This window comes from Heteronotia binoei, chromosome 17 (assembly GCF_032191835.1).
Source record: "Heteronotia binoei isolate CCM8104 ecotype False Entrance Well chromosome 17, APGP_CSIRO_Hbin_v1, whole genome shotgun sequence".
Lineage (NCBI taxonomy): Eukaryota > Metazoa > Chordata > Lepidosauria > Squamata > Gekkonidae > Heteronotia > Heteronotia binoei.
This window is the reverse complement of record NC_083239.1, coordinates 22166904-22225725: the sequence shown is the minus strand read 5'-3', so window position 1 is coordinate 22225725 and position 58822 is coordinate 22166904. Positions and strand designations below refer to the sequence as shown.

Below are 58822 nucleotides of genomic sequence, written 5' to 3'. Positions count from 1 at the left end.
TAATAATAATAATAATAATAATAACAACAACAACTTTTTATTTGTATCCCGCCCTCCCCGCACAAGCAGGCTCAGGGCGGCTCACAACATGTAAGTGCAATACAATATAATAAAATCATATAAAACAATAAAATTATCTTAAATCAGTGTACAGTTACATTTAAAATTAACATTAAGGTGCTAAATAGATCTTAAATTCAGTAGAAGAGAAGAAACATACACAGCGACGTTATCTTAGCTCAGCATGGGCGAAGGCTATTCTGAAGAAGTATGTCTTACAGGCCCTGCGAAATTGATTTACACATCGCAGGGCCCGTACCTCCTCCGGGAGTTGGTTCGAGTAGTGGGGCCGCAACGGAGAAGGCCCGATCCCGGGTGGTCTTTAATCTGGCCTCCCTTGGCCCAGGTATATTCAGCTGGTGCTTACCAGCTGACCTCAGTGCTCTCTGGGGCTCATATGGGGAGAGACGGTCCCTCAGATAGACAGGCCCTCGGCCATATAGGGCTTTAAAGGTCATGACCAGCACCTTGTAACGAACTCGGTAGACCACTGGCAGCCAGTGCAGTTCGCGCAACCCTGGCTGTATGTGCTCCCATCTTGAAAGCCCCAATAGCAGCCTAGCCGCCGCGTTCTGCACCAGCTGCAACCGCCGAGTTCGGCACAAGGGCAGCCCCATGTAGAGGGTGTTGCAGTAATCTAGTCTGGAGGTGACTGTAGCATGAATCACCATTGCCAGGTCCTGGTGCTCCAGGAAGGGGGCCAACTGCTTTGCCCGCCGAAGATGAAAAAACGCGGACTTGGCAGTGGCCGCTATCTGTGCCTCCATAGATAATGAAGGCTCCAGAAGGACCCCCAAGCTCCTGACCCTGTGGGCCACTTTCAGTGGCACACCGTCAAGAGCTGGCAAGGGAATTTCCCTTCCCGGGGCACCGCGACCCAAGCAAAGGACCTCCGTCTTCGCCGGATTCAGCTTCAGCCCACTCAGCCTGAGCCAGCCAGCCACGGCTTGCAATGCAAGGTTCAGGTTTTCTGGGACGCAGTCAGGTCGGCCATCCATTAGTAGATAGAGCTGGGTGTCATCTGCATATTGATGGCACCCAAGCCCAAACCTCCGGGCAATCTGGGCAAGGGGGCGCATATAGATGTTAAACAACATCGGAGAGAGGACTGCCCCTTGTGGCACTCCACACACTAGTGGGTGCCTCCGGGACAGCTCTCCCCCAATGGCCACCCTTTGTCCCCGACCATCAAGGAAGGAGGAGAGCCACTGTAAGGCCGACCCCCTAATCCCTGCGTCGGCAAGCCGGCGGGTCAGTAACCGATGGTCGACCGTGTTGAACGCAGCCGACAGGTCTAACAACATCAGCACCGCCACGCCGCCTCGGTCCAGATGCCGCTGGAGGTCATCCACCAAAGCGACCAGCACTGTCTCCGTCCCATGGCCTGGACGAAAGCCGGACTGGCAGGGGTCTAAGGCGGAAGTGTCATCCAAAAAACTCTGTAACTGTAGCGCCACTGCCCTCTCAATAACTTTACCTAAAAATGGTAAGTTCGAGACCGGTCGGTAATTCGCCAATTCGGCCGGGTCTGCTGTACTTTTTTTGAAGAGGGGGCGGACCATAGCCTCTTTCAATGCTGTTGGAAATTGCCCTTCCAGGAGGGATCTATTTATGATATCCCATACATACCCCCCCTTGAAACTGTGGGTGGGCAATGTCGTTTATATGCACATCTGGGCACATCCAGATCTGAGTGTGCATCATCTGTCACCACTAGTCACTGTTACACACTAATATAGATTTATTTTACTTCTTTTACTCCTTGTATATCTTGCCTTTCTCCCTAATGGTAACCCAAAGCGGCATTACATTATTCTCTTCTCCATATTATCCTCAGAACAACATTGTGAGGCAAGTACCTGTGGGACCGCCTCTCCCCATATGAGCCCCGAAGGATGTTGCAACTGACCAACCAACACCTTTTAGTCATCCCTGGCCCTAAGGACATCCAACTTGCCTTGACTAGGGCAACCTGGTGGAATCAGCTCCCGGTGGAGGTGCTGGCCCTGCCAGATTTGTTACCCTTCCGCAGGGCCTGCAAGATGGAGCTGTTCCACCAGGCATTTAGTTGAGGCAGGCGGGCGTCCTCTACTCTGCTACCTATACCATCGGCTGCCCCCCCACAGTGATCTATCACAGTGATCTATCATCTGAATCTTCATATTCGGGCCACTGAAAGATTACACCTAAAGTTGCACTATGTGCCGCCCGCCCCTGCTATTTAATGTTGTTGTAATGCTATTGTTTTAAACTGTATTTATTAGTTTATTGATCTTATTGTATGCGATTGGTTTTTTATCTGAATGTGATCTGCCCTGAGCCCATCTGAGAAAGGGCGGAATACAAGTGAACTAAATAAATAAGTTAAGATGAGAATTTGTGACCAGCCCAACATCATCCAGTTAGCTTCTATGACAGAATGGGGGATCAATAAATTCTTCGTCTTCATTTCTATCCCACTCCATTTCCCACAAGTAGAACTCAGAGTGGTGTACGACATCAGAACGTAAAATAAAATATTCATCAGAACATAAAATAAAATACATAAAAAAGAACATAATAAAATACAGTACAATTGAACTCCAGCACTGTTTAATGTGATCTTCCTTCCTTCCTTCCTTCCTTCCTTCCTTCCTTCCTTCCTTCCTTCCTTCCTTCCTTCCTTCCTTCCTTCCTTCCTTCCTTCCTTCCCATCCCTGCTCTCATGAGATAGGAATCTGATTTATGCCTTTAATCATTCCAGTAAGTATTAGGACATTAGACTATTGCAGCAAAATTAAGCAGAAGTGTCACAGTAGTGGAAAAAAACATCAAGTAGCAACCTAGAGTTTTCAAGGCAAGAGACAAACTGAGGCAGCTCGCCATTGCCTGCTACTGTGTAGCTACCCTGGACTTCCTTGGTGGTTTCCCATCCAAGTACTAGCCAAGGCCAACCCTGCTTAGCTTCTGAGATCCAAGAAGACTGGCCTCACTTGAACCATCCAGGTCAGGGCTCAGTAATAATAGTACTTTAAAACCTGACAAAATTCTTTCCAGCATGCATGTTAAGTAAGAGCTAACTTCACTAGATGCACCAAGTGTCCATCCAAAGCAGCTAAATTTATAATCCAAGTTCCATACAGAAAAGGATGAGGGAAGAGAAAAGTTGTAAAGAGAGGCCAGTATTGATGCTTGCTCCAGCGGGTGATATATGCAGAGGTGCCTGCTTCTACATGCAGATCTCAGGACTGTGATGCTGGTGTAGGAAAAAGTCATCTCGAAGAGATTTATCTAAACAAGGAGAGGTGGGTAGGTCAGATTTAAAGGGAAAATGCTTTTACAAACAGCCCTTCAAGGTTTCTATCCTCCTCCAGTGAGAAGTTTACTTCTTCAGGAATGCTGCTGGCTAAACTTTTTGGCAGCCAATCTGAAAAAGTCTGGAATTTGACTTAGAGCAGGAACATCTTTAGTATTACTATTGTTTTTCCAAATGTCTGTTCCCTTAACAGGCTTACGACGCAATCCTAAACCCCTTCTCAAAAGGTCATAGGACTAATTTCCTATGCTGGCAGGAAGGTCTGCTGGTGTATCTGGAGATCCAGTGATACATACAATTGGATGGCACTGGCAGGAGTATGCAGATTGTGCCAGATCTTCAGAGCACACTTGTCTGGTGTTGTTAGTGCAGAACATCAGTCATAATTGCCCTCTTTGCAGACAGCCATCCAAAAGAGGTAGAAGCCAAGAAGGGCCCTGTCCTCACTATGGTGCCGACCGATAGCGGCAGTGAATAGTGCCGTGCTGTGGTGCTGTGAAGTTGCCACCAATGTTCCCTCTAAACTGCAGAGTATTGTGAGCAAAAATTCTCCTTTGTGAGCTACTGGCAGTAAAGTTGGGAGCTACTGCATAAATTAGTGTGCTCTGGGAGTCATCCTTCCTGAACTAAGACAGTGTGTGAGCTGGAGGGTAAAAATCTGTGAGCTAGCTCATGCTAACTTAACTTAGAGGGAACACTGCCACCTCTCTTGATCGGGCTTTGCTCCTGTACCATGGCAAGCCACTAACAGATGTTTGTTTGACTAGTACATTTGCCCCTCTCTTGAGCGGGATGGCTCAACCTGTTTGATTGATTTGATTTATTGTATTTCTACCCCCATCCTTCCCTCATGTGGGCTCAGGGTGGTTACAACATATAAAAACACATTTAAGAATAAACAGTAAAATCAATTCTACACACTAAAACCACAAACCCTTAAAACAAGATGACATTCTGAAACAATAATTTATAAAGTCTTGGCATAGCATAGCAATAGAAAGGAGAAGCCAGGCCTATTTCCAGTTGGTTTCCAGGCCTATTTCAGTTCATTGCTGTTAGATGGATCAGGGCAGGCATGTCCAGTGGCACAGCAGTGTAGGAGACTACAGCAGGATGGACCAAATAATTTTTGATGGGCACCTGGAACTTCACAGTTTGCCAGTGCAGCTTGCAAAGACATAGGAGCCTTGCTGGGAACTGGCAGCCCCATTCACCTGATTTGCTTGCAGTATTCCTGAGGAAGTTCGGTGAATGTGTGGGTGCTCTACAGCTGTGTGTCTGTTGGATGAGGCTTGAATTCTACTCACTGCTCATTCCTAACCACAACTGAAGGGGTGTCCAAGGTGTGCACAGGAGTGCTCTTGCAAAGGGAAGGAGATATCTTGAAGTTTCACCTTCATCCAGATCACTGCTGGCCTCTGATAAGCCCTGCTGCTTGTGCGGAGGAGCGGGCATAGCCAGAGCAAGAAGGTTGCCTGACTATCTGGGAGTGGGTGATGGGAATGAGCCTATGGTGCAGGAAGAGGAAAGCTTACCAAAATGATGGACATTTAAGGCAGCTGGGGACCTTGAATGTACAATATTGTTGCTTCCCCCCCGTCCTGCTCTACAAAAGGCTTCTTTAGCCCAGGCTAACCCTTTCTCATAGGCCCTGGTTAGGACTTGGATGAAAGACTACCAAGTAAATCCAGAGTCACTACCTAGAAGTGGGAAATGGTGAACCACCTCTGCTTGTCTCTTGCTGTCAAAACCCTGCAGGGTCACCATGGAGTTGGCTACAGCTTGACAGCCCTCTCCATCACCATGTGCTAAGTGTGGTTAGAGAACTCCTCCAGAGGGTGTGAGTCTCAATCTGACCTTTGCTGCCTGTTTTGCTCATGCTGCTCAAAAAGGTCAGCTTTGCTTTCCATGATAGGGAACTGATGCTGTGGATCCCATTTGCTACAGAAATGCTTTTCTCCAGTAAGCAACTGAGGGCAAAGGCTCAACTGCATTTTGGGAAGGTGCAGCAGTGTGTTCCAATGTTGTTGTCCCATCTAGCGTCTGCCTCCCCATTGCCAGGTAGAAGCCCCAAATCTTTTTGCAGGAGCGCATCTCGGGCACATTCTCATGGCTTCCTCAGCAGGCTGTGCATCAGAAGCATGTGAGAGCTGTGGTTGCAGGGGATGCATTTCCTTCCTTGTTTGTGCATGCGTGCCAAAAGGGAACTTCACAGGTGGGGACTTGAGCCTACCTCTTCAGAGCTCCTTTGGGGCTGTGTGCTCTGAGGCCAGACAGGAGAGGGTGCTATGTTCCTTCCTCTGGTCTGGAATGTTTTATGGGTGGATGGCGGGGGGGGGGGGGGGAACCGGGCCAAGGAGGCAGGTATGGATACACCAGCATGTGTTAGAGAGCGGTCTTTGTCTGCCAGGAAAGGCATGCTGCTCCTTGCTGGGTGGATATTGGCAGGAGTACTGTGGGCTCCAGCACTATCACTATCCTCTCTGCAGCTCATAGTGTGGTGTTTCTGCTTCCACACTACAAAGGGATATGGATGAGAAATGCCGTAAGAGTCAAACAGCTAGTTTGTCATCACTTGACTTTGCATATCAACCCTCGACTTCCTTGGGGCTTGCCCATCCAAGTACTAACCAGGGCCAACTCTGCTTAACTTCTGAGATCTGATAAGGTTGGGCTAGCTTACTAGATGATGGCAGTTCCACTCACATGGGCACAGATCTTAACCCCTGGGTCTGACCAATTGCTGTACCTAGAGACTTGGCCAATATAGGTATGATGGTGCAGCAACTTCCTCCTCATTAAGCCAGGTCCCAGTGCCAAATTACCTAGGATTCATTCCTGGATTAGAAGGTTTTTGGGTTACTGATGTATGCACCAGAACAACCTTACAACCCAAAGGTAGAGCACAGAGTTCCCTTGCATGTGCAGTGCTATTCAATCACCAGATGATGGCGGTGTTCAACAGCAAGTTAGGATCAACTACTGACAAACTTTCCACGGACATTGTGGGGAACAGACAAGAAACAACACTAAGTAAAACTCGTTATTATGATCCACCAATGTTTGATTTAATTTTGACACTGGCTGAGGCAGGGCACTCTCCTTTGGGGCTTTGCTGTAACAGAGCAACTTGTTTCAGCTGGGCTAAGTGGCATGGGTAGTGTTTTTCCTTTACCTGCAATACATTTAATAGATCCCAAGGTTCTTAAGGTGGTGTGCAAGATTTCCCATTCTCTTAGGCTGCCGTAACCCCGACTTCAGCTGTTTCATTCCTGAGATGGTCAGGTGTGTGTGTTCTTGCCAACTAAACTGTCCCTTGAGCAAAATATGTCAAGTTGCACAAAAGTTTTAAATACTATTTACTATAATGATGCTTTATAACCCTCATGCAGCCTTTCTTTGCTGGGAAGTGAGTTGTATTTTATTTGCTTCTTTTATACACTGCCCAATAGGAACCCTCCTCCATCCTATCCTCACAACGACCCTCTGAGGTAGGTTAGGCTGAGAGTCTAGGACTCTGCCCAAGGTCACCCAGCAAGCTTCCACAATGAGTGGGAATTCGAATGTCAATCTCCCTGCTTTTGGTCTGACTATCTAACCACTACAGGGGGTAGTTCCAAAGGCTAGGGTGACATATTCAACATGCTTCACATTCTTGATCTGTATGCAGTAGGGCTCAGAGCAGTGTAAATCAGACAGAAGCCTGCCTAAAGGGTCTTAATCTAATGGAAGAGGTAGATGAAGCCAGGCGGGGCAGGGCCATGTCATATGGATATGTCCCTTACATCTCAGCCCTCTCACTCCACCACAAACACTAACTTGTGTTGCATTCCAGAGGGCACAACTGTGTAACTTTACACAAAAATCTCAGGTCGTTCTGCCCACTGATTCCAAAGCTCACACACTCGCATCTATGAAATTTATTTCACCCAAAGCTCCCTGCTAGCTTGGATGCTTTATTCTCTGCACCAGAAAAGCGAACTGACTGGATGAAGCAAAGGCTTAATTTGAACAAAGAGGAGACAGAGCTAATGAATTAAACCTGAATCCCGGCACCAACACTTTTCGGAAAGCGCCGTTTGTCCAATTCCTGGCTAACCTTTGCAAACAGGTGCCCGCGCCCGTTCGGGGCAATGCCCCGGTGGGTGGAGCTAAGAGGGCCCGCCCACTTTGCAAATCTCACACCCCTCATTGGTTCAGTTTCTGGTAGGGGTGGGGCAAGAGACTCCAGACGCGGTATAAGGCAAGGCTCAAACAATGCGCTCTCCGATCCCGGCGGGGTCGCTTTGCAAAAGGGAAGAGCAACGCTCGGGAGCAAAAGAAGGCACCGGACTAAGGGGGAGGTGGGGGAGCCTCTGCAATCCGGGTCGAGGGTTTGCCGCCACCACGGGTAGCGCCTCCATTTGCCCGAGACGCCGCTGGAGCGCGCTTCCCGCTTGGTCCTTGCACGTGGGAGGGGAGGCGAGCGGCCGGCTATGGAGCTGGACCCCCTTCAGCAGCCCTACTTCTTCGAGGCCGACCCGCAGGCCGAGGACTTCCACCCCTCCAGCGCGCCCAGCGAGGACATTTGGAAGAAGTTCGAGCTGGTGCCCGCGCCGCCTTTGCTGGGCGCCGGCCCGGCCCGCGATGAGGCGGACTACCTGCTGGAGCCCGGCGGGCTGTTGGGCAACCTGAGCGCCTTCGTCCTGCGCGACTGCATGTGGAGCGGCTTCTCGGCCCGGGAGCGCCTGGGCAAGGCGCTGACGGAGAAGTGGGCCGGGCCGGCCGCCGCCAAGCCCTCCTTCGGCTCGGATTTGGGGCTGGGAGGCGAGTGCGTGGACCCCGCCGCCGTCTTCCCCTGCCCCTTCGCCGACGGCAAAGTGCCGGCCTCCTCGGGCTCGGAGAGTCCCAGCGATTCGGGTAAGGCGGAGCCCGGGCAGGGGCGTGGGCTGCCTGGCGGCGTGCCCGGGTCGCGCAGCCTTGCGAAAGTGGGGCGCCGCCGAGACGTGTGCTCGCAAGTCGGTCAAGGCGGGGAAGGCCCCGAGCGATGGAGGCGAGGACTGCCACGGGTTTCTCCTCTTCCCCCACCCCCTGCGCCCGGAGACCTCTGCAAGGCCCCGCTTTGCACGCACGCACGCCCCAGCCCGCCCTCCCGGCTAGCCCGCCACTTTCCTCGCTTGCACAACTTTTTCGATCCCAGCCCTCGCGCTTCATCCTTGCAGTGCAGCAAGCCGCGGCCCTCCCAGTTGCCAAACCCTTGCCCTCCTCCTCCCCCCGCCTGTGGGAAACGAAGTGGCGCGCTTCTTCGCGCTCTTGCGAGGGATTCGAAAGGAGCACTTCCTTCTCCAGTGAAGGAACCAGGCAGGCTTTTGTTTCACAATAACAGGAAGCTGCAAATCCTAGCCTTCTGTGTCTGGAGATGGAAAAGCCCTGCTTTATAAAGCCTTGCAGAGTTTTCGTTCTCTTGGAGCCGGGGGGGGGGGAGCAGTGCCCTTTGGGCCTCTTAATATAGAACTTCTTTGGTGTTTAAATTGGGATGGGTTCCTGCTGTCCTAAAGTCTCAGCTTATCTCCTCAGACTCAAGGTATTGCCCTTTGTGTACATAAATAGGACTTTAGAAGGAGGTGATATTGGATTTATATCCCGCCCTCCACTCTGAATCTCAGAGCGGCTCACAATCTCCTTTACCCTCCTCCCCCACAACAGACACCCTGTGAGGTGGGTGGGGCTGAGAGGGCTCTCACTGCAGCTGCCCTTTGAAAGACAATCTCTGCCAGAGCTATGGCTGACCCAAGGCCATTCCAGCAGGTGCAAGTGGAGGAGTGAGGAGTCAAACCCGGTTCTCCCAGATAAGAGTCCGTACACTTAACCATTACACCAAACTGGCTCTCCTAAAAGTGATTTCCAAGAGGTTGCCAACTCTGGTTTGGAAATTCCTGGATATTTGAGGTTGGAGTTTGGAGAAGCTCAGAAAGGATGTGATGCCATAGAGTTCATCATCCAAAGCTGCCATTTTTTGCCCATGAGGCTATTGTCCGGAGTTCAGCTGTTGTTCCAAGAGAACTCCAGGCCCCACCTGGAGAATGGCAACCATAGATATGTAGAGCTGCCATTCAGTAGAACCAGCAATAAATGGCTAGTAAGACTTCACTACCCTCAACGTAGTGCTCCATGATCTCAGAAATGGTTGAAATCCCAGGTACCTGGTTGTCGGGGCTCCTAGGAATCTGCTGTGTTTACATTCCTAGTTGGGGGGGAGGAATAATCAGGAGCTTCATAAATAAAAATATTATAAATGTTGGAGAATTAAATCATGTTGTTGTAAAGACCTGAGAGCATACCTGGGAGGAGCAATGTTGCCCCTTCTATTAAGACTAATGTGTGAGAACGGGGAGGATTGGACAGGAGACTTCCAGGCTGACTGCTCAGTCTTTTGCGTGCCAAGATAAACCTGCAAAGTGGTTCCCAAGAGGTGATGAGCCTGTGAATATGTCTGAAGATATATTAAGCTAGCCTCTTAGCGGTGGGGGGAGAATGAGCCAATTGGTGTCTGAGCCCATTTGCCACAAGTGTCTAAGGACATGAGATGTAGAAAGGATACCGGCCAGCTGTCGGCTTCCTGCAAGTCCCCAAGGAAGGGGATTCCCCTCTGCCTTCTCCAAGGCAGCTTGATCCATCATTTGGAGTCTAAATTTCCTCTCCTGTAAGCTGCTGTTATCTCCACAGCTTCTAAACAATGGGGAAAGTGCACAAACCAGTATCCACTATGCAAATTTTGATGAGCACAGATGACCGTCCTGCCTTGTTTGTGAGCTTTGGTAGAAAATGTTTGACTAATACATGGAGTTTGAACTAAATCATCTGCAGAGCAAGGTGGTGGTGGAAAGTGCCATCAATCACAACTGACTTATGGTGTGCCCCTGTGGGCTCTTCAAGGCAAGAAACTTTCTGAGGTGGTTTGCTACCTTGGTATTCCTTTGAGATCTCCCATCCAGGTACTAGCCAGGACTGAGATCTGATGAGATTGGGCTAGCAAAGTCAGGGCACGGTGTGAGGACTGGGTTTTTGTTTTGTTTTTTTTGGGGGGGGGGCGTTAAATCAAGTATGGCAAGGTAAACTGAATTGGTTAGTGTTGTAGAACAATGTTTGTGTGCAGTGGCACTTTTAAGACCAACAAAGTTTAATTCTAGGTATAAGCTTTCATGTGATGTACACTTGTGAGATGCACAAATTCTATGGAGCATTGTCAGGGAGCTAAGAGGAAAAGTTTATGGCTTGAAAGTTGATGCAGCCTCAAAATGGGCAACCTGGCTGGGCTGAGTCACTGGGTGAGCAGAGCCTGTGTGTGACTCACTCCAAGATTGCTTCTCAGCTCCAACCCTGTTCAAATTGGGTATAAGGTTTAATTATATTAAGCGATAGGCAGATCTTAGAGAGGCTTAATTTCAATTAGCAAAGGGGAGGTGGGGACTGTTATTGATTCACTCTAATCATGCCTCTCTCTGTTGACCTGGACATTGCACCCCCCCCCTCAGTTTCTTCCTCAGATGCTGTTTTCAGCCAACTCCATGGGCTTCCTGAAACAAAAAGCAACAGATGCAGACAATAAGCATATGGGGAGGAGGAGCTGGCTGGGTGTGCTCAGTGACTGATTAGAGTTCAAGCCAATCAGGGATGAGGGAGCAGCAAGAGTCCAAGCCCTGCACTGGCCAGTTTCCAGCAAGCTTGGAGAAAGAAAAGCCTGCTAGCCAAGAGGTTTTTTTATTATTAATAGGGAAATGATATTATGCACACAATGGGAGTTTGGAAAGAGGAAATTGCAAAATGCAAAGCAAGTGGTAAATGTTTAACGTAGCTGATAGTGTGTAAGGCGTTCATGTGCAGGAAGAAGTAGACCTGGAAGAAAACAGTCTGGCATATCAGATGGTGGAATGGAGACTTTTTAACATTCAGGAGGAGTGGAAAGATTGTAGGACACAATATATGGGTAAAGTCTTGTGTAAGCTCCACTGGAACTGAGCTTGTGGAAGAAAAACCCTGACCCTACCCCCCTCCACAGAATTCTTCAGGAAGAAGGAATAGGCTGGTGCTGCCTTTGATGTGCTGCCATTCCAAAACTGCCAGTGCCTTGGCACTTTTGAGCAATGTAGGATGATAGTCAGCCCACCTGTGTCCTCCACTAGCCCTCCTTCAAAAGTCATTGAGCAAGTCTGTCATGGAAGTCCTAGGTGTAAGGTAGGCAGCCTTGACCTGGATAGCCTGAGCTAGCCTGGTCTTGTCAGGTCACAGAAGCTAAGCAGGTCAGTATTTGGATGGGCAACCACCAAGGGATACCAGGGTTACTATCAATACTTCTCCTAAGCTAAGGAGTCTTGTGAGCAAAAATTCTACTTTGTGAGCTACTGGCATTAAAGTTGTGAGCTACTGCATAAATTATTGTGGTTTGGGGCCATTTTTCCTGAGCTGAGACAAAAATGTGTGAGCTGGAGGCTAGAAAACTGAACTTGGTCACACTAACTCAGCTTAGAGGGAACACTAGTCACTAGAGGCAGACAATAGCAAACCACCTTTGACCGTCTCTTGCATTGAAAACCCTATGGGGTCACAATAAGCCAGAAACTGCTACAGACACCGCAGACTTGAGAAGTGAAGAAGAGAGTCAATGAGAGTCTTCTGTTGGGTTCAGCCAGTATTTCATTTGTAACTTGTTCAGAGTTTCAGAACAGTGATGGTGTTCATTTCTCTCAGCTGATGCTGATGTGGGTGCAGCGGTTCCTGCAGATACTGCTTCATCGGGTGTCCCGCTCTGCTCTGCTACCAGGCTGAGGGAGCTTTGGCTTTTCCCATATTCCTTTGTGCTGATGTTGCGGGGAGAGTGTTGCTTTTGAAAAAGGGGCTCTAATCGGGTGGTTTCTTAGAGGAGAACAGAAGAACTTTTCTTCTTCTGCGGAACATTCTAAGGTCAGGAATCCTGGGGGAAACTACTATCCAAAAGTTTTCCGGTAGTAGTCCTAAAATGCATCTTATGGCAAATTATTGTATTCCATGAAGTTCTGCTAAACTATATTGACTGCTGAGGGCAAGTGAGGTGAGATTAATAAATAGTCCAGCAGTTGTAAGATGCTAGCACTCCATTCTTGTTCTTGCACAAACTTTTCAACAGGCATGCCCCATTTTAAACAGCTCTCCTATAAGGAAACCTGCCTTTTCTTGCTAGCCAATTACTGGTTTGTCTGCCTTCTGTCACCATGAGCTTTACTCACTGGCAGTTCTTGCCTCTGAAAGCTTTGGGCTTGATAAATCCAATAGTAAGCTTCTTCCCAAGACTGAGGAATGGGCCCTTCGCTTTGATTTTTAGTGAATGATGAGGCCAGGGCCCCTTCCTTTTGTGCTCCACTGTGATAACCTTTCCCCTTAAACTCTTTCCCCCCCTTCCTTTGTAAAAGCCCAACCGGTTCATCTGATGCATGAATATTGGGCAGCAGGATGGCTTTTGAGGCTCAGCTGAGCCTTCTGTGCGAATTGCCTTGGAAGGAGACCCTCTTTCTTTGTTTGCTTGCTGGGTGGGGAGGTGTTGAGCCCCTTTCTCTGGCTGAATGCAGGGGGGGAGGGGGGAGACTTGGGCTGAACAGGATTTACTACTTGTGAAAAGTAGCAGCCTCTGAAGTGTAAAGTGAAGCTGCCTGGGGGACAAAGGAGACTCTCCTCCCAGGCCCACTTCATTTACAATTCCAGTGTGTGATGAAAGAGCCTAGGGGGGCAGGAGTGGAAGAAAAAGGTTTAGACTGAAAACTTTGTTCAGCCTGATGGGGATTGTTCTGCTGCCCCCTGCTTTCTTGTGTCTGTGTGTGCGGGGGGGGGGGGGGGGTGGTAGGCATGTCCTCAGGGAGAACTGCCAGAGGGAAAAGCCATTCCTTAGTCATGGAGGCAAGTGCTTTGGGCTTAGAATGAGCTGGATCTGGAATGAGCTGGAATTTGGAGACCCCTTCCTTGAGAAGGAAGTTGTTACTCTTCTTCCTCACATCCTTCCCCCCTCAAATAAAACCCCTCAAGGCAGGAGTCCTATCAGCTCCGGAAGCTGTGCAGAGACAAAGGTCAGGTGCCTTAGAAATTCAATCTATCTCTCTTTGGGGGAATACAATCGCTTCATAATTCCATCTTTGTCCTTGTGAGTCCACAGAAGAATGGATCACTGTTCCCAAGGCATGGGTGACTTGTGCTGTCTTGTCCCAGGGCTGCCTGGGTGGCATTTGGAGGCACGCCTGAGGCCAATTTTCCTGTAAAAAGCAATGAGCCATTTTCATTTAGCCTCTCACCCCACAACTGCTGACCCACAACAGAGTTGGGAGCCACCTGTCTCCTTTTGGGGAATTAGTCAGATTCATGGAGGGCAGGTGTATCAGTGGATAGTAGCCATGGTGATTAAAGGGAACCTCCACATTCAGAGACAGTCAACAGAGGTGCTAGAAGACAGCATCAGGGGAAGGCCTTGGCCTTTATGTCCTGTTGTTGGCCCTCCAGGGTAACTGGTTGGTCACTGTAGAAGACATAGTGCTGGACTAGATAGACCAGTGGTCTGATCTAGAAGGGCTTTTCTTATGGTGAGGACCTGGGCACGCAGGCAGTCTAGCAAAGGGTAGTAACCCTTAAAGCTTTTAAGCTTGTAAACTGCCTTGTGGTTTTTTTCTCCAAAAGGGGAGAGGTCTGTATGCTTTTTCTCCAACTTCATGAATCACTATTGTCCAGGGCTCCTCTTTAGTTTACAAAACATTGCTGACTGGGATGCATGCTATCAAGTCTTGCTTGTCCTAGGGTAGAGGTTACTTTCCATGTGTTTTGTGCAAACTTGACTGCACTCCAACCCTATAGTGTACCCCTTAGGGAGCAATGCTCAGGAACAGAGGTAGCCCTGGGTGGTAAAATTCTTAGCATATTCAGGGGCTGTACCAAGAAGTTACTATACCACTGCACCCTCACACCCTCTCTAAGTGGGTGTCCTATATTCTGTGAAATTACATAGAAGTCATAACAAAAGAGGGGGGCTATGTGTAGAGATTCCTAGAGACATCCAGAAAACAAAGCCCCCCTCCCTTCCTGAACCCAATGCAGGCTGTGCATTCTGCATGCCTTTTTTTCAATTAGGGGCAAGGAATGAGTGCATAGCTTTTCGGTGGCACCTCAAATGTGGCCAGGTGTCTCAAAGGGGTCCTTCAAGTGCCAGACTTAGCTACCTGAAAGTTGAAGCCCGCCCCAAATGTGGTGGATGTTACTGCTGGGACCTTTCAAACAATATCATTCTCCACTCCATGACTCTGTACCTCTTTTCAATTGTGAGCCATGAACTGAGTTCTTTTTACGATGAGGCAAAGCCTGTCAGAACGTGTTCCAGAGTTATGCTGTAGTATACCAATCTCTTCCAATTTTATTTTGGTCATGCCAAAATCAGTTTCTTCCCCTCACCTGCAAAGTAGGGTTTTTTATTTTACAAAATGTATATCCTGCCTTTTTGCTCCCCTAAGGGCCACTGAGGCAGCAAACAAATTTAAACATACATAATAAAACCACATTTCAAAACCATTAAAAGCCAATGAAGAAGACTAAATGAAACAAAGAAGTCTTCACATGAATCTCCCTTCAGAGTTTTGGTGCCACAACTGAGAAGGCCCTTCTCTTGGGTTCCTACCCACCTAATCTTAGAAGGTAGGGGCACCAAAAGCAGAGCCTCCAAAAATAACTAGAGGCTGGGAAGATTAATAGGGAATTAGATAGTGTGCTATCTGTTGATTCCAGAAGTGTGACAGCTTGTTCTGTGTTCTCTTGTGTACAGAAGGGGAAGAAATAGACGTGGTGACGGTGGAGAAGAGGCAGTCACTGGCGGTGAGGAAGCCAGTTACCATCACGGTGCGAGCAGACCCCTCAGACCCGTGCATGAAATGTTTTCACATCTCAATCCACCAGCAGCAACACAACTATGCAGCCCGCTCTCCTCCAGAGGCCTGTTCCCAGTCGGCAAAGGATACCCAGGAGGAGGAGGCTGGTGCTGGCCCGAAATCCCCAGGGCAAGTAGTGGAGAGTTTCTCCCCACACCCTTTCCTCCCCAAATCTGGAAGTGCTCCCAGTTCAGACAGCGAGGATGTGACCAAGCGGAAAAACCACAACTACCTGGAGCGCAAGCGGCGCAATGACCTCCGCTCACGTTTTCTGGCACTGAGGGACGAGGTGCCTGGCCTTGCCAACTGCCCCAAAACTTCCAAAGTTGTGATCTTGAGCAAAGCGGCCGAGTATCTTCAGTCTCTCATCAGCACAGAGCAGCAAATGGTGGCAGAGAAGAAGTGGTTGAAACTGCAGCAGCAGCAGCTGCTGAAACAGATTTCATACCTCAGGGGGGTGCAATAGATGCCAAGGACCCTTCCCAGCTTACTACTTGTGGTGGTGGTGGTGGTGGGCCCTTTCCACACTGCAGCTCCCAGAATGCATTGCAGCTGGCACACACAACACAGCTTCCTGCCATCCTGTTCCAGACTGACCAGGGATGCCTCTTCAGTCATGTGCTCAAATGCTGTGCTTTGAGACAGAACAAAATCTGGATAATATCTTTTATTAGGACCAACCAGATTGGCAAAACATTTGTGCAGGTTTTGATGCTTACCAGAACTCTTAATCAAGGTGGATGTTACGAAACAATTTTTAATGGAGAGGTGGCAAGCTGTTGGAGGGTCTTGAGTCAACAGTTCTAAGCTTAGCTGTTGACAGGAATGCAAGTGTTGTCCCCCGAGGGTGCTTCCATTTGCACATATCTTCCCCCTCTCCCCCAGCCACTGAGGACTGCTATTTCCATGTGACATTCTTTGTAGTCTCTCTCTGATATGGCTGGAGGTGACTGTTAAAGGAGATGCTAACAGGGAATAACCAGAGCTGCAGTTTCGAGAGAAATCTTGAATCTCCTGTTTTGCCTAAATTCTGGATACCTGCTAGATAGAAGCTGTGACTGGTATGCTTCACGAAGACTGGGATTTGAATTTCTGCTGCCTAGGAGGAGAGACATAAAAGTAGGACACAATCCTGAAGGGAGAGTCTTGCACAGTTCTTATTAATTATGATGGGGCAGGAGCAGGAAAACTTCCCGTCAGATGGAGCCTGAAGCCCCTTAGAAGGTAGGCTTGTGGTTCCAAGAAGAGGGCTTGTGCGGTTCCAAGCTGTCTTGAATCAAACTCTACTGCCCTTCAGTGGGAGCCAAAATCTGCCACCTTTGGGGTGGTGGTGGTGGTCACTTTTCAAAGACTGCTGAAAGTGTGTCCTTTTTCTTTATAGAACTGAGTTGTTTTCACTGGAAATGCACTGCGATCACCTTGGAAATGATTTACCTCATACTTTCTCACTTTGTAGCTTGACCTAGATTTTTGTATACTGTAGAATCCCATTGTTGTAACTGCCTGTTTCTTTATACTGGATGACTTTTTTTTTAATATGCTGTATTTTTGTACAACTTTTTCTAGATGTTTTATAAAAGTACTCCAAACATCTTTAAAAACAAATTAATTCAGCTGCTTTCCTGAGACCTAAGGGAGCAGAATTTTGCTTGCCTACATATCCCCCTCCTTCAAATAATTCTAACATCACCAGTCAATGGCAATTCTGCCTGGTCCCAAATTTCAGACACCAGCAATCTGAACACCAGAGGGCTTGTGGGGTTCTTTTATAGGAAGGGGAATCATTCTCCAAATATGATGGAGGAGGGCATCCTGTCATTTCCAGTGTTGCCTGAAGAAAAATGTCTCTTACAAAAAGTGTGACATGGAATGTGATTAATGGAATCCTTCTTTCTACTCTTCCCCCCAACCCCACTTTCTCTCTAAACAAAGGGCTGCATGGAAATATTTTCAGGGTTTTTTGGGGGGGAGGGATTTTTATCCCTGCATGAAAGGGGAGATTGATATAGAAGTGTTGCTTTGCAAGCTTTTATTGCTCTGGTTGGGGTCAGACCACCCATTCACCTCCCGCCCAACCCCCTTTAGGCAAATTCTCTCCACCCTATCAGCCTTTGTGTCCTTGGAGGGAAAGGCAGGGCCAAGGTGATGGATGGCCATTTTATCTCTGCTGGAAGGACTCCTTGTTCTCCATTGGTCTCGCGGCAAGGCGCTCTCAGGCATCGCTTAACTAGCCTACGTCTAAGTTGTAAGGCTGTGCAGTTGGACTTAGCACTTTCTTTGTTACCTCAGGCTTTGTAAATAAAGGAGTTGGAAAAGACAAAATTTTGCCTCTGTCTTTCTCCCTGAACCCAGGAATGAGGGAGCCTGTATCCCAGAACAACACTATTTTGTTTTTCATTTAGATGACCTGAATACCAAAGGGAAATTATTGTCAAAAAACTGGTATCCCCTTTAGGGGTCAGGAGGTTGACTGCAGGCCCTCACTCTACAGTTGAATGAACTCTAACAGGCACGATTAGTGGCTAGTGTGAGGGAGTTGCTTGTAGAAGGGTTTCCCAAATGGGCTTGGGACCCTCAGTTTTAAATTCAAATTGCTGATGTGGGAAATTCAATACTTTTGTGGGACCTAGTGCCAAAACAGTTCAGAACTTTTATGAGAGCAAAGGTAAGGCCTGACCCCTGCTAGGCCTTAGCCAGCCTCAGCCAGTAAACCCCAAGTGAAACTAAAGCAAATATTTTTTCCTTAAGGGATAATGTTAAAATAACGATGCAACACCATAAGGGAACACCATCAGATTCACAGCTCACCATGATATAAGTGGTTTTTTTGTGAAACTATATCTAGCCTACCTTTCTGTCTAAAAGATCCCTAATATAGCTTTAGATTAGGCCTGACTGTAAAATGGGATAGTGGCTAAGGCAAAAGTCAGCACTATAGGGCTTTGCTCTATACAGCATCTTGTAAATAATAAATGACAACTAAATTCCTCTCTAAAATGCGCTGGAGAGGACTAGCATTTTGCAGCTAGGCAAAGAATCCAAGCAAAGAGCTTTCTCTCAAGATGGTTCAGTGAGAACCTCTTGACATTCCAAATATGCATTTTGCAAAGCCAGTAGAGTATGTTGACATGCATCATGAGTAAGCAGTTTAGGGATAGGGAGGAGATAGGAAAGCATTCCTGTTTTATGGGGTTAAGGAGAAGCTGGGAGTTAACAGAGGTCATGTTGCAAAACTAAGTATGTAGGTCAGGTGCCTCCAGACTTCAATAGCTAGAAGGCATGGTTGGGATATAAAAGCCTAAGTCCTATTGAGACAATTCCTGGGCACGATGTTGTCTGTGCTGAGAAAAAGCAGCTTCCTAGACTTTGAGTCAGAGCCCTTCCTAGCTATCCAAGACCCTGTAATTAGAGATGTAATGGATTTAAACCTGGAACTTTCTGTGTGCATTAGCACTGAATTATAGTCCCTTCTCCAAAGTATACCTTCCTTTCCCCAGCTGCATATGCCTTTGAAGATTTGACCAAAGGACTTCTCATACCTACAATCCCTTGAGCACTGCATACCACAGATTTATGGAGGGAGGGCCTCCATAACTAATGAATGGAACCTCCCCTTACAGAGGCAGCTTATCAGATATTGGCGCAACCTGTAAGAGATGGCCCTAGATTTTATGCCTCACAGGTATCTGGTGGGGATTTGCTGGAAACCAAATGCTAGACGAGATGGGTCTTTACCAGAGCTGGGAAGGCAATTTCTTAAGGCAAATTCCAGAGTGGCAATTGTATGAGACTGTTGGCTAAAATGAGACTTGTTCTCAAAGGCTAACAGATTTATCCATCTATCTTTAAAATGTTATTAGATCACACCAAGGTTAGGCAACCTTCATTGCCTGAGATGGCTAGTAGTGTGCCATACCATTCTGTTTGGCCCTACAGCTTCTGTGCTCTACCTCAAATGTATGGGTGTCATCGATCCAAGACAGGCTGAAGGGTAGTTTCAGTGGAGTTCTGGACCTGAAGTGGTAATATCTGCATTACTTTCATTTACTTCATTAGAAGATAGCCCTCCTGTCAACCCCTTAGCTTCCTGCACTCATGACACTTAATGGTAGTTTGAATAAGGAACAAGCAGTTCTGCCTCCTGCCTAAAGAGCTGCTGCAATACCTGATGAAGCAACAAGATAATCTTTTTTGGCAAGCTGTTACAAACTGAATTTTGGCTACAAATGTTCTAACCCACCTTTCTCCTCAATGGGGACAAAATCCAACTTAAATCATTCTCTTGTCCTCCATTTTATCGTCACAACAATCTTGGGAGGTAGTTCCCCTTTTTTCTTTATTTCATTTTGAATGTCCAACATCTGATTTTCTTTTGCCCTCTTATATTTGTTATTCAATAATCAATATTCCTCTCATTACTGCTTTATAAGCATCCCAGACTGTCTAAATTCTATATCCTATTTATCATTTATTTGGAAGAAAGAACATAAGAAAAGCCATGTTAGATCAGGCCAATGGCCCATCCAGTCCAACATTCTGTGTCACACAGCGGCCAAATATATATATATATATACACACACACACACACACACTGTGGCTAATAGCCACTGATGGACCTCTGCTCCATATTTTTATCTAACCCCCTCTTGAAGGTGGCTATGCTTGTGGCCGCCACCACCTCCTGTGGCAGTGAATTCCACATGTTAATCACCCTTTGGGTGAAGAAGTACTTCCTTTTATCCATTTTAACCTGTCTGCTCAGCAATTTCATCGAGTGCCCATGGGTTCTTGTATTTGAGAAAGGGAGAAAAGTACTTCTTTCTTTGCTTTCTCCATCCCATGCATTATCTTGTAAACCTCTATCATGTCACCCCGCAGTCGACGTTTCTCCAAGCTAAAGAGCCCTCGGCATTTCAACCTTTCTTCACAGGGAAAGTGTTCCAGCCCTTTAATCATTCTCGTTGCCCTTTTCTGCACTTTCTCCAATGCTATAATATCCTTTTTGAGGTGCGGCGACCAGAACTGCACACAGTACTCCAAATGAGACCGCACCATCGATTTATACAGGGGCATTATGATACTGGTTGATTTGCTTTCAATTCCCTTCCTAATAATTCCCAGCATGGCGTTGGCCTTTTTTATTGCAAACGCACAGTGTCTTGACATCTTTAGTGAATTATCTACCATGACCCTAAGATCTCTCTCATGGTCAGTCTCTGTCAGTTCACACCCCATCAACTTGTATTTGTAGTTGGGATTCTTGGCCCCAATGTGCATTACTTTGCACTTGGCCACATTGAACCGCATCTGCCACGTTGACGCCCACTCACCCAGCCTCAACAGATCCCTTTGGAGTTCCTCACAATCCTCTCTGGTTCTCACCACCCTGAACAATTTAGTGTCATCCGCAAACTTGGCCACTTCACTGCTCACTCCCAACTCTAAATCATTTATGAACAAGTTAAAGAGCATGGGACCCAGTACCGAGCCCTGCGGAACCCCACTGCTTACCGTCCTCCACTGCGAAGACTGCCTATTTATACTCACTCTCTGCTTCCTATTACTCAGCCAGTTTATGATCCACAAGAGGACCTGTCCTTTTACTCCATGACTCTCAAGCTTTCTAAGGAGCCTTTGAAGAGGAACTTTATCAAAAGCTTTCTGGAAGTCAAGGTAAACAACATCTATAGGGTCTCCTTTGTCCACATGTTTGTTCACCCCCTCAAAGAAATGTAACAGGTTAGTGAGGCAAGATCTTCCCTTACAGAACCCATGCTGAGTCTTCCTCAATAACCCGTGTTCATCAATGTGCCTACTCATTCTGTCCTTGATAATGCTTTCTACCAACTTTCCCGGTATTGAAGTCAGACTAACTGGCCTGTAATTTCCCGGATCCCCTCTGGAACCCTTTTTAAAGATGGGGGTGACATTTGCTACCTTCCAGTCCTCAGGAACAGAGGCAGATTTCAATGAAAGATTACAGATTTTTGTTAGAAGATCCACAAGTTCAACTTTGAGTTCTTTCAGAACTCTCGGATGTATGCCATCCGGACCCGGTGACTTATTAGTTTTTAATTCATCTATCAGTTGTAGGACCTCCTCTTTTGTCACCTCAATCTGACTCAGGTCTTTCAACATCCCTTCCAACATTAGTGGTTCTGGGGCGGGCAAAAACTTCTCATCTTCCACGGTGAAGACGGAGGCAAAAAATGCATTCAGCTTCTCAGCCATTTCCTTATCCTCCTTCAGTAATCCTTTTACCCCATGGTCATCCAAGGGCCCCACTGCTTCCCTGGCTGGTTTCCTGCTTCTAATATATTTGAAGAAATTTTTATTGTTGGTCTTTATGTTTTTTGCAATATGCTCCTCATAGTCCCTTTTTGCCTGCCTGATCACAGTCTTGCATTTGATTTGCCACAGCCTGTGTTCCCTTTTATTAATCTCACTTGGACTGGTTTTCCACCGCTTAAAGGAGTCCTTCTTACCTTTTACAGCTTCCATTACTTTGTTTGTTAACCATGCTGGCCTCTTCTTATACCTGTTTGTGCCTTTCCTAACTTGTGGTATGTATTTTATCTGAGCTTCTAGGATTATAGTTTTAAATAGTCTCCAAGCTTCCCCAAGGGTTTTGACCGTATTTACCTTTCCTTTCAGTTTCCTCCTCACATGCCTCCTCATCTCAGAGAATTTACCCCTTTTAAAGTTAAATGTGGTTGTGGCGGTCTTTTTGGGCAACTCCCTATTTATACAAACGGTGAAATCAATAACATTATGGTCACTGCTCCCAAGCGGCGCAATCACTTTTACATCTCTCACCAAGTCTTGGGCATTACTTAGGACCAAATCCAGGATCGCCCCACCCCTGGTAGGTTCTGAGACCATCTGCTCCATAGCACAGTCATTGAGAGCATCAAGAAACTCAATTTCTTTCTCTCGACCAGAACACATATTGACCCAATCAATCTGCGGGTAGTTAAAATCACCTATTACGACACAGTTTTTACGTTTAGCCACTATCTTTAATCCTTCCATCATATTATAATCGTCCTCTCTCTTTTGATTTGGTGGGCGATAACAAACTCCCATAGTTAAATTTCCTTTTGGGCCCTCTATTTCAACCCAAAGCATTTCTAAAAGGGAATCTAATTCTCTGACCTCAGTCTTACTGGACCGTATATCCTCTCTGACATACAGAGCCACCCCACCTCCAACCCTTCCCTCCCTATCCTTCCGATATAACTTATATCCAGGAATCACCGTGTCCCACTGATTCTCCTCATTCCACCAAGTTTCTGAAATTTTTCTTCAAGATTTTTCCCACCATTTCTTTTGTCATATATCTTCTAACCACATCTCTTGGTAGATTATTTTTCTTGGCATATAGTGAGTTCACTATATACATATAGTCATACATGCTTCTAGTTCCTTCAGGATCTTCCTCCAAGAATTCTGCAATTATTCTTATTATATATCCTTTCAAATCAGTCTCTTCATCCTCAGGTACTCCTCTCAGACGTATCTGGGTTTCCATCAATTTGCAGTCATGAATTGCCACCTTTTCTTGCATTTTTAGCAAGGTGGAATCATGTACTTTCACTCTCTCTTCCACTTTCTTTGATGTTACCACAGTCTCATTTCTGAAATCTTCTATATCTTTCCTTAGCTCTTCAATGTCTTTTCTAATTTCTTTTTTAGAAGCAGTTATGTCTCGCACCCCTTTCACCATCCTGGCTTCCACTGCTTCTAATTGCTCTTGCATTTTCTCCATTGAGGCAGTCCTTGCACGGGGTTAACTTATGCTCTGACATTTAAAAAAAAACACCAAAATTTGGACCTCTCCAAATTAAATTTAAACTATCAGGTTTGATAGAGTAAGGCTTGCCCTTTTCAATAAGCCTAATTTCGCCTTCCTCAGAGCTTCCTGGGCTCAGATATTAATTTTTAAAGTTTTTATTTCTTCCAAAATGGCGGTCGCGACTTTCTGCTTCCCTTTACAAATTTTTTCCTTCAAAAGGCTTCTAAAATAATTATCAGCGATAATGTCCAATAGTATTTACCTTATAATTGTCACCTCTCAGCTTCATCAATTTTTAATGTCCCGAACACTTTAAAAACTTTGTTTAAATTTTGACCTCCTAGCAATGGCCGCCGATGTTTTTCTATGATATTAATAATCCTAGAGTAGGCTATCTGATTCAATGATTTCCCTTTTACATCCGACACTTCCTGCTTTTCTTGCCACCAAATCCTGTTTTCACTGGTAAAAAGATCACGCGATGTTTGACGTATTTCCTGTGTTGACTATGAGAGCTGCAAATCTGTGACGATGGGGCTTTTTCACCAAAAGCACAAGTAGACAAAACAATAAATTCCTTTCCACTTTTTAGCACTGTCCTTTAAATTTACAAAATTCAAATTTCGCCCCTTCTCCCCTTCTTCTTCCAAGCTTTCTGAATCTCTATTTCCCACCTTCTGATTTTATTTTGTTTAACTTTAAATAGTCCCGGAATGAAGACAGTCATCAGTACCTTTTTCTGCAGTTATCCAGATCCAACACCAGTTTTGTATAACTTTAGATGTTTAGCATTCTCAAAGAAGGTTAGGATCCTGTCGAGCTTATGTCAAATAAATGACTCTGGAAACTTCTGCAGATGATGAATATGCAACTCGTCTCTGGAGACCCCTCAAAGGAGGCCCCCCCCCCGGGACTCCCTTTTAGCCAAGGTAAATCTCACAGTTTCCTGTGCATATCTTGGACTGATCTCTGACTGAGAAAAATAGGCAGTAGGCATTAAATTGCCCTCCACTACCCCGAACAGAAGCCCCAGCCTGTTCCCCTTCTGAGAAGCAATTCAGCTCGGCATTTTCCAACCCCGGAGAAAAAGGCCAGGGAAAAAGAAAATTATAAGGGAGATTACAATATTACAAATGCAAATGAGACATTTGTTAAATAAAGAACTGGAATGGAATCTGAAAAGATTGCAGTAGAAATCTTTGGAGGGAGCAAACAAACCCGGAAAATATTTGGCCTGGCAACTGAAGAAAAAGAGAGAAAGTAAAATTATTAATAAAATTGTGGTGGATGGAAGAGATGGTAGATCAAGAAGGAATAAAAAGAGAATTCTTTAAGTATTATGCCAAGTTATTTAAAGGTGTTAAAATAAGGAAAGGAAAGATGAATGAGTACTTACAAAAGATAAAAATAGCACCCTTAGCAGAAAATATGCAAAAAGTTTTGAATGGTCGAATTGAAAAAAATAGAAATTGAAGCAGCAATTAATGCAATGGAAAATGGAAAAGCACCTGGGCCAGATGGATATACAGCTACATTTTTTAAAACCCTCAAAGAGGAGTTAATCCCAAAACTTCAGAAATTGATGAATATGATAAGAACAAAAGGGAAAATACCAAATACGTGGAAGGAAGCTGTTATTTCGTTGATTCCAAAGGAAGATAGAGATGTTACGAACGTAAAAAATTATAGACCAATTTCATTATTAAATAATGACTATAAAATATATACAAGAATCTTGGCAGAACGGTTTAAACAATATTTGATAAATTTTATAAAGGAGGATCAAGCGGGGTTTCTTCCCAAAAGGCAAATAAGAGACAATATCAGAACTGTTGTAAATATTGTAGAATATTATGAAAGACATCCAGAAAAGGAAGTAGCATTATTCTTTGCGGACGCAGAGAAAGCATTTGACAATTTAAATTGGGATTTTATGTTTGCAATAATGGAGAAAATGGAGCTGGGAGAAAGCTTTATAAGAATGATAAAAGCAATATATACTGAACAACGTTCAAGGCTATGTATAAATGCTGATCTTACAGAAGACATGATAATTAGTAAAGGTACAAGACAAGGTTGTCAACTTTCCCCACTGTTGTTTATAATGACTCTTGAAATATTACTGATGCAAATTCAAGAAGATAAAGAAATAGAAGGATTAAAAGTAAAAGGATTTACTTACAAATACAGAGCATTTGCAGATGATATAATGTTTATAAATGAAAACCCCATACAAATCACACCTTTGTTGTTAGCCAAAATACAAGAATATGGGGAGTTGGCGGGACTTTGTATTAATAAAGAAAAATCAAAACTTCTATGTAAAAATATGCAAATAAATAAGCAACAAGAATTGCAGAGACTAATGGGCTGTGAAGTTACCTCCAAGGTAAAATATTTGGGTGTGGAGATAACAATGAAGAATATTGATTTGTTCAAAAATAATTATGAGAAGCTATGGCGTAAAATGGATGAAGTTATGTTAAAGTGGAATAAACTTAATTTGTCACTGTTGGGTAGAATAACCGCAATTAAAATGAATATTCTACCAAGAATAATGTATTTGTTTCAGACTATTCCAATTGTGAAAGAAAGTAAACAATTTAATAGATGGCAAAGAAAAATTTCAGAGTTTGTGTGGGTGGTGAAGAAACCAAGAATTAAAATGAAAATTTTAACAGATGGAAAAGAGAGAGGCGGATTTCAATTACCAGACTTAAAATTATATCATGAAGCAGTTTGCTTAGTATGGATAAAAGAATGGATAATGTTGTTAAACAAAAAACTCTTAGCGTTGGAAGGTCATGGAAATAAATTTGGCTGGCACGCTTATATGTATTATGGGGGGAAAAAGATAGACGGCTTTTTCTCTCACCATTATATAAGAAATAATTTGCTAAATACATGTATGAAATATAAGAAATATGGAGATGAGAGAAAACAGTTATGGATAGTGCCAGCAGAAGTAATAAAAATAACAGCTGAGACGGGTGAAGAAAAGTGGTTGTCTCATAATCAACTATTAAAAATACAAAGTGGCAAAATAAAACTGAAAACTGCTGAAGAGCTGAATAATAAATATGATTGGTTCCAAATGCAACAAATAAAGAGCTTGGTGGAGAATGACATTAAAACTGAAGGAATAAGAAAAGAGCAAACAGAAATGGAAAAAGTTCTGCTTGGAGACAACGAAAAATTAATTTCAAAATTATATAAATTACTTTTAAAATGGTCTATGGAAGATGAAGTAGTGAAATCTCAAATTAAGTGGGCAATTAATGTAAATAAAGAAATACAGATGGAAACTTGGGAATATTTGTGGAAGAACTCTATGAAGCTTTCGACGTGTCATAGTATTAAAGAGAACTGTTTTAAAATGATGTATAGATGGTATATGACTCCTAAAAAGCTGGCAAAGATGAATAATAAGATGCCAGATAGATGTTGGAAATGTAAAAAACATGAAGGTTCTTTCTACCATATTTGATGGACTTATGAAAGAGCAAAAAAGTATTGGCAGATGATTCAACAAGAAATTTCTAGGATCTTGGGATATGAATTTAAGAAAGCTGCAGAGACTTTTCTGTTGGGATTACAAATGGAAAAATTTCCAAAAGAAGATAGAACTATAATTTGGTACTTGCTTTCAGCTGCTAGGATATTATATGCGCAGTTGTGGAAGCAAGAAAAAATACCAGAGAAATGGGATTGGAATGTAAAAGTTATGACATGGAGTGAAATGGACAAATTAACAAGAATTTTAAGAGACTATGATTTAGAAGTTTTTAAGATTGAGTGGAAAAAGTTCAGAAGATATGTAGAAAAAGAGTGGAAAATAAAAGGACATTGGACAATTTTTGATAATGATTAAGTCTTAGAAAAAAGAAGAATATTAATTTTTGTTTTTATTAGTTAAGGGTACCTTTAAACATTAGTACTTTAAGTAAATAACACCGGCAGGGGTCAAGTAATGGGGGGAGGGGTGGGTAGAAAGTAATATATGGGATAGATAAAAGTTATTAATGATGCAAGAAATATAATTTGTTACCATATGTTACCAAATAAAATTGTTTTAACTACAACAATCTTGGGAGGTAGGTTAGGCTGTGTGTTTCAGTGGCCCTAATTCACCCAGGTTTCCAGGGCATAGATGGTATTTGGACCTGGGCCTTCTAGATCCCATTCAGATGCTATAACCACTTTTCAACAGTGGCTCTGATAACTCAGGGAGTTTTTAAGTCCCTTTTGTCGCATGAATATTTTCTACTCTCCTTGTGTGGTGCCTTCCTGGCATCTCATGAGCAAATTGTTACTTCCATTGCAAATAGCATAAGGATTTTCTGGAGCTACTTTGGGCCTGGATGTTCCAAGCTGGTGACCAAGAAGAGATTGCATTTATACCCTGCCCTACACTTGGAGTCTCAGAGCAGCTTAACAATCTCCTTCCCTTCCTCTCCCCACAACAGACACTCTGTGAGGTAGGTGGGGCTGAGAACTCTGGAAGAACTGATCTTGAGAACAGCTGAGAGAACTGTGACAGACCCAAGGTCACCCAGCAGCTGCATGTGGAGGACTGGGGAATCAAACCCAGTTCTCCAGATTAGAGTCTGCTGTTCTTAACCACTACACCAAACTGGCTCTCACTTTATTTTATGTTATCCCTGCCACAAACAGAGAACCTTTGCATCCATTGCAAATAGCAAAGCGATTCGGGATGTTTTAATTATCTTCCCCTTTGGCAGCGCAATTCCCACAATCATTCTGAAGTTGCTAGCCAGTTTCAAATGCCTAGCTTTATTTTCTGATGAGTTATGCCTGCCACAGAGATGCCTCCTTTTATTATAGATTTACGGAAACTGCAGAGCAGCTTAAGATTGTTCTCCTGTTTTATCATGAACTGGAGCTCCCTCTGGCCCTGGTCCCAAGTGCCACATTCGTTCTGATGGCTGGCACAGTGCCACACAGGTGCATGATGTTGCTGCTAAGCCTGCTCCAGTGAACAGCCACATGCAGGTTACTGGGTGCAGAAGCCATTGCTACTCCCCACTCCTACTGTAAAGCTGGCTCTATGACCAGTGGCAACTGCATGGGTAGTAGTGGATATCATCTCAGGAATCAAAGTTGCATGCCATGCCTGATTCTCTACCCTTTGGGTGTGTACCTGAAAAGGAGACAGATTGGGGATGTTTCTGAGAGCCAGCAGGGTCCAGAGGAAGCTCCTCTCATAGAGAAAGAATTGCTTACCATGGCAACTGTTGTAATGTTCAGAGGAAATGAACTCTCTCTTGGTGCTCCCAGGCCTCACTAAGCTCCAGCTCATTGCATCTTTTAGGACCAGACATCATGCAGGGCATTCTTTTCATCCAGTGGCAGCCACACCCCTCAGTGTGCGCAATGAAAGCATAGAGTGGGGCATTAACTGTGGTCCCTTTCTCCAGAGCATGCAAAAAAAGCTAAGATCTATAGAGTACTTATGCAGTGTGGTGAGCCACACACAGCCCTGGCTTCCTCCCCCCAGTTGTTTTCCAGCACATAAATACAGTCAGGTAGATGCTACCTTTTTTTAGCCCTTAGGCCAAAATCGTTTCCTCTTCCTGAGCCAGCCTCTTCCTTGTTTTCCTTGGAAGAGTGTCTCTCTTGGGGGCAAAATGACTTCCTGTTCAGAGCACACATCACAATACAAAGCTGCCATTTTCTTAGCCCAGCATTGTCTGCTGTGCATGCAGCTCTCTAGAGTCTCAAGCAGAGAAGATTGGATTCAAGTCCAGCAGCACTTTAAAAATTGACAAGATTCTTGGGGTATACGCTTCTGAGAGTCATAGTTCTGAAAGTCTTCAGATGCCAGCTTATATCTTAGTAATCTTATTGGTCTTTTAACATGCTAAAGGACTTGAATATTGCTCTTCTATTGTAGACCAACATGGTTATCCACCTCATACGGTCTTCAAGCAAAGAAAGATCTTTATCAGCTGGGCAACCTGGGATCCTTTCAAGGGCGGGGGACTGAACCAGGGACCAGCAGTTTGCAGAGTAGTTTATGCACTGCAAACAATACTACAGCCCTGCTACAAACAACAGGAAATTACTTCCGCTCTGCTCGTTTTCTTCTCCACCAGACACTATGGCTGTTAACAAGACCCCCAGTTTCACCAAGATCTCAGTTTCTACACAGACCTTCCTCAAAGCATCTTTTGGAGATTAAACTGCCTTACTCTGTAATAGCAGTTTTACACTTTTGCCAAGGAAGCATTTTTCCCCTCCAGGGAAAGCTTCTTAAAAACAAAAATCCGGGTGAGCAGAGGCAGCATATATTTTTCATATCGTTTTTGCTGTAGAACGAGGAGGCAGGTCTGCACCCAGGCTAGTAAATTTTTGCTGCCAGCTTTGCCGTGACTGCTATAATCCTATCTCCTCCAATAATATCTCTTGCTTTTGAACAGGGGACCCCTGCTCTCCCTGTTGCCATGGTGAGAGATGTGTGTTGCTAGGCAAAGAGCCGTCTCCCCTCCCTCTGTTGCCATGGCAGAAAATCACAGAACCCCTTCTGTTACCTTGGCAATAGCTTTCATCACCATCTCCCCATCTTTTTTCCTTCCTTACTTTTTCAGTTGCTACAGTAACCATTCCTTTCTCCTGGTCTTTGATCGCAAGTTAATCTCTTCATCCTTTCCCAAGGGCATCCCACCCGAGTGCCACATACAATTCTCCCATTTCCAATATTATTGTCATGTGAATCCCTCGCCTCACTTTGCCCTTTTCAAAATTTCTTTCTACTGTTGTGTGCCAGTAACTGTCAGCCCCACCCCGCAGATATGATGAAACCACCCCAGCCAAAGCTGATGGCCTCAAGCGCAAAACAGTTAAGGCATCTGTACAATGAATGCCATGGGGAAAGGTGGGTATAAAAGTTGAAATACATAAATAAAGACACAGAGGAAGCCCAAGTATGGTCTGTGACTGCACTGCATGAGCAAGGACATGGAATTGCCAACTTGGGTTGGGAAATTCCTGGAGATTTGGGAGGGGACTGGAGAAGGGAGGGACCTCAAAAGAGTATAATGCTAAAGGAGCCATTTCCTCCAGGGAAACTGAACCATGTAGTCTGGAAATCAGTTATAATTCTAGGGCATCTCCAGGTTGGTAGCCCTAGCAGGAGCCACCATTTGCCGTCAAAAGGCTTCTCAGGCCTGCAATGGATTGAATTCCAAGATATAAGGGAGAACAGATAAGAGCCTGTAGTGAATTTCCCCAGCTGGTAACATCACTGCTGAGCAGCCTTGTGGTCCATTTTCGAAGATACCAAACTACCTTTTCCCAAAGCTTGGGCTCACATGGTCACAGGTCAGATTGACATCTGCCCCAATCCAACCCTAGCTTTTCACACCAAGCAGAAAACAGGGCAGTTGTCTTACTCCTGGCTTTTTTCCCAGCAAGTAGACAGGAAAACTTTCATTTGTCACCTTTGGAAAGAAAACCAACACAGGTGAGGCTTGGAGGGGGTCTGTATGTAATCCAGGGGCACAGGGTTTGGGGTTTTATCTACCTTTCATCTCCAGGTTCATCCACATCCTTCTGGCCCAAGTTATTTCGGGTGGAGCTTTTTAGGAGAAATAAATATAATATTTCATGCAATGATGATACAATTAAGGCAACATTCCAGTTTCTGAAAAAAGAATAGGAACACAGGTGTCCATTGGGGGAGTTTAAAATTGATCTGATTTTATTATCATTTCAAGAGCCCTTTAGAAGAGGGGGGGATCACTTTGAGGTCCCTTTCACAAAGCTAGTGTCAACAGGGCCATGATGATTGGGGGGGGGGGCGGGGGGCTAAGAGAGAGAGAGACCCAAGGCCACAAGTGAAATCAGGGCTTTAAGCCCGGCCTTCTAAATCCGGATCTACATGGCATCGCAAACGCCATCCATCGGTATACACACGAGTCCCGGGTCCTTCACTTCTGGCAGCGCTAGGTATCTCTCAGCATGTGCGAGAATTCGTCCATAAAAGGAGCCAGCGCCTCTCTCTTTTCTCGAAGAAATACTCCAAATGAAGTGCCTCTGAGCATCTGTGCAGCATCTTCCCGTTCTGCTGTTTAAAGAAAACCACAGAAGTGATTCTGGGCATGTGCAAAGTGCATGTGTGCGGCTGCGTCCATTCCCCGGTTGCTCCAGCGCTCTCCTAAACATTTGCCCCGGGCTTCTAGAAAGGAGAGGCTGCTGAAGTTCCCTTCTCGGGCCAGAGCTAAGGCCGCGCACGCAAAGGCCTGCACCGCCCACCCTGGAGACCAAGGGCACCCCTCGGTCCGGCCCCATCACCCTGCAGCGCTCCGCCTCTTCCCTTCCTCTTCCCGGGTTGGCAGCGCAGAGAGGCCTCGCTCGCCTGCGCGACTTCCTCCAGGCCGAAGCTGGCTATGGCGGCGGCGCGGCAGCTGCCTCTTGTGGTAATCCTGGGGGCGACCGGCACCGGCAAGTCCCGGCTGGCGCTGCAGCTCGGCCTCCGCCTTGGCGGCGAGATCATCAGCGCGGACTCTATGCAGGTAGGACGGCACTGGCAGACAGGCGTACCTCTAAGCACATGCAGAGCGCAGGTCGGTCTTGGGCTTCCGGGCGGCGGGAAGGGATTTCAGTGCATGGTCCGTGCAGCGAAGAGAGCGCTCTTACTCTGAGCTCCTGTTGAATGCTTCCCAGGTGGGCGCCGAGTTAGTGCCAACCGGAGATCTTTAAGAGCGAGGGCTAGGCTAGTAGTAACGCTGGTGGCTCTTTGCAGGGCTTGGAAGGACGCAGGAACCAACCCGAAGGGGTGTCCTTTCCTCTGCCTTGACGGACTCCTTGTAGATCGATCCAAGTGAGCAGCCGTGTTGGTCAGAATTAGTAGAACAAAGTAGGAGTCAAATTAATCTTTAAGACCAACAGTTTTATTCAAAACGTAACCTTTAGTGTGCTCCAAGCACACTTCATCAGCCGAGGAATCAGGTACAGTGAGCAGGGCGATATATAGCTGGTAGGCAGTGGTTTGTGATGCATATGGTACAAATTTAAGATCCAGTGACAGAATAGTAAAATTAACAAAGTGAGCAAACTTTGATCCGGGTAGCATGAGCATGCGCAAGCAATAAAACAGTAATATGTCAACATGTGAAAATGTCTGTCTCACAGACAGCCCCCTAATCTCAAACAACTCCTCACCCACAACAATACAACATCTCATCTGAGCATGGACACCGGTACCAGAGCTTGCAATAAACCCAAGTGCCAACTTTGCTGCCACATACACCCAGACAAGACAGTCAAATGGACCTAACAGCATTAACTACACCCTCTCAGGCTCACTCACTTGTTCATCTTCCAACATTATATATGCCATTAAATGCCAACAATGCCCTTTAGTTCTCTACATAGGGCAAAAAGGACAAACCCTCCGTCAGAGGATAAATGGACACAAATCTGACATCAGGAATTACAGAACTGAGAAACCTGTGGGAGATCACTTTAACCTTCCAGGGCATTCAATGGGTGACCTCATAGTAGCTGTTTTACTGCAAAGGAACTTCAAAAACAGAATGGAGAGAGAAATTGCTGAATTACAAATTATTATGAAACTTGGAACGAACACCTCCCCAGGATTGAACAGGGATATTAGTTTTTTAACTAATTACAGATGCTAAAACTACTCTCACTGAGTATAGTTATACATCCACAGTATTCCAATGTATTTCTGTTTTAGAATAGTGTATCACAATAATTTTTGGAACTGACATACTCAAAATAGGCATATTGGCTGTTTATCTCATTACATATACTTAACCCATTTTCACTATATTTTATTGTATTCTTTTTTCTAATGGCAAACTAGAATGATGTTTACATTTTAAATAGTAAATTAGGTGGTCAAGAGCATCACTATCCAATGTATTTCTCTTTTAGCTGTATTGACATACTCAAATAGGGATATTGGCTGTTTATCTCATTACACATACTAAACCCATATTCCACTATATTTTAATGTATTTTTCTTCTAATGGCAAACTATATGTATGTTACATGTTAAAAGGTAAATTAGTTAGATGGGAAAATCTTCTGAGAAAGTTATGCCCTCTTTTTGACCCAGGCTTATATACTAGAGTGATTGACAGACATTCTCACATTTTGTCATATTATTGTTTTATTGCTTTCTCATGCTCATGCTACCCGGATCAAAGGTTTGCTCAATTTGTTAATTTTACTGTTCTGTCATTGGATCTTAAATTTGTACCATTTTGCATTCTAAACCACTGCCCACCAGCCACATGTAGCTCTGCTCACTGTACCTGATTCCTCGTCTGATGAAGTGTGCATGCAGCACATGAAAGCTTATGTTCTGAATAAAACTTTGTTGGTCATTTTTTTTTATTTTTTTATTTATTTTCGATTTATATCCCGCCCTTCCCACCGAGTTGGCTCAGGGCGGCTTACAACATATAAAACTTACATAGGTTTGGCTTAAAACAGTTAAATAACAACAGTTAAAACAATAATTTAGTAAAACGTAAAACATAAAAAGCAGCGGTCTATCAAAATGCATTCTAGCTCCATCCAAAAATTCTCAGTGTCAGTTAGTTGTTGTAAGCCAGCCGGAAGAGGACTGTCTTGCAGGCCCTGCGGAACTGCCCTAGGTCCCGCAGGGCCCTTACCTCTTCCGGCAGCTGGTTCCACCAGTAAGGCCCATTACCGAGAAGGCCCGATCCCTGGTGGATTTCAGACGGGCCTCCTTTGGCCTGGGGATTACTAGCAGATTTTGCGAGCCCGATCTTAGTACTCTCTGGGGAACGTGGAATTTGACATTTTCACCACCAGCCCACATCTTCATGCGCATTTGTGCATTTGATCTAAGCCCTTTTCTTAGGTAGTCATTGCCCACTGTTAGTATCTCTGCAATACCTTCCCCCCCCCCCCCCCAGTGGATTTTCTGGCCTCTTTTTCTCTCCTTGGGGTGTCTGCTTGGCTCTCTAAATCCTAAACTGTTTGGGGTTCACACCTTCTTATTCACATCCTGTTTGAAAAATGGAAATAACTTCAGTCCACATACAGACCCTTGAGCATTCACCCTGCTTGTTTCACCACTGAGAGGGCAACTGCTTTCTCCTTCTTGGCCTTTTGATCTAGCTATGCATCCATCAGAAAAAAATACCTTGCAACTGCTGGGTTAACTTAGGAGCTTTTGCAAGGGCCTGTCTTGACAGTAAATTCAGAAGTCTGCTGGATAACACCTGTCCTACATCTTTAGTGCAAATTGCAAAGAATTCCTAGCAGTTGATAAGGCAACACTTACCTTTTCTGATTCTTTCTCCAAAAGGCTCATTCTTCTCTATACTTAACCTTAGTACTTTCAACCAGTTTATCCAAGTATGAGGCATACCCAGAATTTCTTGGCTCTCCCCTTCTTTCCCTTTACATGCTCCTCCAGGGATGCCAGTCTCCAGGTGGGATCCCCTGGAATTACAGCTCATCTCCAGACTACTGAGATCAGTTCCCCTGGAGAAAATGGATGCTTTCAGTGGTCAGCAGGGATCTGGCAACCCTACTCCTCTGCTGGAAGGCCACTTCTGGGCAGGGTGAGGAAAAGCCACTCCTCCACGCACACACACACACACACCCTGAAGAAGCAGCAGCAAGTGGAGTGAGAGATGCCAGGGTTGGCATCCACATGCCCTGTCCCTACCCACTCTGTCCTGACTCTGCCCACACACCCCAGAAGTGCCTGCACACCACAGTTATGACAAGCTGTCCCTTTCCCAGCTGAGCTGTGGTGCAAAGCAGCTTTTTTAAAAGCCCCTTAAAGGAAGGAAGAAAACAAAGATTAGCTTTGCCATTTTGAAGGTGGAGTTAGCTCCACCCTCTTCCCACATTGCTGTGAGTGGAGCATCTTCCCACAGTACTTCCACCTCTGATCTGGCACAAAGGGAGTCGTGTGGAAGCTCTGCAATCACACGCTGCACAGGGAAAAGTTCCCCCGGAGTCAGTAGCCTAAAAGGGGCTTCAGTTGCTGCTTTTGCTGTTTCTTAGCAGTAGAAAAAGTAATGTGACCCTGGCAAGGTCTTTCAGGCCACACCCATTACTATGAAAAGGACAGTGCATGCTCACTTGATTATTCCAGCCAAATCACCACATATCTAAACATTGTCACTTGGAGTAGCCACTTGTGTGCCAGCTAGTGGTGGATGTCTTCTGGCCTCTTAAAACTCAACAAAGGCTTTTCAGATGCAAGAAGAAGCTGGTGCATAGAGAAAAACTCAACTGTGGAATTCCTAAATTGAGAGAGGGGAGGTCTGTTTTGTGCAAGAGATCCCCTCCTTCCTCTTCTTCCACACACAGGCTACACACTGAATGCCAGTTTACACTTTACTGTTTAAACTTCAGGCTGGAAAGTGTACAAATTAACAACAGGTCAAAAGGTACTTGCATCAGCTGTGAGTGGCAGATGCATGTTTAAGTAAATCAGCAAAGAAGCAGCAGTCTGGTGGGTGCAAGGGGGTGTACAAGCCACACTTCTGTGTGGTATTGCAGGGAAACCACTGCTTCAACATGCTAGTTGACAGCTGCTTGCACCGATGAGAACAGACATCCTTCCTGCTCTTTCCCCCAGACATTTAGGGTACCTGTGTGGCATTGGAAGTCTCAAGGTTTGTGCCCTGATCTTCTGAGAGTAGGCAGAACAGACAGTGTAAGAAGACACATGCACGCACCACCACCCCACCCCCAGTCGTTAATCTTAAAAGTTACAGTGAGGGACAGAAAGAGGACAGAGTGCTGCTCTCAGCACTGAAATCCACTTTCTGACCTGAAAGACTGCCTTCACGAGGCACACACTAGGGCAGGCTTCCTTAGGGAGCAAGCGCCAGGCCTAGAGAAGCTTCCTCTGACCCCTGCTTGTCTGTAGAGCCCTTTCAGAGCAGCTTAGCAGATGTTCTCATAGCACCCGGCCCCTTTGTGTGAGGGCACTGCCAGGGGCTGTAGATAAGACAGCACTGAAGAGGTTTGTGTTGGCAAGAATGAATGATGGGGCTCAGACAAAGAATGCGCCCATCAGTGGAACAATGGACCCTCTTTAGAGAAGCCCTCTCCTGGGAGGGGGGGTCTTGGCTGCTTTTGGTCACAGGGCAAGGCAGGGGGGACATGAGACAGTTAAGAAAGAGGAGCAGTTACTTCCCAAAATGATTTCTGCTTGCAAGGGTGGGGTCACTTCAGTACAGAGATGGACGCATCATGCGAAATTAAGTGGTCTTTTTCCTCTTCCTCCCACAGTTCTGGGGCTTTACATGCAGCACCTGTACCCTTTGCTTGAAGGGACTACCCTATGGGGTGACTCTTTAATTTTCTTTTAAATCATCCTTCCCCTTGGGAAAGGGTAGAATATCAGTTCTCCACTCCCCAGAACAGGCCTATACCTTGCTGAGCCTGCAAGCCCTGTTTGAAATTTTGAAAAAGGGGTAGTGGGTCCCACTACCAAATGGTTACTATGGGGGACCTGGGCCCTAATCCTCCCCCATATATACTTTTAATTTCAAATTTAATTAAATGACATGTTTGGTGGAAGAGGGTGATCAAGATGGGTCACTGTATTTTAGTGTATTTATTATTTGGAATAGTAGATTAGCATAGTGATGTAATGTAATGCAATAAATACTAGAATGGTGTATTGGAAAGAACCCCACCTCAAAGAAAAAGATGCTATTAGTTCCCTTCCTGCTTGAGAGGAGGCAGATGGAGCATGGCAACAGCACCTTAAAGGCTAACAAAATTTGTGGCAGGGCATGAGCTTTGCTGAGTCACTGCTCACTTCAGATGGGAAATGGAAGATTTCAATGTCAATTAATATAGTAATTTTTGGTGCTCCCTGTGGCCCAGGCTGGCCCAATCTCAATAGATCTTGGATGCTAAGCAGGGTCAGCCCTGGTCAGTATTTGAATTGGAGACCACCAAGGATGTCCAGGGTTGCTATGCAGAATAAGGCAATGACAAACCACCTCCATTACTTTTACTTTACTTTACTATTAGTATCTTGTCTTGAAAACCCTATGGAGTTGCCATAAGTCAGCTGCAACTTGATGGTGCTTACACACACACACAATATTAATCCATTTGAAATCAATTGTGGTGCATACTTTTAGTTACCATATACAAATCTTTATGGGACTGATAGTGGAAAGTAACTGGAGAGTCTCCCAACTTGTGTGCAGTGGTTTTTATTGGTGAATGTAAAAATATTTTAAATCTAGCCTGTGCTGGGAGGGCAGGATGGGTTTCCTGGGATGAGACAAGAGGAATGTGGAGCCACCATACTTTGCAGCCTCTTTGTTCATCTTTTCTAGCTCACTTGTATTTACTTTCACTTCCTGCAATGGGGGAGTGTCACTCTACCCCCCTCCCCTTCCTGCTGGAGGTTGAGCTGATGTTGTGACAGAGTTGTGTCAAGAATCCACAGGCCTCTGGTGGTGGAAAGTGCAGTCAGGTCATAGCTGACTTATGATATCTGTAGGTTTTTCAGGGCAAGAGGCGAGCAGAGGTGCTTTGCCATTGCCTGCCTCTGTACAGCAACCCCCATCTTCTTTGGTGGTCTTCCATCCAAATACTAACCAGAACTGACCCTGCTTAGCTTCCAAAGATCAGGCTCACCAGGGCCATTCAGGTCAGGACCCATGCCTTTACTTAGGACAAATGGAGCCAATATGCAAAGCCTACCACCCACTGCCCCTTAAGCTGCAGCTGTACTGGCCAGGCTTCCTAAGAGGTTTCTGGAGATGAGTTGACCTGCACCCCATCCCATTGCCCCCTTGGCATTCTTTATATATTCCCATTGCCTTTAGGATGTCTCCAAGCCAGGAGTCAAGTGGCAGTAAGGGTGAAAAAGAAAGAGAAACTCAGAAGAGAAAGATGAACTTTGCAATGGGAAGGAAAGAAGGAAGATGAGGAATATAAAAAGGAAGGAGTGTGAGCAGGATGATAGGGGACAAGAACTTCTCGAGGAAAAAGGTGTGTGAAAGGGGTCAGTATGTAGAACAAGGAGCAGCCACCAAAAATGCTTCAGTGGGCACCGTGTTGGGCATCACTGCTGGCGAGAAGGGAAGCACAAGGTTCTTTTTAAAATTAAGGAATTGCAATGCAAAGCCAAGAGGTAAAACCATTTTGCCCAGTCAAAAAAAAATCTCCTGGTATTATGTGCAATAGATTGAAAAATCAGAAGGGTCATCTCTCCCTATTGGTACAGGAGGATGACAGTTGATCAGTTTTCCTGCCAGCTAGGATTTCAGATCTGAAAAAAATAAATCTGTTTACCCATGGACTGGTTCTTGGTTTGTTTCCTTGTGAGATTTAATAATTTTTGACAGGTGGATGAGAAGAACATCAAAATTACCCAAGGCTAGGGGCTTCTCTGCCAGACTTGGGCGCAGATGCAGCCAGGAATCACTGCCACAGATTCTGAACATCATAAAGCAAAGTTCTCTAGTAATCCATCCCCCACATTCCTAGCAGCTTGAACTCTCAGCTCTTTATGTGCCTGAACCTCTTGCTGATTTCCTTGCCTGGGTCACAGGAATAAATAGTGGCTTTATACCTAAGCCTGCTGTCTGGGGCACTATTCTCAGGTCTGTAATCTGCTTCAAGAAGGTACAGCTTTTCCTAAAAGGGCCTGAGGCCATTGCTCTGACCCGCCTCTCCCTTTCCTGTTCTGCCACACTGTGCCTGACCTGCCCAGACGTGATCCTTTGCAATGTCTGTGGGAACATATGCTACAATGAATTTCTGATCTTGGTGGTGGGGGTACAAATTTGCCTTGGGAGCTCATTCTGTGGCCCAGCCTCGTACTCCATACAGCTAAGTTGTGGTCAGTCAGGGGTGACCCGAAGGCACTCTGTTCATACTCTGGATGTCTCTGGTTTTGGTTGTTGCTTTGTTTATTTAGAGCTCAGTCTGGGGATGAGTGATTCTCAGGACATAGCTAAGTAAGGTTCAGTCAGTCTCTACACTTGGCATGGAAAAAAGACTGTGGAAGACAGTCTGAACTTTGGGGTGTCCCTCAGGCCAGGCTGCATTTCCTTGTTCTGGTAGCTTTGGCTCAGCAGTGTCCTCCAGGGGACTCTGCTCATCATTTGCTGAGCTCTGTCTGGACGTGCCCACAGAGCGAGCGTGACATTGTCTGACTGCTGAACGTTGAGTCTTAAGCAGGGTTGGGTGACCCTGGGCAAACTGTGTGCCTTCGAGCACTGGGTCATTGGGACATGTTTCAACCGTCATATGCAGTGAGGTCTTATAACTAGTGCCTGGATTGTATCCAACATTGTTCCATTCTCTTCAGTGCTGGCAGAGAATGTCTTCAGGCAGGACCTACCAGCGTTGAAGGAGGTGGTAGGGGGAGGGGGGCTATTAAATTCTTTTCTCTTGTGCTCTTGGTCCACCAAAAATCACCACTCCAGAACTGCTGGTACTCTCATTGGGGAATGTTTACTAGTAGGTTTTCCCAGTAGAATGCGTGTGTGTAAAAAAAAACTTGGAGGGGGCAATTTTCAGTGGGGGCAGGGTGCAAGGAGAACAATCTCAGTCCTCACCCCTCCCTCAAGTTTATCTGCCCTTGCAAATTGCAGCCTTTCAAATGACAGTGTTTTAAAGAAAACCTTGGGGGAAAATAATACACATCTGCTGAGTAGTTTTTTCCTCCCTGAAGTGCCAAATCTGCATTTGGGCAGCACCTCTTCAGACAGCATGTAACAGTTTTTCTCTATGTCCCCTTTATGTGTGACCTCTGTAAAAACACCTCTTGTGTGTGTTGTGTGATGTGTGTTTTTCTGCTTCCTTGCCTTTCTTATTTTTGCTGCCACCATAGCCTGTCACCTGGGAATTTCCAGAGGGACCCAAAGAGCTGGATGTCTTAGTTGTCTGTGGTGGAATGACAGAATGGTCAGTCTGTGGGGGTGGCTCTGAGGTAAAAGGGGATACATTACTCTGAAATAAATAGTTATTTTCTCAAACATAATAGAGTCCATTTATATGTATGGTTAATGAGCGTAATGGTTTCAGATATGCATAATAGCTTCTGATAGGTGTACAATACTTCCTGCTTTTCTAAAGTTCCTTAATAAAGCTAAGCGCACAGACTTATTTTCTCACTTGCCACTTGGACCGATAACTTTGACAAAACATAACTTCCCAACTTGCCACTTAGGCTCATAACTTCCATGCAGACTTATTTTCTTCACTTGCCACATTTGGGCATCACTGCTTCAGACAGCATGCCTGAATGTTCACTGGAACAAAATAAAATCCCTTCATACAGAAAGCTTACATATCAAGAACAAAGACAGCTTATATAAACTGTCCCCCCACAATTGTCCTACCTACAAAGTAAGGAGTTATACTGTCCAGTCACAGTTTTGCCACCCCAGTGGGAACAAGACTTACGGTAAGTCTTATGCCAAAATCTCTCTCTGTCTGTCTCAGGTATACCGAGGACTGGACATAATCACCAACAAAGCTTCCCTGGAAGAACAGGCACTGTGCAAGCATCACATGATCAGTTTTGTGGACCCTTTGGTGACAAACTACAACGTGGTGGACTTCCGAAACAAAGCCACAGCCCTCATATCCTTTCCCAGGGAGGTGTTCTTCTCCTTTTTTGTATGAGCATAAAGTCAATGATACCACACAGAATGCAATTGGGGGGCTCCTGTGCAACATTTTGCCAGGCAAGCAGAGATGGAGAAAGAACTCTGGGGCTGGTTTTAAGGAAACCAGAGATGGAAACGTGGAAAACGGTTATCTTAGATATATCAGAAATATCTAGGTCTCCTCCCAGTCTTTCCTCTGTCTAGCAGAGGTGGGCAGCAAGTAGTATGTGCCCCTAGACTTCCATCAGAAATCTGTAAATCAGAGCTAAAGTTCCTAGTCCTCACTGTATTTCAAGAGGAAACTGAAAAGAATAAAGGAATCTGAAACAAATCTAAAATCCTTCTCCCCTGTTCCCAACTTTTGTAAACTTGTTCAACAGTTGGCTTGCATTTTGGAATAACAGTTTCTGGACAGCAATACTGTTATTGTGAGGTGGCGTGGTGCCTTCTTTTTATAAATGCAAGCACATGTCCTATGACTCTCTGGTTTGCTGTTACCCCAGTCCTAGTAATGAAGTCCTTATATGTGTCACACATAGGGCTTTTTTTGTAGCAGGAACTCATTTGCATATGAGGCCACATCCTCATGATATAGCCAATCCTCCAAGAGCTTACAGTAGGCCTTGTAAGAAGAGCCCTGTAAGCTCTTGGAGGATTGGCTACATCAGGGGAGCGTAGCCTAATAAGCAAAGCAGTTCCTGCTACAAAAAAGGCCCTCTGTGTGTATCATTTGACAATCTGGAAGCTGACTGACTGGCATCAGAGAAAGGGGACAGAGAGGATAAGAGGCAGAGAAGTGTTATGCTATTTGATCCAAAGTCCATGTGGTGTCACCAGTGACTTCTTGCATTCTTGAAGATAGTGGACAGGGGCTTTTTTTGAGGCCAGCCCTTGGCACATCATTTCATATGAACATATGAAGCTGCCATAAACTGAATCAGACCCTCAGTCCATCAAAGTCAGTATTGTCTACTCAGACTGGCAGCAGCTCTCCAGGGGCTCAAACTGAGGTTTTTCACACCTACCTGGGAGGGCCCTGTTTTCTCAGCCAACACAGATACCGGTGACATACACAGTCTTTGCTCGTGCTCCTCAACTTTACACATTGAAGACCTCTTTGCCTGCAAGAAGATCCCAGTTGTGGTTGGGGGAACCAACTATTACATCGAATCTCTGCTCTGGAAGGTCCTCATTGACCCAGAGGTAAGGACAACCTGCTTCTGGGGGAGAGAGGTTGCATTTGGGGCATGGGTGTTTTTCCAGCTAGAGAAAGGATGTCTGATGGCCCAGGAGGAAAGGCACCGAGCACCCTTGAGTGCTGAGGTGGAAGACCTGAGTGGTATATCCAAGGCAGTGAAAGATTTCAGCAATATCCTGTCAATCCTCAAGACTCCAGCCTGCTTAGAGTTTGCTGGGTTTGTGTGTCAGTGTTCAAGAGTTTGGAAGGACCTGCCTACAGTGCTCCTGTTTTCTGCTCAGCTGATCTGAGATGGGGGGGGGGGTGTGGAGATGTTGATGGGCAGCATATTGAGTAAGAGCATTTTTGTCCTTATGCATTTTGTAACCTGCCCCCTTCCCAAAGTTTCCTGGGCCTCATTGATTTCTGTAGGCCTTGAGATGTTTGCAGAATCCCTACCAAACGGCACCATTCAAATATCACCGCTCTTGATCTCAAAACCTTTGTTTGTCCTGTCTCATATACATGCCTTCAAGCATGAAAAAATCTGAGTATTAAATAAAACTTCGTTGCCAGATTAACTTTTTCTGATGCCTTCCAGTTACTGATGTGAAGCTGTTTTTGCTTGCAACTGAGGCCAGTTGCCAGCTTTGCCAGGTGTTTTGTTCCTGAAAGGGCATGTGCTTTCAGATTACACAGAACTCCAGAGAACCAGTGTGGTGTAGTGGACTAGAAACTGGGAAATTTAGGTTCAAATCTGTACTATGCTACAGAAGCTTCTTGGGTGAGCTTGAGCCCATCACACACTCAGTCTAGCCTACCTCAAAGGGTTGTTATGAGGATAAAATGAAGGAGAGGAGAATGCTGTATATTGCTTTGGATCTCTGTCAGGGAGAAAAAGCAGGGAAGGAAGGAGCCCAGTGTGCATGGAATAATTTGTAACACCTTGTGTTAAATGTGTTTCTTTCAAGGGCCTTGTAGGATTCTCTCTGTCCAGCCTCTTTCCCTTGGGCAGGACCCTGTGAGGCTGCGGTGGGTGGGTGAGGTTGAATGCCACTTCTGCCCTGCTAAGAAGAGGCAAGCTAGAAGCTCACCTGCAGGAACATGGGTTATGGGAGCTATCTAGACAGATGCAGATTTAGACATTACCCAGATATATCTCCTACAGAAGAAGACCTGGCCTCCGGGTCCAACAGGGGGAGCAGCCAGTCGGAGGACTGAGCTGGAGAAGTTGGATGGCCAAGACCTCCATCACCGCCTGAAGGAAGTGGACCCCCAGATGGCAAACAGGCTTCATCCCCACGATAAGCGCAAGGTGGCCAGGTGAGTCTTCCTGGCTAGGGGCCTAGCTACAAGGGAGACTTGCAGTCACTGTGCTCAGCAGGGAGAGCAAGATGGGTCTTCAGGCAGCCCAATGTGATCTAACAATCTCCATGTTTTTCGAGATCATCATGACACGAGCTGCCCACTGAATGAGGCCAAAGGCACCACACTGCGGTGTCTGCAGTGGTAACCACTGCTCACCAGCCAGGCAAGAAGGTAACAGTCCTTTGCCTGCATCTGATGTTTGGAGGTATACTGCCTCCAAACATGGAAGTTCTATTCAATTGCCACAGTTAGGAGCTACGATCAGATCTTTCCTCCATCATTCTGTGCAGCCCTCTTTCCACATTGCTGTATCTGAATGTCATAGCTTAATGCCAACTAGTGGGAACTTCCTTGTGAGGCTATGGAAAGATGAGAGAGAGAAGCACTCTGGAAGTGCTCTGAGTAATTTATTTTTTTTTATTTGGGTTTCATGGGCTCCAAGACTTAAGCTTTGCAGAGAATTTGGGTTGCATGCAGCAGTCCTGTCAGTATTTAGGGGATGCAATACTAGGCTAGTTTGAAGAATGGAAAGGCTGGGACAGTTCTCTTCTGACCTAGCTGAAGAACCTCCCCTGCAGGGCTTCCAGGGGTCCACACCTACTCTTGCTCTGGAGGTGAACTGCAGTCCAAAGTGAAGGTTCATGCCCCATGAAGCAGCAACGGCTGCCAGATCCTGAGCTCCCGGACTGGGCTTGGCCATCCCAGGATGGTTTTGCTCCAGCTGCCGTAAGAGAAAGTCACCACACCAGCTGAGTGGCATAGCTCGGCACTGTGGGAAACAGAGCTGCAGCGTGCCTGGGCTTGATGCCCGGACCCAGCTTTCCCAGCCCTGCCTTCCCCGGGGGCCAGGCGGAGAGACACACACCCTGTTCACATGGATTGGATGAGTGTTTAGGAAGGGGCTCAGCCACAGCCAGCCGCTGCAGCCTCAGGACTTCTGGGGTGGAGGAGTGGGCTGGTTGCTGGAGATGGAAGGGGTGTTCCTTCCTTCTGCCTCCCAAGCCAGCAGCAGATGGCAGGGCTTGCTTTCCTCCCCAGAATGCTGGAGAATTCAGGTGTGGCTGGTGTTTGTATTAAGCAGGGAGCCTTGGAAGAGGGCTGTTCCTTGCCAGCACTGGCAGCATTGGGCCACTTACCCACCAAAAGCTGTTTCCCGTTGGGTGACTCGCAGTGACCCACATGGTTTGGCAGCACACTGTTCCCTTTGCATTCCTCACTTTGCAAGAATTTAGCTTTTCCAAGGTGAGCAGCATTGCACTAAACATATGCACACTGGGAGCATGGCAATGTCTGCACTTGTTGGTGCTTCTGAGTGTACTGTACCAGTAAGGACAGATGTCATGGGGTGGCGTCTGTGAGCATCCTACTCTTGTGTCGCCTGGAGAGAAAGAATGCATGTTGTCTGCTGCAGAGACCAGGCTAAACTTTCCAGCATCTTGCTTCAGCTCCTGGGGAAGTTGGTGCCTTCCGGGGTGCTTGGGACAAAGATCTGCAAAAGCCTAGTGGCGCTCAGCAACCCCAGATACCCAAAGAGAATGATGTGGCCCAAAGGCCTTTGGGTACAGCACAAATCTGCCTCTCTCTCGCGCTCTGATTTTTCTTCCATTCCCTTTGCTGCCCCTCTGCCCACAGGCAACCCTGCTTATGTGCCAGCTCCCTCCCAGTTTGGTGGTTAAGTGTGTGGACTCTTATCTGGGAGAACCGGATTTGATTTCCCACTCCTCCACACAGCTGCTGGAATGGCCTTGGGTCATAGCTCTCATAAGAGTTGTCCTTGAGAGGGCAGCTGCTGTAAGAGCTCTCTCAGCCCCACCTACCTCGCAGGGTGTCTGTTGTGGTGTCGGGGGTGGGGGAAGGTAAAGGAGATTGTGGCTGCTCTGAGATTCTGAGATTTAGACTATAGGGCAGGATATAAATCCAATATCATCCTCCTCTTCCTCTTTTCTTCTTCTTTTTAAAGCCAGAAAGACTTAAGAAAAGCCTGTGCCCTTAAAACTGCCTGTCTATCTTTCCCCTTTGCAGGAGTTTGCAAGTGTACGAAGAAACAGGCTTCACCCACAGTGAGTTGTTGCAGAAGCAGCAGGAAGAGGAAGGTGGGGGCCCATTGGGGGGCCCCTTGAAGTACCCCAACCTATGCATCTTATGGCTTTATGCAGAACAGGCAGGTAAAAATGAGAGAGGGGTGGAAACAGCTACCCAACCCCAGTCCTCCTCCTGGGTGCCTCCACTACCTACATAACCCCCCAACCCCCTCAAAAAGCAATCCTTTTCCTGGCCATGGTGCTGGAGGCCTTTTGTCTTCTTTTTACATCTCTAATACCCACTAAACTGGCAGCCCAGACTAGCTTGAGCTCACCAGAGCTTGGAAAGTGAAGCATGGTCAGTTGTGGTTAGTACTCAGATGGGAGTCCATCAAGAAAGAGGAAAGCTGCTCTGACCTGGATAGCCCAGGCAAGCCTGATCTCGCCAGATTTCAGAAGCTAACCAGGGTTGACCCTGGCAAGTACTTGGATGGGAGACCCCCTTGGAATGCCAGGAAGCAGAGGCAGCCTGTGTCAAGCCACTGCTCTGAATGTCCTCCGTGCCCCAGTAGGGGTCTCCAGAAGGTGCCATGACTTCCAGGCTTGCACACATGTGCATGCACACACAAAATGCAAATAAAATGAAGGGAGGGAGGAAAGCTATGGTAACCCGCCTCTGAATGTCTCTTGAAAACCCTTTGAGGGTTGCCGTGGCTTGGTTGCAACTTGATATATGAGCATATGAAGCTGCCTTCTACTGAACCAGACCCTCGGTCCATCAAAGTCAGTCTTGTCTCCTCAGACTGGCAGCAGCTCTCCAGGGTCTCAAGCTGAGGTTTTTCATGCCTACTTGCCTGGACCCTTTTTAGTTGGATGCCAGGGATTGAACCTGGAACCTTCTGCTTACCAAGCAGATGCTCTGCCACTGAGCCACCATCCCTCCCAAGCACTCAGGTTGGAGAAGGATTAAAAGAGAAATCCACAAGGCTGCTCTCCCCATTGGGTTCTGACCGCCCCAAAAGAGGCCTGGCCTGCCCTGCCTGGAGGCTCCAGAAGCATCAGGTCTCTGCTTCCCTCTGGCACAAGCTTACAGTGGTTCCTCTTTGCTCCAGGTGCCTGTCTGCACCTTTCTAAGCTACCTTCTCAACCTTCTCTGGCTTCCTTCAGTGCTGGATGAGAGGCTTAATGCACGTGTGGATGCCATGGTGGCGGCCGGGCTGCTGGAGGAACTGCGAGACTTCCACCGGCGGTACAATGAGGAGAAGGTGGCAGAAAGCTGGTAAGTGGCCCTCCCTCCACCATGGCCTGGTTGAGGGGGCCTCCCTAGAGATGGAAATGAAGCTGCAAGTTTGCCAGTGGCTTTGGAAAGCAGAGGGGCTCCCTGTTGAATGGAAGCTCCATACACAAGAAAAACTCAATGGGGAGGGCAATGTGACTCAGTGGAAGGAGCCTCTGCTTTGCATGCAGAAGGTCCCAAGTTCAATCCCTGACTTCTCCACTTAAAAAAGACCAGGCAGTAGATGATGAGAAAGGCCTCAGCCTGATATCCTGGAGAAGTTCTGCCAGCTGACAGCACTGGCCTTGATGGGCTGAGGGTCTGATTCAGTATAAGGGAGCTTCATACATGTAATGGCTGCTTGCTCTGCCACTGCAGCCAACCAAAGCTGCCCTCCTGTGCTACCCAGGCAGGCATTCCCCTTCACCTCTCCATCTCTTAGGACTGCACTTCTCATTCCTTTGCCTCTACTTTGTAGAAGTTAAGTTTTCCATGGAGGGGGAAAGCTGGGAGGAGCATCACCCCATAGTTTCTGTGTCTCAGAGGATGCTGCTGCAGGGACAGGGAACTACAACAAAAAATGAGGACACCCTAGTCTCCCCCCCCCCCCCCCCAATCTTCCCTTCCAGCATTGTCAGTCCAGCAGAGGCTGTTGGCTTGAGCAGCTGGGACCTGGAAATGTGGCTTTCGTGGGGGTGGCGGAGAGTGTCAAGTGGCTGCCTGCCAGTGTGCTTTTTCCTTCTCTGCTGAAAGATCACTTCTGAAACATGCCTCATGTTTATGGGCCATTTGCCCGGCGGGTCTGGCTGTGTGGATGGAGGTGTGTTTGTGCACTCACAGGTACCTTGACTAGCCTGCTTTGGTGCTCTTTTTTCCTTCCTCAGCCAGGATTACCAGCACGGTATATTCCAGTCCATCGGTTTCAAGGAATTCCATGAATTCCTGATCATGGAGGGCAAATGCCCAGCGGAACAGAGTGAGCAGCTCTTAAACAAAGGTAAGAGCTGGGGGGGCGGGGCAGGCGAGGGCAGCTCTTTTATTTCATCGCCAGAGGGGAGACAACTGGGATTTGTAGCACAAAATCCCCCGTAGCTTTCACAGAAACTGCAAGATTCTTCAAGGGAGGCCTTGCTGGCACAGTGAGCCAGCAGGAATCTACAGGGTAAATTCTGCATCTGCAGCATCTTCGCTGAGGGTACTTCACCAGCAGACATCTCCTCAAAGCCTTCCTCAGAACAAATGCCAGCATCTCCCCTCAAGTTGCTAGCCCTCATGACAAGTACCCAGGTCCTGTTCCTGCTTCAGTGCTGGCATCCTGTGATTTAAGATTTTCTTGGGCTCACTGCTAACATCTGTTGTTCTCCCCTCTACCATGGTCCATTATTTCAGGAATTGAGGCCCTGAAGTTAGTGACCAGGCGATATGCCCGCCAGCAGAACAAATGGGTCAAGAACCGCTTCTTAAGACGTAAGTCCCTCTTCCCTGCTTCTGCATCCCTTTGCCAGAGAGAAGAGTGGGGAAACATTTTTCTCTCCCCAGCTCTGCTTGCTAGGGAGGGCCATTCTCCTTGTTCACTCTGCTTCCTCATTTCCTCTCTTTCGTCTCAATATTCAAGCTGGAGCGCACTGGGACTTTGCTCTGGAACCAGGTTTCTGCCAGAGCTCACTTCTTGAAATGTGTTCTATTAATAAAGATTGGGCCCTGATTCTGAATGGCCCAAGCTAGCCTGATCTCATCTGATTTTGGAAACTAAGTAGGGCCAGCCCTGGTTTGTACTGGGATGGGAGACCTCCAGGGAAGCTCAGGGTTGCTACACAGAAGCAGGCAATGGCAAACCACCTCTGAATGGTTCTTGCCTTGAAAACCCTACAGATTTTCCAGTGGCAACCAGGTGGCACTTTCTACCACCAGTAAAGATTGGAGTGCCTTTGAGCAAGTGCAGAATGCCTTCCGCTCCCTTACTGAGCAACAACCGCCATCCTGGGCAGAGGATGTGGCACCCAGAGGTTTGGACCCCAAATCCAGCCATAACTGTGATCTCACATCACCAAGATGCACAGCTCCCCAGTTACTTTCCTGGGCCTGACCACTTACCACCTCTCAGCCCAGGAGGACAAAAGGCACTTTGTGCATGCTCTGATTCTATAGGAGAAAGTGCAGGATGTGGCACTGGAACACAGGATTCTGCTTTGCCAGACACAGAATATTACTATGTTTTAATGCAGATGCTGTCTGGCCCCAAATAAAAGGACTGCTTGGTCTGCCAAGCCCAATTCCTCCTCTCACGTGAACCAGACAGCTCACCCCTGCCCTGGCTCGTGCCTTTTCCTCAAGCCAGAGTGAAAGGCCCAGCTGACAGCTGCCCATCCAGATCCGATTGGCTCTCCCTTGGCTCGCCATGTTGGCTCTGGCTGGGAGCCAGCAGGACTTCCCTGGCTTACTGCAGGCTTGGAGCTGAGCCAGGGCTGGCAGCTGGGAGCCCAGCTCTCAATGGAAGGTTTCTGGTGTGGTCAGGAGAAGGGTGGGGGAAGCTGCGCAGAAACTTGAGGAAGGAAGAGAGTCGTTTTCTTTAGGGAAGCATCGGAGAAACTTTTCGCAGGCCAGCTGCACGGCATCCCATGCTCACCTTTCACTGAGCAGCCGACAGGTGTACCTCGGGTTGGGTTTTTTTGTGGTCCTGGAAATAATCGGCATCACCTGCTCAGAGGTTGGCACCCAGCCCCTCTCAGGGGGCCTTTTGTCCCCAACTACTGTTGAACTCGGGCCAGGCAGCTGACAGGTGAAGCAGCATTTGGCACCGAATAGCTGGAGGAAAATGTAAAGGAGCTGCCAGCTGGCTGTGTTCCTTGGGTCCTGGCGGGGCTGGGCCTTCTGGCTCTTGTGGACATGTCCTGTGGGCCCTGCCCTCCCGGTTTCTCCAGTGAAGCCTTTGGCAAACTGATTCCGATCCTTGCTTTGGGGGAGACAAGGTTTAAACATTACCTGAGTGTCTGGATCTCAGTTTCGAGATCAATTCACAATCAAATGCATTGTTTTAAATGGAGAGCTCTTGCATGTGCGATTCTGAGGTGGTTGTCATTTGGGGGGAATAATCCCCTCCCCTGCAAGGAGGCTTTGCTGCTCTCTGACCCCTACCTGCATGGAGATCTCCACCCATCCAAGTTAGCAAAGCTGCTATTGTTCATTTGTCAGAGGCTGAGTGTGCCCTCAAGTGTGTGGCCCAGGCTAGTTCGATCTCACCTGTCAGCTGCCTGGCCCAAGGCTTATCTCCCAAGCTAAGCAAGGCTGGCCCTAGTTAGTACTTGGATGGGAGACCACCAAGGAAGTCCAGGGTTGCTGTGCAGAAGCAGGCAATGGCAAGCCACCTCTGTTTGACTTTTGCCTTGAAAACCCTATGCGTGCACCATATGTTGGCTAAGACTTATGACATTTTCTACCACTGCCCAGCTGAGTGAGGGGGTCAGGTGAGCACCTCTGCTCTCTCCTTCCCAGGACTCTTCATTCTGTCAGTCTCTGCTTTGCTTCTCCAAAGTGTTCATAAGTTGAATTGAGTCTCAGAAGAACAGCCTGTCTTGGACAAAGCAGGAGTCAAGTTGCACCTTTAAGACCAACAAAGTTTTATTCAGAACGTAAGCTTTCGTGTGCTAAAAGCACACTTCTTCAGACGAGGGGATCAGGTACAGTGGGCTGAAATACATGCAGTTTGTTGATTAAGAGGGCAAACTGATACAGAGCTGGGATCACATGGTGGGACAGTGTGACAATTTAGAAGGCCATTTGGTCTGGATAGCCATAAAAGGTAATAAAAGTTGCCTGCCAATTGGTGTTTCTGCAAGCCTAGGTAAATTGCAAGGTATTTCCTTGAACAAAGCAGGAGTCAAGTCTCACCTTTAAGACCAACAAAGTTTTATTCAGAACGTAAGCTTTCATGTACTCTCTAAGCACACTTCATCAGACGAGGGGGTCAGGTATTGTGGGCTGTTTGTTTAAGAGTGCAAACTGGCTGTGGTCACATGATAAAACAATTTGGCTTGGCCATTTGGTCTGGATAGCCATAAAAGGCAATAAAGTTCCCTGCCAATTGGTGTTTTTGCAAATCACAGAAGGACATGTATTTCCTAGTTGTAGGCTACTTAATTGACTTATCAGCATCAATCTATACATTATAAACATAATTCTAGTCTGCCATTAGAAAACAAGAATACATAAAATTAAAATGCGTTAGGTATGTGTAATGAGATGAATAACCAATATCCCTTATTTGAGTATGTCAATATAAAACATTATTCTGATACACTATTATAAAAGAGAAATACATTGGAATACTGTGGATGTAAAGTTATACTCACTGAGAGTGGGTTTAGCATATGTAATGAGATTAAAAAAACCCTAATATCCCTGTTCGGTCCTGGGGAGGTGTTTGTTTCAAGTTTCATAATAATTTGTAATTCAGCAATTTCTCTCTCCATTCTGTTCTTGAAGTTCCTTTGTAATAAAACAGCTACCTTGAGGTCACCCATTGAATGCTTTGGAAGGCATTTCCTTGCTGTTGTCCACCTAATTTACTTCTCAGCATCAATCTATACATTATAAACATCATCCTAGTTTGCTGTTAGAAGAAAAGAATACATAAAATGAAAATGGGTTAATGATTCCTTCTTTGTTCAACTTCTTCAGGCCAACACGGCCCACTTGAGCCTGTCTTGCAGTGACTCCTGTTCTGTGCCTCCCCCATGGAAGGATGCAGATTTTGGGGATCCTGCTGACCTCCAGTGTTTCCTTCTCTGTCCAGGCCCTGGACCCAACGCCCCACTTGTGTATGGCTTGGAAGTCACTGATCTCTCGCGGTGGGAAGAGAACGTGCTGGAACCAGCCATCCAGATTGTGAACAGCTTTCTCCAGGTAATGAAGAGGGAGCTAGATTTGAACCAAGGAAGGAAAGAAAAAGGGGAGGGGTGATGTTTTCCAGGCCAGCACATGCCTGTGAGCTTTCGGAACTTGTGGGCAGGGAATTTGGAAAGCTGATAGGAATAGAAGGGCAGCTTTTATGGAGCTGAGGGGAGGTCAGCTGTTCCGGCTGTCAGGAATAGCTTGACACACACGTTCTGCAAGAATGGAATATTTTGTGATGCCTGAAGGTGTGTATGGGCTGGGTGTCCTTGAAGCAGGGGCTGACTGGTGCTTCCCTTTAGAACTGCCAGAGGATGTAGTGATGGCCACCAGAATAAACAGCTTTTAAAGAGGATTAAATAGATTCATGGAGGATTGGTCTATCAGTGGCTACCAGCCAGGGTGACTAAGGGGAATGTCCAGATTCAGAAGCAATTAGCCTCTGAATCCCAGAGCAAGGAGGCAACAGCAGGTGGCCCCATGCTTTGTTGCTAGCCCTCCAGGGAAACCGGTTGGACACTGTGTAAGACGGGATGCTGGACTAGATGGACCTCTAGTCTGGCCCAGCAGGGCTGTTCTTATGTACTTAACTGTTGGGTGGGTTTACGGATGAGGCTAGATCAGTTCTGTGGGAAAGATTGTAATCTGGGAAACAGGTGAATACCCAAGATGAGGAGCTGATGACACTGTGTACCTGAGGATTCCACAGGTCTGTGCATAAAAAGATACATGGCATTCTCAGGGACTCCCTCTCTTCACACATACACCACCTGCTGTAATGACTGGCATTTTGCTAGTGCATATCTTGACCTTGTGCAAAGTGCATTTCCTTCACCAGTGGTGAGCAAGATCTGAATCCATTAGCTCCTCAAAGATTTCCAGAGTATACGCTTTCAAGAGTCGAAGTTGCCTTCATCAGATAGGAGTCTAAGGGGAGCTTTCACTCTTGATTGTACAGACCCTGGAAATCTTCCTGGTCTTCAGGGTGCTACTGGATGTGTATCTTTTCTACTGCAGACCAACACAGCTATTCACACGAAACCTTTGTCACTAATATACACTTATTTATTTAAGCATGTCTGTGACACTGTTCTCTCCTGAGGGACCCAAACAGCCTACAGAAGTTTCCAAACTAAACAGTGTAATGTAAATAATGCAACAACTAGCATAAGAACATAAGAGAAGCCATGTTGGATCAGGCAAATAACCTATCCAGTCCAACACTCTGTGTCACACAGTGGCCAAAAAACAAAACAAAACAAAAAAACACACACACATGCATCCCGGGAGGGAGCTGCTACCTCAGGCTACCTTATTAGGAGCCCACTCCACCTGGCCTGCAAGCCAAAGTCTGTCTGTTTTGGGACCTTCCTTGCATATTCTGGAAACCCATTCCATGAAGCAGGAGTGGACATCAAGAAAGCCAAAGCAGAAATTAATAGTCCCTGATCTGATGGTTGGAGCTGCCTTGGGGGGCATACAGGGGTAGAGGTGGTCCCTCAGATATGGAGTTCATAAAGGGCTTTTAAGCACCTTAAACTGAGCATGGGAGAAAATCAGCAGCCAACATAATGATCTTAAATAAGGGGTACTATATTCAAAATGCTTAACCCTGCCCCCAACAGTGTAGCTGCTGATTTCTGCATCACTTGTAGTTTCAGTGTTGTCTTCAAGGGCAACCCCATGTAGAGCGTATTACAGTAATCCAGTCTTGAGGTTACCGTAGCATGTATTTGTGTGACCAGGTCAGGCTGAATCCAAAAAAAGGCAAGTTTTGCCACCCCATTTGTTTGCTTTCCCAGCAGAAGGTTCCAATAGAACTCCCGTGTGCTTAACTGAGTCTGTTAGCGGTAAAGCCATACCATCCAAGATGGGCAGCATAAACCACTCCCCTGGTAGAAGCTCAGCCTACCCAACCAGCATCACCTCTGTCTGATCAGGATTCAGCTGTAGCATGTGCTTTCTCAGCACCTTGATCATAGCATCCAGGCACTGTTCTGACAAAGAGATGGCTGCTCTGGAAGCTCATTCCATGTGACACGTGGCTGAGTGGCATCAGAATGATGCAGGGTGGGAGGCAGTGCTGGTAAGCCAGCTTGAGTTTTCCTCACCAGAAAGAGGGATCCAGTTAGGATCGAGGGCGAGGGGAGGTGTCTGCTTGCCCTTTAAGGAATACCAAAACAAAACAGTCTAAAGTTGCCTGTTTTTGCCACTTCCCAAGGGGCAGCAGCCTCCAGTAGAGCCCATCAGAATGGAGCACGAGCGAGAAGAGAACAAGCGGAGAGGCCACGAGTGTGCCGTGTGCAACAGAATCATCATTGGGGACCAAGAATGGAAAGGTGAGGTTGCAACTGAGGGAATAAAAAAGTCAGTATTGAAAAGGCTGGTTAAAAGCTGGGGAAGGGGGTGAAGCCTACTGGGCCCAGGTCTCCCAAACAAAGCCAGTGCCATGTGGTCATTGTTTATAACTAGAGTGTAGCAGCAACCACCTGATAAACCACACAGGGCCTGGTGCAAACTTAGCTATAAGCAACTGTCTTTGGTGTAGTTTGGTGAGCCAGTTTGGTGTAGTGGTTGTGTGCGGACTCTTATCTGGGAGAACCGGGTTTGATTCCCCACTCCTCCACTTGCACCTGCTGGAATGGCCTTGGGTCAGCCATAGCTCTGGCAGAGGTTGTCCTTGAAAGGGCAGCTGCTGTGAGAGTCCTCTCAGCCCCACCCACCTCACAGGGTGTCTGTTGTGGGGGAGGGAGATAAAGGAGATTGCGAGCCGCTCTGAGATTCGGAGTGGAGGGCAGGTTATAAATCCAATATCATCATTATCATCATCATCTGCTGTTTCTTCTTGCTTTCCTATCCTACTGCTCTCCCTTCCCACATGATGTAGCAGCAAAAGCTCTCCCCTACCTAGCCAAAGGAGTCAGGAGACATGTTCTGTTTCTGCAGACCCTGCTTGCTATATTACTCAGTATAGTCAATCCACAAGAGTGTAATAGCTTAGAAAGCCAATGGCTGAGGAGGAGGTGGCTACTGGCTGTGTAGAACAGCATACCTCTGGGCCAGATGTCAACAGGTTGAGTCTGGTCTCTCTTGCCTGCTCCAAAGAAACCATTCCATAAAACCAGTGAATCTAGTAAAAGGACAGTATGATTTGGAAGATTTGTTCTTAGTTTTCCCTTCAACCCAAAAGCCTTCTTGGTTTGAAAGTAACATTATAAAATCAGTTTCTGAATGGAAGTCAGGATTGGTCTACCCAGGGCTTTTTTTTTTTTGTAGCAGGAACTCCTTTGCATATTAGGCCACATACCCCTGATATAGCCAATCCTTGTGGAGCTTACAGTAGGCCCTGTATTAAGAGCCCTGTAAGCTATTGGAGGATTGGCTACATCAGGTGTGTGTGACCTAATATGCAAAGGAGTTCCTGCTACAAAAAAACCCTGGCAAATGCAGGCTAATGTGGTGTTCAAGTTTTGAAATGGTGGAACAGGCTGTATTGCTTCAAGCTGCAAGTCGCTGGAGCTCAATCTGAGATCCTGCTTGGCTGTATTTTTGAATGACCACTGGCCACCCCCTTTTAAACAAATCTCTTTGCTAGTTGAAAACTAGCACTCAGGAATTGGGCTGGGCTAGAACCCTTTTCCCTCATGTGCTATATATTTCTTTGTATAACATTCTGAAATGGCACAATCTACCACCTTGGGACTCTTCAACATCACATTCCTGTCTGTGTAAAGGAGGTAAAAAGGCTGAGGTGCCACTTCAGACTGTAGGGGGATAGTGCTTGAATTTGGGGATCTACGAAACAAACTTCCTGCAAGTGAAAAATTGGTATAATAATGAATAGATATTGATATACCATGAGGAAGGTGAAGGTTTGGAGGAAATTGAAATACATGTAACATCTGCTTTCTTATCAAACCCAAACTTATTGTAAGGCTTTAAAATACACACGTAACTTTGTTAGCATATTAAAAGTGTGCTGTTTGTTATATTTATGAAATTTAAGTGTAAATACCTTAGTTTTGATCTGGTAAAATTGCAGCTATGCCCAGTACTTGGGCAGGGAGAGAGCTGCAAATTGCTGCACCTGATACTACCTAAGCTCACATATCTTAGTTTTTGCCATCTGGGAAGTAGGGAAAAGTGATGTGAGTTATAGCTTCTTAGCGAAAGGAAGTTTATTATTTGGACTTGGAAGCCATCTTCAGTGCTGCAAACATGTAAGGTCACTTGACAGTATGGACTGAATTAGTCACATTTAAACAACAAACATATCTTTGAAAATATGTTGCATGTATCTATGTAGAAGTATCATTACACTTGAACTACACAGTTCCTAGAAAGCATTTTACATGAATGGTCTTAAAGCATGGCATTTGTTCCAAAAGAAAAAACAAAAAGCTTGATATGTGGGGAGGAAAATCCCCACTCTGCCAAGGAAGCTTGCTGGGTGACCTTGAGTCAGTCACTTTGCTCAGCCTAGTTTACCTCATAGGTTTGTTATGAGGATAAAATGGGGGAGAGAGAAACATATGCCGCTTTGGGTGCCCATAATGGAGGAAGGCAGGGTATAAATTAACTAAATAAATAAGTACATTTCAGCATTTCCCAGATTCCCAATTTTTGCATTAGGGTAGACTGATGTCCATTGGGGTGGGCCTTCACAAGTCTGTAACCAGAGAAGTTGGAGCTAAATCTGCTCCTTTATGAGACAGTGTTCTACTGCTACCTGGTGAGAGCCCAGTGTATTGTGTAGCAGTTAGTTCTGGGTTTGAGTCCTTGCTATACCACAAAACCTCACTAGTTGACCTGGGCCAGCAATTCAGTCTCACAGCCTAACCTACCTTGCAAGGTTGTTGTGGGGATATGTACTACGCCAGTCAGTCACAGAATGTTAGCTACCCTGAACTTCTTGGTGGATTTTTAAAAAAAATTAATACTTGGAAGAAGTGGGGGGGGGGTTCCATGTATTGGAGAGCCTCATAACGGGATCCTCTGCTCATTGATGTGGTGCACGCCATCCTCATTCCATTATATGTGTAGGCCAAGGGCTACAATCCTGGCTGCTGCTGGCTGAAGAGTGCCCAGGACACCCATACTGTCAGAACGTCAAATAAACGGAAGCGTTTTTCTGAATGCAAAGGGAACTAATTGCACAGACGATTTGTGCAGCTTGAAGTTCGGAGAGCAGTGATTTCATCATTCTATTATTTTCTCCTTAAAGCTCCAACTTCTTCTCAAGTGTATGCCATATGTTTGTTTGTTATATATTAGTTAGAAAACAATATTATTGATTCAGAGGGGGTTTTTTTACGAATCAGCATCTTGAATGGCTCTGTATGTTATCTTTCTTGGCAGCTCACATAAAATCCAAGTCCCATCTTTTCCACTTGAAGAAACTGCGAAAATCACACTCAGATCCCCATTCAGCAAAGTGCCAGAGCAGCAACACAGAGATTCCTCAAACATGCACAGAAGCATCATCAGGGAACTTGGAAGCCTGCGAAACGTAGTGCCATCATCGGTGGGAGTTCTGAGACTTTGGTGGCTCCTCGAAAGCCAGATTTGGGCAGGATTCCACCTTCACCACACAAAAACCAATGGAGCCAGGGAGGAGAATTTCACCTTTCTGGGACCTCTGACCTAAAAGCAAGCTGTTTAGTCTCCAACCAGGAATTTTCTACAAAGAATCAAACTACCACTGTTTTGAATATGTTGGTGCTAGTTTACCTTTCTAACTTTCATTTTTAAGATCATCAGTGGCTGTATTTTTGTATTGCAAGGCTATTAACAGTGCCTTTGGACTCTGAGACCGCTGTGTCTGCAAGGGCAAGGAAAGCCAAAAGACCCCTCCTGAGACATACACAGAGAAGAAAACACCCGCTCACCAGGGTGACACAGAGCATGAGCTGTTTCCGTCACCACTCCATATCTTCAGTTTTATAAGCCTCTGTTTCTCAGAGGTGGGCAAATGGTGGCCCAGGAGGCAAATCAAGCTTACAGGAGTTTTTCTTCTGACCCTCAAGCTGCCAAGTGGCTGTTCAGGGCATCCACCTGCCAAGAAACTGAAGCACTGGTTAACAGGCAAAAAAAAAATTAGTTCAACAGCTCAAGGGTTGCTGGGAGCAGCAGTGTTGGCTGCATCTGTGTCTCTGCCCACTTCCAAGGGCTCTGAATTTAATGCTGGCTCAGTGCTGGAAACAGAGCCAGCCTTCGACTTGGAGCCCTCAGAAGTAGGGGGAGACCAAAATGTGGCTCTCAAGCCAAAAAGTTACCCACCCCTGCCATGATATGTCATTTCTCTACAATTCTTGGATTATTTTGTATGCCCCCGTGAGGCAAAATTGAGATACAACCGCAGCAAAACACAGCATTAAGTGTTGTCATTTGTATTTTGCAAGGCTGTATCTTGGTTCAGGCTGGGGGGAGGGTTGGGGGGGGCAGCAAACACATGGCTACAGAAGACTTACTGGGAGACGTCCATTTGTTTGGTCACCACCACCCCACAAATTAATCATAAAATCCCTTTGTGTAGGGATTTTAGGGGGTCTTTTTGACAAACTGACCATATTACATGGCTGTAGTGTCATATATCAGGAGTGCCTCCCCCCCAAGCTTTGGCACTTGGTTTCTGTCTCTGAGGGATCTTGGTCTACATCTGAGTTTAGTTCTGGATGGGTTAGTGAGCATCACTGGACTAGTCTGCTGCTTAATAAAGGCCCTGCCATTCAAAACACACAAGAAGCTGCCTTATACTGAATCAGACCCACGATCCATCAAAGACAGTATTGTCTTACTCAGACTGTCAGCCATTCTCCAGGGTTTCAAGCAGAGGTCTTTCACATCCCCTGCTGCCAGATCCCTTAACTGGAGATGTTAGGAATTGAACCCAGGAAGATTTGCATGCAAAGCAGAGGCTCTTCCCCCGAGCCTCAGATCCTTGGGGGAACCTCTGCCTGTGATCAGATTCCTCCCCATGGACTGCTGGTAGCTTTACAAGCTCAAGACATTCCTGCAGCTGCCAGAAAAATGGCTTAATGGGGTAGAGGAAGGAGAAGTAGCCATTTGGGAATAGGCTCAGTTTTACTGAGGCGTCTGCTGGGTGGATGGAGAGGCAAGTTGTGGGGCTCTGCCATTGCTCTATATTGGTCTGTTGGAGATTGCCTGGCTATCTAAAGTGGAAGGGGGGCAGACATCCCTGGGATTAAGGACCAAAGCAGGAGATGGGCTGACTTCTAGGCCCTGTGGAGGGGCTGGGGTCACTGTGCATTTACAATAATCTGGGTTTTTTTTCTTTTGCGTTTATTTATTTCTATCCTGCTTTTTGTTTTTATGGAATTCACCCAGAAGCTCTGCTTAAACTTCACAGAACAGGGATTGCTCCAAAGTGAATTA

At 46.2% G+C, this 58822-nt stretch overlaps 2 protein-coding genes across 2 annotated transcripts; both read left to right on the top strand.

The window, feature by feature from the left end:
• The first annotated feature begins 7821 nt into the window (after positions 1 to 7821).
• MYCL (MYCL proto-oncogene, bHLH transcription factor) lies at positions 7822 to 17586 on the top strand. The gene is made up of 2 exons (XM_060258339.1): positions 7822 to 8254; positions 15162 to 17586. Exons 1-2 carry the CDS (start codon positions 7831 to 7833, stop codon positions 15728 to 15730), a joined length of 993 nt encoding a protein of 330 aa, XP_060114322.1. The 5' UTR covers positions 7822 to 7830; the 3' UTR covers positions 15731 to 17586.
• Positions 17587 to 29871: 12285 nt separating this feature from the next.
• TRIT1 (tRNA isopentenyltransferase 1) lies at positions 29872 to 58165 on the top strand. Its single transcript, XM_060257630.1, has 12 exons — positions 29872 to 29954; positions 31380 to 31593; positions 40529 to 40671; positions 41802 to 41898; positions 43041 to 43195; positions 45263 to 45405; positions 46429 to 46540; positions 47422 to 47534; positions 47927 to 48004; positions 51330 to 51439; positions 53649 to 53766; positions 56786 to 58165. The coding sequence occupies exons 1-12, from the start codon at positions 29872 to 29874 to the stop codon at positions 56938 to 56940; spliced, it is 1521 nt and encodes a 506-aa protein (XP_060113613.1). The 3' UTR covers positions 56941 to 58165.
• Positions 58166 to 58822: the final 657 nt, after the last annotated feature.

What these genes read in the sequence shown, in the direction of transcription:
- MYCL (XM_060258339.1), top strand. Translation starts at nt 7,831, where the DNA reads ATGGAGCTGGACCCCCTTCAGCAGCCCTACTTCTTCGAGGCCGACCCG. An exon ending in GGAGAGTCCCAGCGATTCGG is followed by an intron (nt 8,255 to 15,161) that starts GTAAGGCGGAGC and finishes TCTTGTGTACAG; the next exon opens with AAGGGGAAGAAATAGACGTG.
- TRIT1 (XM_060257630.1), top strand. Translation starts at nt 29,872, where the DNA reads ATGATGAAACCACCCCAGCCAAAGCTGATGGCCTCAAGCGCAAAACAG. An exon ending in TCAGCGCGGACTCTATGCAG is followed by an intron (nt 31,594 to 40,528) that starts GTAGGACGGCAC and finishes TGTCTGTCTCAG; the next exon opens with GTATACCGAGGACTGGACAT. An exon ending in GATAAGCGCAAGGTGGCCAG is followed by an intron (nt 43,196 to 45,262) that starts GTGAGTCTTCCT and finishes TCCCCTTTGCAG; the next exon opens with GAGTTTGCAAGTGTACGAAG.